The following is a 72,089-nucleotide window of genomic DNA, read 5'->3' as shown; positions in this document are numbered from 1 at the left end:
TTCCTACTTGCTGAGAAGATGTTTTCATATTAAAGTAACAAACCTTGTGTTCTGTATATAATAGCTTGTGGGTCTGAATCTTAATGATTTTATTTCTTCTGATATGACCCACTCATCCCTCCTGAGATCTTTTCTCATTTACAGTACATGGATTTTTCAAGTGGTGGGGTTAGATATCATCGCTGTCCAATGAAAAACAAGTATCTCCATTTTTTTGTGTGGATTTTTAGTTTACTATATAATTAACCCTTGTGTGGTGTTCATATTTTTGTTACTCGTTTACTTTGTTACTTGTATTTAATTCAGCAAATTTAAGCAATTCTACATAAAAATGCTTTACACATGCTTGCTTCACCTAAATTGCAAGCAATATAAACAGCTTACATGGTTAATATTTGTCCTTTACCTTTCTTATGTTACATTTCTTTCAAAAAGTGCTACTCTTTTTTTATTAGTTTTTTAATAAAATGTAAGAGTTTGAGTTAGAAAAAATATTTCTTTAGTATCATTTGATGAAAAATGAAAACGGGTCCCACAGTCCCGAACACCACACAAGGGTTAAACAGACAAACTGTTCCTTAAACTGTGTTAAAATTTCTTGAGAAATGGACCAATAAAAATGATCCAAAATGACCTAATTTTTTGTTTTTACATAGACTTCCACTGAAAGTTATGAAACTTTTTTTCTCTCTTCTATATAGTTGTGGTTTTGGAGATACTTGTTTTTCATTGGACAGCGACCGTATGCAGTTGTGCAGGATTCAGCCCCCCTAAACCTCTGATCATAGAACTGACTACATTTGAGCAAAAGAGAAAATGGTGTGAATTTGATATTTAGTTTATCTGTTCCTGTTCCTAGTGCCCTAAAGCCATGTTTTATTTATTTACATCCGGATCGGTTATCTCTGAGTTTGTCTCGCTGTTTTTCTGAGAAAATTACCAGGTAAATTTCCTGCTGTTTTTCACAGAACTCAGAGGTGGGCTGATCATTTTATTCCCATCCAGGTAAACATCTCTGTGTTTTTCTTATGCAGATGGCACCTCATGGGTTTTTGGCTGCTGCTACACATCATATTTAGGCTTGGAACACAGCATCTCAGATCCTTTGGTACATATTAAACTGAGTTTCAGGATTCATCCATCCTTTTTTTATCTACTTTTTACAGGTTAGAGTCTTGGTTTCACAGCCAATTAGCTTACAGTACCAACTTCTAACTTAATGTCCTTCTTCCACTCATTTCCTCCTCTAGCCCACTATTTCTCTTTAGCCTCCTTTAGGCTGTGTCTAAAATGTTGTTTTTTTGCCCTGAACTTCTATGTCCTATTTTAATGTACATCATTGTTTGTAAATTGCTTTAGATTAAAGCATCTGCCAAATATAATATTATGTTATGTAATATGTATCACGGGTGTGTCCCAATTGTCTAATTACTAACACTAAAGAGTAAAAGTTAAGAATACTGAAATATTCACAATACATGCACAGAATATGTTAGTTTTTGAGTGTACTTATGCTGGACAGTATTATCCCACAATGCAATGTGAAACAGAAAATCTATATTTGTGGAGCGCATGACTTGTCCTGCAAGTCCTGTCTTGTATACAGATTCCCTCACTTCAGTTGTGAATTTCTGCAGCTCCTCCAGAGTGACCATGGGCCTCTTGGCTGCTTCTCTGACCAGTGCTCTCCTTGCTTGATCTTGCTTGTCAGTTTGGGTGAATGGCCATATATTTTTTCTATTTTTAACAGTGCTCTTTGGGATGCTCAAAGCTTGTGTGATATGTTTTTATGACCTAATCCTGCTTTAAACTTCTTCTCCACAACTTTATCTCTGACCTGTCTTGGGAGTTTCTTGGTCTTCAAGAAGCTGTTTGTTCACTAGTGTTCTCCAACAAACCACAGAGGTCGATACAGAACAGGCATATTTATACTGAGACTAAATGTCTAAATGACAGATGTGGCCCGTGAACATGAAACATCTGGCCTGTGAGGTTGTTAAAACTATAATGAAAAAAATAAATAAATAAAATGATTCTCTGGTGAGCTTTTGTTTACATCCCTCCCCTGTTTCTCTGTCGCGCTCAGCGTGACTTTAGTTTCCGCTTGTTCTCGTTTTTCCACCCGTTCTTGGGCTCCCTATCCTTATAAAAAAGGGTTTTTTTTTTGTTGGCCTTGTCCCAATTTACTAGCTGGGGTGTTGTAGTTAGTGGGGTAGTGTATTGTACCGCGGCCCTGACAACATGGGTTTGATCCTGTGTGAGGAGCTGTGTGTTTATTTATTTATTTTTTTTTCTTCTTGTGTTTACCTGCTTTGAGATCAACTGTTTTGCAATTGGGTTCAACAACCCTCTGAGCAGGAGAGCTACTAGTCTTCAGCACTCCATCCCATTACACTTCATTTTCCAAAATAGTTTTTTTTTGTGGCCCGCCACGTAATGGATTGAAAAATATCTGGCCAATATCTGGCCAAACTTAATTTCCAAATCCCTGGTGTGAACAGTACCAAGAAACTCTGTATTAATGCAAGAAACACGCTTTAATTGCGAGTGAAAACAGAATCCTGTGAAAGTCCAAACACTATCCAGATACAAAACGCATGTTAAATCCAAGTGTAAACAAGTGATGCAAACCTTCAGATACCACAAATTGAGTTTCAACCATTATAAACTGATCCAGTCTGAACAGGTCTCTGTTTTTTCTCTTAGATCAATACAGAAAAAAACTGATCCATTAATCATCCTACAATTTCTCATTAAAAATCAATAACACTCCGAGCTATCATGTTTTACACACCCGCCACTAGCACGTCTCTAATGAAGCTCTGTGGAGGACAGGAGGACGAGCTCTGGTGTTGTTGTCAAACGAACGAACGCTGCTGAGCGACACGGCGACGCACGAACTGGCTGGAGCTCAGGCTGAGTCGTGGAGCTGACTAATGAGGTGGAGAAATTAACAGAGGGACAGGAGCAGAGCCAGAATGCTGCCTCTAACATGTCGTTGTATGTGCTGATTGTGTGTGTGTGTGTGTGTGTGTGTGTATTTAGCACTTACATAGTCTGCCTGTAAGTTTTGAAACTGAAGTCTCTGAGCTGTGAGCTACAGAGTTCTGTTCCAGACGGCTTTATTGAAGAGCTCCTTGCATATTATGTTCTACAAATCTAACCTACAAGCAAAAAACATTCATTTACACAAACTGCACGATCACATTTATAGAAAACTTAGTAAAAATCCATTTATCACAGAATAAAACTGTAAAAGTATCCTAAAAGAAACACAGTGTGATTACACAGCTTAAAAATGACTAAAATATACTAGTCTTTGATATTTTGGTTGCTATGGGATTGCTAGGTTGTCCTGTTGTTTTGCAAGGGGGTTGCTATGGTGTAACTCAATGACTGCTATAGCATTCCAAGAGGATGCTGTGGTAATACTAATGGGTGGGTTGTTATGGTTTTGCTAGGGGGTTGGTATGGTGTTGCTAATGCTCAGGTGGTTTCTAAGGTTATTCTCAGGTGGTTGCAAAATGGCAGTTGCTATAGTGTTTCCAGTGGATGCTCAGGTGGTTGCTAAGGTTATTCTCAGATGGCTGCTAAGAGGTTGCTAGATGGGTCCTATAGGCAGTTGCTATAGTGTTTCCGGTGGATGCTCAGGTGGTTGCTAAGGTTATTCTCAGGTGTTGCTAAGAGGTTGCTAGATGGGTCCTATAGGCAGTTGCTATGGTGTTTCCGGTGGATGCTCAGGTGGTTGCTAAGGTTATTCTCAGGTGGTTAATAAGAGGTTGCTTTATGGATCTTATAGGCTTTGCTTTAGAGTCTCCGGTGGATGCTCAGGTTGTTGCTAAGAGGTTGCTAGATGGGTCCTAGGCAGTTGCTATAGTGTCTCCAGTTTTTGCTAAGGTGGTTGCCAATTGGGCCTTGTAGGCAGTTGCTATAGTGTCTCCGGTGGGTGCTCTTGTGTTTGCTTAAGAGCTTTGATTTTTCATTTGGTTGATGTGGTGTTACTGGTATTCTCATTCATTTACATGTGGAAACCATGTGTCAGATCAATAAATTTGCATACAAACTTGAATCACACAATCAGACCAAACAACCTAGAATTGCAACTGTGAAAATATGTAAATGTATAATGACAATAAAGGGGCATTGTTATAATTTCTTGTGTGTAGAACTCAACCCAAACAGCTTTTACTGTAAGACAAAAAATGATGAAATTTGCAGTAATGGATTTCTGGAACCAAATAGTTTCCACTAGTGCTGAGTGTCACAATTCCTCATTAGGTTGAAAAGGATTTTTGCCAATCAACTTGATGAGAAAAGCCTGTGGGCGGAGCTTCGACAAGTCAGTCAGTGAAATAGCCTACTGATCTGGTTTAACTCTTGTTATCAGTCTTCTGTGCACTCTGTCTCACTGTTGTTATATATATATATATATATATATATATATATATATATATATATATATATATATATATATATTCGCCAGTGTTGCTATTGACACTTTGGTGTTGTAGGTGTCTTTTTGCAGACTTTAAACTTGCCAGAAACAATGTTGATAGGTGGTTACTATGCTGGTGATTATCTAGGTGATTATCTAGGTGGTTGCTATGCTGTTGTCAGGTGGTTGCTGTGGTGTCCCATTTGGTTGGTTGATTGGTTGAGTGTTACATGTGTTGGGACATAAGAATTGCTATGGCTGTTGGATTGTTGGTAGTTGGTAACAAAGATGTTGCCAAGTGGATGATATGGCATCACAGGTGGTCGGTTGAGTGTTACTAAGATTTGTAGTGCTGTGACATAAGAATGGTTGTGGCTGCCATAGTTTTGTGGCTGCTAAGAGGTTGATATGGCGTCACAGGTGGTTGGTAAGGTGTTGCTGTTAAGAAAAGGCCTCTATTGTACCGTTTAATATACAGTTTATGTCTTGTGCGTAGAGGTCAATCCAAACAAGTTTCACTGGAAGACAAAAACAGATGGGTTTGACAATTATTGGATTTTTGGAATGAAACACTGCTGCTGAGTGTGTCACAATTCCTCATTAGTTTGAATGGCATTTGTGCCAATCACCCTTATGAGGAAAGCTGGTTGCCATGATAGAACGAGCGTGCGGGGGAAGAGCCTGGATAAGTCAATCAGTGAAATCCTTTCGATGGCTTGTTTTACTCTGGTTTCCAGTCTTCTGTGCACTCTGCTTCGCTATTTTCTCCTCCGTTTCTTGTTTCCATGGCTTCCAAGCTCGCATTTTTTTGACGCTTTGGAATTGTTGGTGTCTTTTCGCGGGCTGTGAACTTCGCCAGTTATCTGGATTGACACAGAGCCAAAAAAGCGTGGAAGAAACGGCGTGCTGTTCCGCTGTGTTGCTGGGAATCAATACAGTGTCAGCTGTGTTCATTCCCCGTCTTTCTTAGCACCATCCATCTCCCTCTATATTGGCTGCGGTCGTTCGGTGGAGTGCGTCGCTGCGTGTGTGCATGTGAAGCTTTTATGATGACATTTGCTGCTACAGAGATGGTTAGAATACAATTGATTCCCAAATGTCAAGTCGGTGCGGTGCAGTGCTGGGCTGTCATAATTTCTTTTGTATGCTGGTGTTTTACTTCAAAGCTACCAGCTCGGCTCATTAGAAACTCACAGCTGCGGTCAACGGCAGCGGGCGAATTTCCTCAGTGTGACAAGCATGTTCCTTCCAGGCCTTTACTTCTGCTCTCGCGCTGTGTGAAATATTCCTTCCCTCTCACTATGCGCCATATTTTCTATTTGTTCTTAGGAATTTGATGATGGAGGCATCCAACGTACTGCCTGATTGAATGTTAGCAGAAGCCAGGCTGGAGTATCTGTGCTAAATGAATGACCCCTGTCACTGTTATCAACCCTCTACAGTGGCTAGAGCTGAATTACTTTAGCGAAAGAGAGAGAGAGAGAGAGAAGAGAGAGAGGGGATAAAAAAAGACTTAAAAAATGTAATTTATTAAGGGAAAAACTATTCAAATCAATCCAGCCCTGTGTGAAAAAAGTGTTTGCCCCCTAAATCTACTGTACTAATTTGGTTGAGCTACCCTTGCAATCATCAAGCTCTACTGATAACTGGTAATGAGTCTTTCACATCTCTGTGGAGGAATTTTGTTCCACTCTTCTTTGCAGAATTGTCTTAATTCAGACACATTGGAGGGTTTTCCAGCTTAAACAACCTGTTTAAGATCATCCAAAGCATCTTAATCACGGTACACATTCACTGGCACTTAATCCCCGACGCATCCTATTAATTTCAATGAAGAAAGCCGCCACATGCTGCGGTGCATGATGGGTTGTGTTGCGTTGAGCGCAGCCCCGCCCTCTGCCAAAAAAGTTCAGCAGAGCTCAACTTTATTTAAATTAATCCAGCCGCCACACTGCGTCCAGCCAATCAGGAAACAGCAGCTGCGACGCTACGCACATGTGAGCTTTACACACACAGAACAGACGCATTTTAACCACGGAAGAGAAGCTGAAAATGGCCGAATATGGATTTATAGAACTCAAGATTACAGTGAGAGGACGCTTGGACTTAAAATCATGGATCACTAGGATTTTCTGATGGAGAGCAGAGCAGTAAAGCAGCCCCAGACCATCACACTACCACCACCATGTTTTACAATCAATTTGATCTATGATGTTCTTTGTCTGAAATTATGTGTTAGATTTATGTCAAATGTAAAGGGACAAATACCTTCCAAAAGGTTCCACCTTTAGTTTCGTCAGTCCAAAGAATATTTCCTGAATAAGCTCTGGGGATCATTAAGATGTATGTTGGTAAATGTGAGATGGGTCATTGTGTTCTTTTTGGTCAGCAGTGATTTTTGACCTGGAACTCTCCTATGGAAACTGTTTTCGCCCAGTCTCTTTCTTATTATTAAATTATTAACACTGACCTGCAGTTGTTTAAATGTTGTTCTGGGTTCTTTGTGACCTCCTGGATGAGTTGTCCATGCCCTTTTGGAGTAATTTCTGTAATTTTGGGAATGTTGACCACTGTTCGATGGTATTCCCATTTGAGTATAATAGCTCTCACTGTGGTTTGCTGGAAACCCAAAGCTTTAAAAATTATTTTTTAACTTTTTCCAGACAGATAGATGTACATTTTATAAGTAGTTTAAACATCTGTTTTTGAATTTCTTCAGATTGGTGCATAATGTGTTTTTTGAGACCTTTTATCCTGCTTTATTTTGTCAGACAGGTTCTATTTAAGTGATTTCCTGTTTCTACAGGTCTGGAAGTTGATTTATTTTTTATTTTTACTTTGTTATCTGTTGTTGTAATGCTTTGTCAATATTGTTGTCATTAGTCTTGCCATTAAAGCTTTGAATCTCAAAAGAGACAGAGAGAGAGAGAACTTAATCTGTACTACAGAAGGGAAAATTGTATTACAAATGCAATAAAAAATTGATTTCTCTAAGACAGAGTCGAATAAAAGAGAATTATTAAATATTTGTGGGAAATAATTGAGATGAAAAAGACAGAGTGCGCTCTGAGAGAAAGGTAATCAGTCACAATCAAATAAAAGAAAAGATGAAAGGAGAGAAATAAAGTGAGGCATGAGGACAAGAGAGGGCAGATAACAAAGCAAAGCAAAGGAAATGTGAATAACCTGTATTGCTATTAGAGTGAAACCATTTTTTTTCTGTATGAATTTTATGTAATCATTTGTCCTACAACTACACAGACAATGGCAAAAATCATGGGACAGGAACTAGAATTGCATTCCATAATTTTGCCCTTGGAAGCTAAAGAACGCTGCACTGAACTGTGGGATATGTGTGCTGGGTCTCCTGCATTGAATGTGGATGTAGTGATTTCTGACAGAGTCGCTTGTCTCTTGGCATGGACAGTTCTAGCCAGATGCCACCGGTTATGATCATTACCACCCACTGTGCTATTTAATCTGGGTGATGACAAGACAACATAAACTTTATAAGCTTTATTTATCTTTCATGGGTTTTGGCAAAAGTCATGGGACATTATAGTCAATTCTGTTCCATGACATTTAGCATGGCAGTGTTTTTTATTTTGTATTACTTATTATTTAAATAGTTTTATATTCTTTTGAAAATAAATATTCTTATAATTTATGTACAGTGAAGTAATGTGTACTGATAATTAATCTATCACATTTAGGAGTATACCTTGCAGTTGCTGTTACTGGCAAAAAATATTACCATGGGTTAACCTACATACTGTACCCACAAATATACATCCAATGCATGTAAGCAATATATAGCAATGCCTATTTTACCCCTTATGCCCAATCCTCATATAACACATAAAATAAACTCATGTTTATCTGCTCAGAGAGTCCTAATCTATTGGCAATACCTCTCTACAAGCGGTGAGTTAAAAGGAGTGTCCACAAACATATGGACATATTAAAGAGTATATTTCTTTAAATAACCTCATAGTCCTACAGACTAGAAGTTGACATGTTCTACAATGTTCCATTACATCTATAGTTTTATAACAAGCACAGCAGGACCTAATCAACTGAATAGTTTAAGAGTTTCAAAGTGAAATACTTTTATATTCAGCTTACTCTCTGTAGAAACGTCAGGACTTCAAAGTCACAGAATTAACAAATTCACTGCAAAAATGTAAATCCTTGACCTTTATGTCCTCAAAACAATTAGATTGAACAGTGAATCATGAAAAATCATAAAAATGTTGTTTCCAAAATATGCCAAATTCCATTTTTATTGAATTTTCCAATGAACTAGTTTGTTGGAAGTAAACTTTGCATGCCAGTCCTGTACAGTGATTTATTTAAGCAATAGAACACGAGAGGGAGTGTGTTATCACAAATAACATCACGGCTGTGATTCGGTCGTAGATCATCAAAGCCGTGATGTTAGTCGTGATAACACACGACCTCGAGTGTTCTATTGCTTTTATACAACAGTTTCTTTTTTTACTAAATGAATAAAGAAAATAAATCATAGAACTTTAAGAAATTTAGCTTGAATATGCTTTAATATGGACTGAGCCTTCTGCCAAAAAGTAGCTCCACAACAGCTGTAACAGAACTGAAACTTAACTACAAAACAGTGTATGGTTCATAGAGACTAACACCACGAAAGTTAGCTTGAAATCAAAGTTGGGAATAAGTGAAGATGGTAACATTGGGACCGTAAAATAACGCTAACACTCTCCTCTCCTGCTCAGTGGAGTCGTCTTCAGGTGAAAGCTGTGCATTTTTTGAGCATTTCTGCTTGTTTTGCTGGGTGGTGTTGGTTTTAGCTAGCCGGCTGGACTGTGGTTAGGTTAGCGTAGCTTGCTTTAGCTCAGCATTAACTTAGCTTAGCCTAGCCTGGCTGGTTAGCGTTCTGGCTCTCAGACGGCATTAACCGAGCGATTTTCTTTCCCTTTTTTTCACAAAAGACGAACCGGCGCTGCGGGCGAGCGTGCCACGGCTGAGCGCTAGCCTGTGCTAAGCTAATGCTGCTGCGGGTGTCCTGTGTGTAAACCCCGTTACTCTGCAACGCGTCGGCGGAGTGATACAAGTTTAGTGTGAGAAGGCTGTGATGTTATCACATTTATCAGCACGGCTAGAAGACTTCTCAACCAATCAGATCGTGAGGTCGGAACTAACTGTTGTATAATTGCCATTATTACTCATTGTTATATAATACATGTGTTTTTTTTATTGTATTAAATAGTCTTTATTCTGCTATTTACACTGACATGCTAAAAATCATGGGATATCAGCATGTAAACGTATCATGAATTAAGTCTTATCTCAGGGCATAGAAGCTTGGGAACCCCCACACCTGTATATGTTGTAAGGTGTTATCTTGTGAGCGAGGTTGAACACTGTCTAGTATGCTCATGGCTACACAGTGTGGATTATGGGAGTTTGAGCAAAGTCTGGTAGTGGGTGTCAAATGAATGAGATATTTCACAGTGTCATATTTGTGTACCAAGAATACCAATAAAAGGCAGTGAGTCTATTTGCAGTAAGCTTAGATTCCCAATTTTTTCCAACACTAAGGCTTGGTGCAGCAGCATTAGCATTAGCAGCTAGCCACAGCATGCCTCCCAACAGTGGTACACTGAGGAACTTTGAGTGTTCCAGTAAGCCAGGGCGCTATCAGCTAGCAGTTTGTCCAACGTAGCTTGTTTTAACATGGTAAATGCGCAGACTATAGTCTGTTGTTGTAAGGTGTTATCTTGTGAACACTGTCTAGCATGCTCATGTCTAGACAGTGTGGATTATGGGAGTTTTGAGCCTGGTAAAGCCTGGAAGTGGGTGTCAGATGGATGAGACTTCCCATAGTGTCATATTTGTGTACCAAGAATACCAATAAAAGGCAGTGAGTAAAGTGCTTCCATCTATTTACAGTAAGCTTAGATTCCCATATTTTTCCACCACTAAGGCTGGGTGCAGCAGCATTAGCATTAGCAGCTAGCCATAGCATGCCGTCCTGACAGTGTTACACTGAGGAACCCTGAGTGTTCATAGTTTGTTTTAACATGGTAAATGCGCAGACTATAGTCCTATATACACGCCTCTGAATGCCGAAAGAGCTAGCGCCGTTGGCAGCTAATGCTAATGATGCTCCAGATTCTGTGCTAAAGAGAAACTTCACTGAAATTCATGTATAACGCTGTATTTAGTGGAGTGGCTTTACTGCTCCTTACAACCTGACTAGTAAAACTGGTAAAACCATGCACCAGATTATAAGGCGCAATGAGCCTTATAGTGAGGAAAATACGGTATCACATCTAGAAATATACCTTGCAGTTGTTGTTACTGGCAGTATATATATGACTATGGTTTAATCTCCTTACCCACAAATATATACATCCAATGCACGTAAGCAATAGAGCCTCTACAGTGAAATGGGTGCTCAGTTTAATGAGCTGTAGATTGATACCAGATAAGACCTTTGTTTTCCACACTAGCTCTCTGTTAAATATATGTTGCTCGTGTCCTGGCAGCATGTAGCGCTCCGCAGTGTGTCCACTAAAACAGTCTGATAATTCATCCTGTGTTTCCGAGAGCGGCGGACAGCATGCACAGGAATTTTCAGAGCAGAGCAATTTACCAAGAGTCACTTTCACAGGCGATAGCACTGATATCTGGAGTGGAAATTGGGACTTTATGCAGGTGCAATAAATAGCATTCTGCAGTAATTTCCAGTGCATCATGCCTGCTTTAGAGACGGCCCCATGCTGTGAGATCTCATCACATGGTCTGATCAGCTTTCAGCACATAGTGGCTGCAGTCACCCAGAGAAATGTTTGAGCATCTAGCTTCAGTGTTTATTTCCCTGCTCTTTACACCTCTGGTACTTTAACTGTGTTCACATTACAGGCCTCATTGATTTAGATTTATTTGCCCAGACCTTTCAGCCTAAATGGTTCATACAAATAAAAAGTTGCACCCAGACAGAAGTGATAGATTGTGAAATATAAAGGTTAACAATAAATTTAAACTAATTTAGACTGATACGTCAATATTTGTTGAGCTACTCAGAGGTCGTGGCACAGACATCTTGGCAAAAGGTTGTTGAGGTTCCTAATGGTGTCCCTCAATAATTCATACCAAGCCACTCAAGTATTCTCACAGTTCCTGCAGATTTTGCGGTAAAGTTGTATAGTTGGATAATAGTGTGTCCAATAGCATCCCTCATATTTTCAATCAGGGATAGGTCTGAAAAATGTGCCTTGCCATGGCATAGTATCTGTGTCTTCAAGTGTATGGACATTTACGGTTGCAGGACCTTATTAACATAATGGTGCTATGTCAAAGTGCCTGTCAAAGCATAATACACCATGCTTTCTTCATGTGTGACACATGAAGTCTTGCAGTCTTTGGCAATGTAGCAGGACTATATGTATACAGACTATTATAACCTCTGCTCAAACAGCCGTCTGCCAATGGTGTTGGCACTGAAACAAAGAGAACTTATAAAGGCTGTCACTGTTCTACTGAATATCTGCTCACTCTGGGCATGACAGACAATCCACTGGTTCTTCTTTGTGGTTTGTGTAGGTCTTTGAGATGTTTCATGTCTTTGGTGCATGCTCTCTTCTGTCCACTACTGTTAAGACCCCTCCGAGCTTGCATCACATGGAACTAACAATGTTGAAATCCTACATACACTGCCCATCTGGATTTAACTAAGCAAATGATCTAGGTTATTCCATCCATGGATTTTGATGGATTCTTCACTTATAGCACATGTATATTTCAATATTTTCAATATTCATATAATTCATGGGGCTGGAATTGTGAAAGAGTGATTCAGGGAGCATGAGATCATCATTTTCACACATGGATTGAGAGAGTTCACCACAGAGTCCAGATCTTAACCTCATTGAGAATCTTTGGGATGTGCTGGATGGAGAAGACTTTGTGCAGTGGTCAGACTCTACCATCATCAATGCTGCTGCAAGATCTTGGTGAAAAATTAATGCAACACTGGATTTAAATAAATCTTGTGACATTGCAGAAGCTTATTGAAACTATTCCACAAAAGCTAAAGGTGGTTCATTGAAATATTAGAGTGTGTGACCTTTTTTTGGTGGCGGATTATTTTGCCAAGCAATGTATTTTGCAACTTAAAGCTCCACTGGGTATGATTGAGATTTTGTGCTCGTGGGCTCCCCCTACAGTTATAGAGTATAATAAATGTTTCATGCGGATTAGTTTCTCTTTCTCGTTTTTTGGCTTTCACAGACATCTTCGGTCTCTTTCCAGCTTCTGCCAGAGTGTCTGTATGTTAGTTTGTAAAGAATGAACCAGTAGTCCTTGTAGAACTGTTAGAACTAAAGGTCGGAAAGCAGGCCGCAGTTCTCGTGAGCGTTGGTCGCGGCCGCCTCGGAAAACTTACAGAGTCTGGTTTGAGCTCAGAGGAGCTCCGGCACAGAGACGAGAGCACCGCTATTCCTCCTGTTACACCTCAATGCAGCGCTGCAGTAAGTTTCAAGCTGTAATTTTACTTCTTTAAAAAGATCAGAAATCTTTGCTGCTTTAATTGCATTACTTATGACCAAATTCACAGCAGACCTGTCAGGATACTTTAATGCATCAATACCGAGGAATTACTGGCCATGTAAAGTGGCAGAGCCCACCATGCTTTTTTTCAAAAGCTGCTACCACATAGATGCCACCTAGAGGAAGATGATTGCAAGACCATCTTTTCCTTACCTGACATACAACCAGCATAGTCTTATTGAAGCTGAAGCTGGAAACAACTTGCTACCAATGTGCCGATTGGCACAGCAGGACCGGCTGCTGCTGCCATGTTAACAGTGAATAACAGTGAATAACAGTGAATGATGGTGCGAGCACAGCAGGGAGAAAAACATGAATCTCCCTCTAACTGTTCCATTCGCAGTCGAGTGGCCATTAATTTGATATGCATCAGGATCTAGACCTACAATTTGAAGTGGTCAGATCTGATCTGAAATACTGCACAGCATATAACAGCATATAACCTCTGCTTTTAACTCAACCATGGCAATAAAAAAAATACCTCACACTCTCGCACTACTGAACTGTGGCTCTGAGTGCACACAGAATGGTGGGAAGCATCTGGGAAGCAATTTGGGATTAAGTGCCTTTGCTCAAGGGCACCACAGCCATGAATGTTAAGAAAAGAGAAAGCTCTGGTCCTTTAATGCCATGACCCGGTTAATTTCCTGCGGGTCTAGGAGAGTGAACTGGCAACTTCTGGGGCCAAGCACACTTTTTTTTGTTAACCTTTCAGCATAAAAAAAAAAAATACACACACATATATATATATATATATATATATATATATATATATATATATATATATATATATATATATATATATATTTGAACCCTATCAGACCCTGCGTCAATTACAATGGGCATCATGTAGTTTCTTTTTTTTAAATATTTTGTCACATAGAACACTAATTGAGATCAGAATAAATCATAAACCAGCCAATGAAACAGTAGCTTAGCCTTGCCCACTGCACTGGAGAAAAAATGTCGGCACTATATATGAAAAAGGCAAAGTAATATCTGAGTCTTTGTGATTTAGAATACTTTTTTTATCATGTTTAGGAATAAAAAATAGTTTATTAGATTATTTTAATATAAATTTAATATTACAATAGTAATATTTATAATGTTGTGAGTGCATTTCACACAGATGTATTACACACATATATATATTTTTTCATAACTACAACATAATTCAGGCCTGATAGGGTTAATTTAAGCCCTATTATTAAATAAATAAATGGTGGGAAGTGAGTGATGCTGCAAGAGCAGGAGAAGCAATAAAAAAAAGCCAGGCTGTGGTACTTGTGAGGATTGAGAATCTACATTATTGCTCGAAAACCTTTTTATACAGAGTGTATGAGCAAGAAATTATTAATTTAAAAGTACAATACGCTCTTGTTGTTGTAATACTGCAGCTAAAGGTCGAAAGAGTCAGGTGTGTTGGCGATCATGTTTCCCACGGCTTGGATCGAAAGCGCTGACCTGATGTTGAACTCGTCAGGTTTAACTCAGTGAAGTACAGAACAGAGGTATCAAACTCCCTGCTGCTGAATTAACACCATCACTAACTCATCAGGATTAACCCACCAGAGAACAGTGCGCAGACTCTAAATCCCTACAGCGCTTAGATCCAGCTAATGAACACAGTAGGCGTTCCCTCAGCACCGGGGATGATGTTAATGTGTAACTAGTGCAATTACAGACACAGTGGAATTCCTATTAAAGCTGCAATAATGCAGAGATCAGCAATAATGCGGAAATCATGACTTCAGCTTGCTGGATTCATCTCGCTTCTGTCTGATGGTAGCTCAGGTTTTTACACTACACACAGGCTGAAACAGGGTTTACTTGATCCAGATTGAGATCACCTGTTTTGGTAGATCAAATTTATGGTCCTGGACCAAATAATGTAGGTGTGAATGGAGAGTGAGACCAGAGGATGAGTCAGATAGACCCCTTTCATTTGATAGACTCCTTGGGCCATATTTTAGTGATCTATAGCAGCTGGATTTAGGGCATGTTGGAGTGTCTTTGGTATTGTAAGCATTGGTGTAGGAACCAGGGGGGAAAATTGTTTTAAAATAAACTTTTATTTTGAAAGCGTGCCAAAATCTGCACTCCTGCAATGAAAAGCTCCTTCTCTCGGGAGAGGCTGCAAGTGATGTTGTTTTTTCCTTATTTCTTATGAGTCATCGTAGCTTAGAACAGTATCTTGGGCATTTTTCTTTTCTAAGTAAAGTTAAAGCCAAGAGGACATGGGTTCCCTCTCTGGAGAGAGGGTGGTTTTTCTGGCGGGGGTGCTGAATTCAGCACAACACCGTCTTAACACGTGAGGTCAGTGATGAGAGCAATGAATCGCAACAATAACAAAATACTGCAATAAAATGACTTTTGGATAATGTCTTGTTATGATAACAGACTGGGAGTGTTTGGGTTATCTAACATTTATGTTAACTGCTGCCACAAATCTTTATGAAATGTAAAGTTACATTCTTTTAATAAACAATGGACACCATTGTAAGAAGTGCTTTCAGTAGACAAAATAAAAAAAACAGTCCCCCAGTGTCAAACCCGCTCCTACGCCTTTGATCGTTGGGGTGCAAAAACAAAAGGCATGTATTAATTCTCTTAATTAATCATGGGTGTGTTTTGGTTGTAACATGAAATAAACCAATCAGTGTGTCTCTTGTCATTCCCTTTAAGAGGCAGGTGAGCTCTGACTTTGGTGCGTTCCTATCTTAACAGTGCGGCGCTTTGTGTGTCTAAGCAGAGGATACTGACCTGCGTGTTCACGCTGTGAAGATACACCAGCAGCTTATTTAAGGGAACAGTAATGTTATTTTAATCTTTATTCAGTTTATTGTTGACTTAAAAGTCGGGTTTGTACTCGAGTGGGGGTGTACGAGTGTATGGCGCACCTATAGAAATCGACTCTGACGATTTACTGTTGTCTAGATTAATTTCAGTCAGTGGTGCACCTGTGTTTATCGACGCAAAAATAGAAACACACCGGATGTCTAAAAAATTTACTTAGGCATTTTTTGTCCATTTATATATATTTTTTTCTTTTTCATCCAGATTTGTCCTAATTTAGCCGAGCCAATTCAGCAACCCAGACATTAGAATTCCCCCTGTTACTTAAGGTTTTCCTCAGCACTAGGCGGACAAGGACAATGCCTCATGCTTTCTCTGATACATGTGAAATCTGCCATGGCCTCTTTTTTACCTGCCACCAATTTAGCATCACTAGGTAGCCAATGTTCTTGGAGGACAGTGACGAATCCCCATCTCTGATACGTTGGCCAACAGAGGTCTGCACCAACCAGCATCACACTGGGAGTAATGAGGGACCAGTCTGTTGTAAAATACTATGACCCTGGATTCGAACTAGCAAACCTTTAAACAATTTAAGATACTCTAGAATTACAGTCTAATACATCTTTAGTCATGTTCATGTATCAAAGCAAAGCATCTGTGAAAGTGCATCGTATTATCAGTTACTGGGGAAATTGCTCCATCTCTCTGTATTGTATTTCGCACAAAAGCGCTCTCAGAAGACCTACATTAAGAATTGTTGACTTGCATTAAGCTGGAAAGGGTTACAAAAGTCGGTCGTCCTGTAAAGATGACTGTAAGAGCACAGCGCAAAATGATTTTTGTGTGGTATTAGTTTAAGCAGACTGTGTTTGTCTACTGTTGTGACTCAGATGAAGATCAGAACACATTTAATGACCAATTTATGCAGAAATCAATCCAAGTAATCCCAAAGTCCAGTCCAGTCATGAGAGTACCATCTACCCACCCAGAGAGTGGATGGCCAGTTGCGACTCAGTATGACCCGGAATTCGAACTCGCAAACCTGTAAACAACTTAAAATACTATAGAATTATAATATAAAGCATCTTTTTTTCTCTAATAATGGTTCCATTTTAAAGATATGCAGTTTAGTATCAGCACATACAATCTGTTTACGTGAACTCTTTGGCCTTATTACCTCAGTATACGTAGAGCTATAGGCTTTTTTACACTATTATTATTCCATACCAGCGTACGTCCTCCGTACGCTTCTCACAGCCATTTATTTTTAAATGGCACGGCCAGCTTTAATGGACAATCTGCCTTTACCAGTGCAATCATGTCCATACATCAGAGCAAAGCGTCTGTGAAAGTGCATCTTATTATCAGTTACTGGGGAAATTGCTCTATTTCTCTGTGTTGTATTTGTGCGCTAGTAAAAGGGACAGAGAGAAAGCGCCTCTGTTGTGGTCACCAACTCGTACCGTGCTTTCCATTTTGTTGAATCCGTATTTGCAGGCTGTGACAGACAGGCAGAAGACACAGATAAACACTCAGCCTCTTATCTTCTAGGTATGAGAATGAAAAGCAGCTCCAGAAAAGTCTGTTAAACAAATGTCAGTTAAGGAAGGATTCCCACCAATAGACTGTCACAAAAACAAATCCCTCACACACTGCTGTTCAAGAGACTGGAATCACTTGAAATGTCAATCATTTCTGTTATATTACAGTTCTTTGCTAAAGTATCGAAACCCATCATCTTGTTACATGTTTCTAGAGGACTTTCGCACCTCTCTTCATTGGTTTAAATTTTTTGAAAGGTAAAAAGTGCTGTGAACCACGCCCCAATCTAAAGAACCAAAATTTGGCCTGACCAAAAAATGTGGTCTCGGATCTATTGAACCATGTCTGGGTCATTAAAAATACTTTTTTTTAGGTGATTTGGACTTTTGGACCAATTATAGACTATAGAAATAAATTAAACCAGTGCATCTCAAAAATGTTGAATATCATTAAATAATAGCGCTTTAGTTCAGTAATTAATTTCAAAATTTGAAACTCATACTGTATATTATATAGATGTATTATATACAGAGTGATCTATTTTAAGCGTTTATTTCTTTTACTGTTGATGATTATGGCTTACAGCCAATAAAAACCCAAAAATCTGAGACCTCAAGCAGCTTGGACTGTGTGCCAGTGTGACTCTGGTCCTTTGATTTCCAAATAAAATGTAATATTTACTGATGGTCAGTGATGGTTTGGAGAGACATGTCATCACTTCATGCTTCCCTCTGCTGACATCTTTTATGGAGATGTGGATTTCATTTTTCCAGCAGGACTTGGCACACTGCCCACACTGTAGCCAAAAGTACCAATTGGTCTTATATAATATTCTAATTTTCTGAGACACTGATTTTTAGGTTTTCATTGGCTGTAAGCCATAATCATCAACAACAAAAAAAAAATCACATTTTGAACTGAATTATTAAAATAAAGTAAATTTTCAATTATATATATATATTTTGAGCACTAGTATATTTATCAGCATTCAAATGCAGTTTATTTTAGAAAAAAAAATAAATCACACTCCTTTTATGCTCTAAGAACCAAACTTTTGCTTGGTGCCCTACCTGCTTGTGATCAGTAGGACCTAACAAGTATAAAAACTAAATGTATTATTTGTAAGGAAAGCATTTTTCTTATGATATCCTTATAAGATGGATGGATGGATGGATGGATGGATGACAGTAGTTCATTTTACAATTTAAAAATTGTCATCGCCATTTGGCATGAGAATGCCCCAGTTAGTTTAAAAACTAAATTTTTGTTTTCTACAGTAAGTAAATTATAGTTTTAAATCTAAAATTGAATGAGAATTTTTACTTGACACGTGTTTCTGTCTGGACTGGCTGTAGAAACTTTTGACTGGGATTCCCGTCATCTTGTTTTTAATCAGTTGAGTGTAATGTTGTCATTTGACCACCATCATTTCCATTTGGCACCATCTCTATTTGAGTTGAAGAGGTCAGAGTTTTAATAAATTGAGTATTATGGTGCAGAGAAGCAGAACTGTAATGTTCCCATATGAGGACAGAAGGTCTCAAGAGGTTAAACACAGATTTCAGGAGAGCTTTATCTCTTAATGTATGTTAATATATTCAGATTTAATTATATTTATTCCAAGTCATATTTGACCATTCCTCTCCTCCATTAGTGATGTTCATAAATGGCATTACATCATATGAATTAAATATTTAAGCTATCTAATGTGGCTTGTGTTTGCTGAAGGAACAGATGGACTCTTTGATTGGCTCCACATTTGAATGTGTGTAAGGTGGTTTAAACCATGGACAAATATCGTCTAATATACAGTAGACGATGCTGTACAGTTGCAAGAAAAAGTATGTGAACCCTTTGGGATTACTTGAATTTCTGCATAAATTGGTCAATAAATGTGTTCTTCATCTATATCACAACAATAGACAAACACAGTCTGCTTAAACTAATACCACACAAAATTATATGTTTGCAAGGTTTTATTGAACATAACATGTTATTAACATTCACAGTGAGGGGGAAAAAGTATGTGAACCTTTGGATTTAATAACTGGTTGATCCTCCTTTGGCAGCAAAAACCTCAACCAAACATTTCCTGTAGTTGCAGATCAGACCTGCACAACAGTCAGGAGGAATTTTGGATCATTCCTCTTCAATAAACTGTTTCAGTTCAGCTAAATATTCTTGGGATATCTGGTGTGAATCGCTCTCTTGAGGGCAAGATGCCACAGCATCTCAATTGGGTTGAGGTCAGGACTCAGAAGGCGTATTTTCTTCTGTTGAAGCCATTCGGTTGTTAATTTTATGGACAGCAGTGGCTTCCTCTGTGGTGTCCTCCCATGAACTCCATTCTTGTTTAATGTCTTTCTTATTGTAGATTTGTCATAAAAATCCAGAGATGTGCCAGAGATTTCTGTAAGTATTCATCTGACACTCTAGGATTCTTCCTCACCTCATTGATCATTCTGCGCTGTGCTCTTGCAGTCATCTTTACAGGACGACCACACCTAGGGAGAGTAGCAGTAACAGTGCTGAACTTTCTCCATTTGTAAACCATCTGTCTTACCATGAACACATTAACATCAAGGCTTTCAAAGATACTTTTGTAACCCTTTCCAGCTTCATGCAAGTCAACAATTCTTGAATGTACATCTTCTTAGAGCTCTTTTGTGAGAGGCTTGATTCACATCAAGCAATGCTTCTTAAAAACAACAAACTAAAAACTGGTGTGTGTTTTTTTTTTTTTTTTTTTTATAGTGCAGGGCTTTTTTTAACCAACACATTCAATCATCTCATCACATCCTGCCTCCGATTAGCTCTTAGAAAAGTCATTAGCCTAGGGGTTCACATACCCCCCCCCCCCCCCCCCCACTGTGAATATTAACATGTTGTGTTCAATAAAACCATGCAAACATATACTTTTTTGTGGTATTAGTTTAAGCAGACTGTGTTTGTCTATTGTTGTGACTTAGATGAAGTTCAGAACACATTTAATGACCAATTTATGCAAAAATCAAAGTATAATCCCAAAGGGTTCACATACTCTTTCCTGCAACTGTATATTATATTACGCTTGTCTCTGCATGGCACGAAATGACCAAGTGTTCAGTGTAGCTCAGGTTAATCATCTGAGTCATGTCCTCTGCTGATGATGTCATGTGTCAGCTGCAGCCCCTCGTCCTGATAAGATAAAACAAGTGACCCTTAATTGCATTCAGCGTGCAAGCTTCAGTCTTCACGGGGGGATGACGTAATAAACACCTGATAGTGAAGATATCAGTGAACCGCTCTGACAGCGACGGGGGGGCTGTGCTGTACGGTGTGAAATATTATGAAAATTTAATCTGACGAACCCAATGATCCAACACAATGGTCTGTCAGCACGTGATAAACTAGACCCAGATTAAAAAAATGACATATGTACTGCGTCTATTTGCCTGTAGTGATCTGCACAATAGATAAATGCATAGTGAACTGCTTTTTACAGAAATTGTAGGGGTGTGACGAGATCTCGCGAGATTAAAACGTGACAATATTTCTCGTCATGCTTTAACCTGTCTCGTGAAAAAAAAAGAGTTTAGCGTGGACTTTTTAAGAGGGATCTGGCAACACAGTAGTAATAGCAGCGAGTATGGTGGCTGAGCAGTGAGAGCAGCTCTCAGCAGAAGAGAAAAATCCGCATTTGCATAAAAGATGCTTCTGCTACTTTTAAGTCGTACGTCTGGCTGCATTTTGGCTCCAGTGGAAACAATAAACGGTAACAGAGTGACCAACAAGACACAAACCATATATAAATACTGTAAGTAAATCCTACACGTGACTGTTTCATAGGCAGGTGTACTAATCCCTTAGCTCTGTACTGTATTTAAAAAAAATGTTAGATCCCAAAGCTTTATCTTTAGAATGCTCCTGAATATAAAGAGTCTTAGTGGGAATGGTGAAAAAATCATTAGTGGTGCCCTTTTTTTTACATTTTAGCTTATACTTTGTGATTTTAGTCCCAATTTTTGCCTCTATTCTCAGTCTGGCCGAGTCAACACTGCTAAAAGTATAAGTTCCAATTTGAAGAACCCCAAAAAGTTCCTTAACAGTGTAATTTGCAGTTTATAAATATCAAATTTTCTGTAGGTAAGTTAATTTAATTGACTGTGTCTGTTAAATTGACTATTTAGATTTACTCTGTATCCTCTTGTGTCTTTTTCACACTGACATGCACCACTATTTCTGGTACTGCAGGATAATTAGTCTGTTTATAATTTGCTAAAATTTTAAAACTTGTGTTTTGGCTGGGTATTAAAATTCGATACCAAAAAAGGCAGTGGTGTTAATACAGATCTTTATGCTTTGTCTGCATAAATAAAATATTTACATAAATACAGGGTGAATCAAAAGCCACAGAAAACACTTTTACTTCAGAAACGAAAGGAAAACAAAGCGAAAGAGAAAATAACTACATAGTATCTAAATACCTTAGCAATAAATGGCTGCCATCTTAAAAGACACCATATTTTGTTTCTGATATAAAAGGCTATCCTGCAAGTTTTCACTTTTTGTTGCTACAGTTTCACTTAATCTTATTTATTCTTAACTTTTATTTTTTATTTTAGTTTTTCTTTTAGTTCTTTATTTCCCTATTATTTATTTCCTTATTTTATTATTATTATTATTATTATTATTATTATTATTATTATTATTATGTTTAATATTTTTATTGTTTCTTTTTAACTTATTTAGATTTTCTTTTATTACTATTACTGCTTTTATTTTTTATTTTATTATTATTTTTTTCATTTATTTGTATTTTTATTGAATTATGTGAAAGTTATGTAAAGCTTAATTTTAACTCATTTTTGTTGTATTAATCTTATCTTCTTTTGATCTTAATTTCTTATCAATTAAACCAAGCTTTATTATTATTATTTATTTATTATTATTATAATGTTTTTTTTATTCCAATTCAATTTTTATTTTTTATCAATTTTTATTTTTATTTACTGTTATTTTAAAATAATTAAATGTAGCTATTATTTTCTTTGTCATGTCAATTCCTGTTTTTGTAAATGCTCGGCTACATTGAAAATGAGGGCTGACCTCAATGTCCCTCTGAGTCAAAATAAAGTTTGATTGACTGATTGACACTGTACTAATCTTTATGTTTTAAACTCCCCATAACAGACAGACATCAGCACACATTTGTTGAGAAGCTGAGAACTGGTATCTGAAGGGAAAGGAACCCGTGGATGTGGGCAGTTAAGGTGGTAAGGAGTTAAGGTGCCTACACACTAGAAGCAGAGTCTCAGTGTCTATTGGCCTGTAGTGATCTGCACCGCAGATAAATGCGTACTACACTCTCTTTCATTCAAAGTGTGTTTTGCTGTCTTTCACCTTTTCCTAGAAAGACTCTTGCAGGTTTTTGGTTAATCTCTCTCTCTTTTACGGGCTGCTGCGTCTGGATCAGATCCTGAAGCTTTATCTTCAGAACACTCCTGAGATAAAGAGTCTCAGTGGGAATGATCTTAAGGTGGGAGCAACTTGCAGTCAATAGAGGAAAAGGGGATTTACACTGTTAAACCCTGTTTAAAGGGCAACACTTGACATAAAAGGAGAAATAAACGAAAAAGCGATGATACAAAGCCAGCACAGCGTTCCTGTAGACCGAAGATGAATTTGTTTTTTTGTTTTTTTATGTCGGATTCTTTTGCCAAATAACTCTTATGTAACTGACAGCTTTCAGAGATTTAATTAAAGAAGCATTGCCGCATTCGCTTTTCCATACGAAGCTCAATGAATCACTGACATTACCCATTACGTATGAAACCAGCTGCATCCTTGACATTACTGATTTGGCGAGGCATGTTGTTCTGAATGGGTTTTTAATAGATGTGGTGTCTGATGCTCCCCCTCCTTCAGCTTCAGATTCAGAAGCCATCTTGTGACCCTTCAACTGACCATCCCCTCTAACTTCAGCTCTAATAGACTGAGCTGTGGCTCTGTAGTGGCAGGGGCAGTGGGAGTTGACTGTCTTGGCAGGGTTTGTCTCCATTTGACTTTCTGACACTATGTCCTTTTCTCCTCTGAGGAAAAAAAAGGGTCTCTGGCAGGCAGTCTGGAACATTATGCAACTGAGCTACATAAAGCTACTCCATTTAAACTCCTAATAATCTGTATTGTTGTCAGAGATTTGTGTAAAAGTGTGTTTAACCCTTTAAACCAGGGGTGTCCTAACTTTTTTGTTGGGGGCCAGAAGGAGAAATATATTTGTCACGGGCCACAGACTCAAATAATTAAATATAGCACTTTACAAAAATACATTTTCCTGATTACTTTCATTTACACATCATTTTACTTGACTTACTATCTTTATCTTTGACAGTGTTGTGTACACTAAGATTTTTCAAATTGATGTTTCATTGCATGATGTCTCTTAATATTAAACTCCTTAATTACGGCAACTTTTAGACTCTTTGCCTGTTTTTCTGCGCTAAAACTGCGCAGCCTCTCCACTTTTAGACTCTTTGGCACGTTTTTCTGCGCTAAAACTGCGCGGCCTCTCCACTTTTAGACTCTTTGGCACGTTTTTCTGCGCTAAAACTGCGCGGCCTCTCCGCTTTTAGACTCAATGGCACATTTTTCTGTGCTAAAACTGCGCAGCCTCTCCGCTTTTAGACTGTTTGCCTGTTTTTCTGCGCTAAAACTGCGCAGCCTCTCCGCTTTTAGACTCTTTGCCTGTTTTTCTGCGCTAAAACTGCGCAGCCTCTCCACTTTTAGACTCTTTGGCACGTTTTTCTGCGCTAAAACTGCACACCCTATCCGCTTTTAGACTCTTTGCCTGTTTTTCTGCGCTAAAACTGCGCACTCTCCACGCTTTAGACTCTTTGGCCCGTTTTTTCTGCGCTAAAACTGCACACCCTATCCGCTTTTAGACTCTTTGGCACGTTTTTCTGCGCTAAAACTGCGCAGCCTCTCCGCTTTTAGACTCTTTGGCACGTTTTTCTGCGCTAAAACTGCGCACCCTCTTCGATTTTAGGCCCATTTCTGACACCTAGCGTTCAAACTTTGAATCTCACATTATAAAATCCTGCTTAACAGTGGGCCAACTTTCATTCTATTTCTAAAATGCCGTAGTTTGGACACCCCTGCTTAAACCCTATAGGCTGTTTTAGTGTGTTTTTTCTTCGTTTTTGTCAGTTCCTCTTTCAGGTCTTATACACTCTAAAAAACAGAGGTACGATATGAGTACTTTTTTGTACTCAAAGGTACACTCTTCATAATTGTACCCTCAAAGGTACAATATTGGTCTTTACAGGGTCAGATTTGTTCCCTCTGAAGTACAAAGTCATTCCTAACAGCAATAAGTACAAATTTGTAGCGTTTAACCTGCAGCCAAAAGGTACATTCAGTATTCTGTACCACTGTACTAATAAACAATCTATATTTTATTTGCACATTTTTTTATTTGAAAGCCAGACAATTTTGGATCACGAAGTTCTTGACACATATACACACAGTTCATGATGATGTTTATAATCTTTATAATCTTTACTGGCACAAAAAACATGGCTACAAAAAAGGACTTTTAATAAAAGGTACTTTTTTGTACCTCAGTATAAGGTACAGCCCCAGCGACAAGCTTTGTACTCTTTAAAGTTCAAATCTGTACTTACTTTTCTTAGTGTGTAACACAGTAATTATATCAGACAGACACACGCCCTGATCTCTTTTACTCCAGAAGACATACGACTGCTCAAAAATTTAATCATTTAAAATGTAAAAGGAAGCAGAATTGTTATACACTGCTCAAAAAAATAAAGGGAACACTCAAATAACACAATATAACTCCAAGTAAATCAAACTTCTGTGAAATTAAACTGTCCACTTAGGAAGCAACACTGATTGACAATCAATTTCACCTGCTGTTGTGCAAATAGAATAGACAACAGGTGGAAATTATTGGCAATTAGCAAGACACACTCAATAAAGGAGTGGTTCTGCAGGTGGGGACCACAGACCACGTCTCAGAACCTATGCTGTCTGGCTGATGTTTTGGTCAGTTTTGAATGTTGGTGGTTCTTTCACACTCGTGGTAGCATGAGACGGACTCTACAACCCACACAAGTGGCTCAGGTAGTGCAGCTCATCCAGGATGGCACATCAATGCGAGCTGTGGCAAGAAGGTTTGCTGTGTCTGTCAGCGTAGTGTCTAGAGGCTGGAGGCGCTACCAGGAGACAGGCCAGTACACCAGGAGACGTGGAGGAGGCCGTAGGAGGGCAACAACCCAGCAGCAGGACCGCTACCTCCGCCTTTGTGCAAGAAGGAACAGGAGGAGCACTGCCAGAGCCCTGCAAAATGACCTCCAGCAGGCCACAAATGTGCATGTGTCTGCACAAACGGTTAGAAACCGACTCCATGAGGATGGTATGAGGGCCCGACGTCCACAGATGGGGTTGTGCTCACAGCCCAACACCGTGCAGGACGCTTGGCATTTGCCAGAGAACACCAGGATTGGCAAATTCGCCACAGGCGCCTTGTGCTCTTCACAGATGAAAGCAGGTTCATACTGAGCACATGACAGACGTGACAGAGTCTGGAGACGCCGTGGAGAGCGGTCTGCTGCCTGCAACATCCTTCAGCATGACCGGTTTGGCAGTGGGTCAGTAATGGTGTGGGGTGGCATTTCTTTGGAGGGCCGCACAGCCCTCCATGTGCTCACCAGAGGTAGCCTGACTGCCATTAGGTACCGAGATGAGATCCTCAGACCCCTTGTGAGACCATATGCTGGTGCGGTTGGCCCTGGGTTCCTCCTAATGCAGGACAATGCTAGACCTCATGTGGCTGGAGTGTGTCAGCAGTTCCTGCAAGATGAAGGCATTGAAGCTATGGACTGGCCCGCCCATTCCCCAGACCTGAATCCGATTGAGCACATCTGGGACATCATGTCTCGCTCCATCCACCAACGTCATGTTGCACCACAGACTGTCCAGAAGTTGGCGGATGCTTTAGTCCAGGTCTGGGAGGAGATCCCTCAGGAGACCATCCGCCACCTCATCAGGAGCATGCCCAGGCGTTGTAGGGAGGTCATACAGGCACGTGTAGGCCACACACAATACTGAGCCTCATTTTGACTTGTTTTAAGGACATTACATTAAAGTTGGATCAGCCTGTAGTGTGTTTTTTCACTTTAATTTTGTGTGTGGCTCCAAATCCAGGCCTCCATTGGTTAATAAATTTTATTTCCATTGATGATTTTTGTGTGATTTTGTTGTCAGCACATTCAACTTTGTACAGAACAAAGTATTCAATGAGAATATTTCATTCATTCAGATCTAGGATGTGTTATTTGAGTGTTCCCTTTATTTTTTTGAGCAGTGTATTTTCCTGGAACTGATCATGTTTTAGTCATTTTTTTTTACTTATTTTTAAATGTATAGACTTCAACTATAGTTGAAAGCATAAGAATATTGATAATAGTTCATTACATGGCTTATTATTTATTACTTTGACAAAATACATGGAGAGCATCAGGCGGACTTATTTTTCTTGATAATCACACCTCTAGGATACTATATGTAGATTACTAAACACCTGACACTCAGAGCAGCCTATGCCTTTCAGTATTTTGAAAGGCAGTATTAGTCTAAATACATAAAAAAAAGTTTAGTGCAAAATAACTACTTAGTAAAAATGTGCAAGTAAAATAAAAACGATATAAAGTAGTGCGCACACCATACCTAGCTTTAGTTTGCGTAAAGCAGGTAGTTTCACACTTTGTCTGTGGACACTTTTGAGTCTTAATTACTGATATTATTTGGTTTGAAACATCATATAAATATGTTTGAAGCACTAAAGGTAAATAATATTGGTTGGGGAAGGAGATCTCACGTTTTTAGGTGTTTTTCTCAATGGCTTTCTTGTAGATTTAGCTTTACCGCACTGGGATGTCACTGCTATTTTTAGAAAGAGTAAGTTCCCGCCTATTACCATTTATGGATTATGTTTGTGTGTAAAGGGATTCCTGAGTAATTAAGCTGAGAACACAAGGTGCAATTTTGGACGGAAAATCCGTTAAGACTGTCAGGTTGAACATTATTACTCAATAAATAATTGACAATGTGTTCTTTTTATGGAACAAACATTAATTTGAATCAGTAGACCACTTCCTATCACGCAATTTTTTTTATTGCAAAGTAAGCAGGTCCTAAACACTGGATTTGGGGTTGATTTTTTTTTTAAATAAGAAGCTTAAAAACATTATTTTGCACCTTCAATTGGAGCAGGATAGCCTCAAATTACAGGGCATCTCACAATACAATATTATCACAATATGTTACCGATATCATGATACCGTGATTTTGAGATACTCAATATATTATGAGACAATTCTCTACTAATTTTATATAATAAGTAGCACCATCTTTGTAATTAAATAGGATGAAATACTTAAAAAAACAGATTACCACAGATATACCACAGATTTACCAATGATTTACCGATACCCTTTCATTTGATTAGTGCCCCCCTGTGCAGTAATAAAGCAGTAACTTTAGTAAGTCAAATTGTGGGGTGAGTCTAAAGGAGTTTAGACTGTATTTCAATAAAAAAATCTATATTTAATGCCAAGCATCAATACTGTATCACAAACAAAAACAATATGACAATACTCAGTAAATGAAAATTTAACATTTACCAGAATGTGTAAACCACGTCTCCTTTCCCATCACAAAGTGAGCAGGATATCTTGAACTTTGGATTGAATTAGTTTAGATTAGATGTGTTTTTTTTGCATATCTGATTTTAACAGGCCACAAAACCACAAAAAAAACAACCTATTAAAATCAGACACTTTTAAATCAGACACTTAAAATATGAAACATTTGGTCTTTTTTTGAAACACAGAGTAAGCAGAGTATCTTGCAGTTAAAAATAGTGGCTTTGTTTAAATAAAGAGCTCAATTTACATTATTTGAACAGTTCAGGCCACAAAACCAGACAAGATACGATTTGTTGAGAACAAGACTCAAGTCGCTTTTCTGTGATTTAACTCCAATTTTTGGACATCTATTGTCACATTTTCAGAATTCAGGGGCAACAGTAACTTGACTTGTTGACTTAAAATGTGACATGCAATCTCTTTCCAAAGAAAAACATGTTTTGTAAATTTTGTAGATTGTGATATTTAGTTTACAACCTCATTTGAACCCAGCTATGGTCCTTTACAGTCTCTCCACATTTGATGTATGTATGATGTATGGACCACTCAAAATGCACCTAAATGGCTCTGAATAAAATCATTTCACATTGAGGTCCTCTGATAGTTAAGAAGAGTGTTTTTCTTATCCTGTAAGGCTGAAATTTTGGAGATGCATGTTTTTTTTCACTAGCTGAAAAAAAAAAAAACTTAAAGCATTAAATCAACATTATGCAAGAATTGTTCATTTTTTTGCTCACAGGCTCTCTCTACTGGTGGGGAGTGTAATTCACTTTACACAGTTTGCATTAAACCCCTTTAATGAGCAGAAGAAAAAAAAAACTGTAATTGCACAAATATTGATTTTGTTGGACCAAAAATGGACCAAATATCTTTTTTATATCACCGGGTTTCGAATGCTGCTTTTCTATTGCATAGCTGAATGGTTATAAGCATGGAAGTTGGCATTTTCTTACATGAATAGACATGATTCACCACAGAACGCTTAGAAACTGAGCTAAATCCAGTTTTCTCAAAACGGTCGCTTAGCTAACCGAACTTAAATCATTTAGTGGAACGGCTTAAAGACTAAGGGATCTGCCCATTGGCTAGTCGAGCCAGACCGCTACTATAGTGACACACACTACAGAGCTGGTGATGTTAGACAAGCTTGGGTGCCGGTGTTCTGTTGAGTTGTGCTAGCTTGTCAAACTGTGCTACCCTAGTAGTATTTCATTTTTAAAAAGGGAAAAAACAAACAAAAAAAAAACCACCATATTAGAAACCTTAATAATAAATACTCCCAGCAAAAGTGTAGGTAGGATATGTAAATAGGCTAAATCACTGTATCAGGTAAAGTTAAAAAGTCCTGTTATGTTACGGGTCAAATTAACCCGTTTAAAAGTTTGAAGATCTAGGAAAAAATAGTTAAGTTAGTATTTTTTTCAGTATAAAACTTCTTCTGCTTGCCTTAATTAGTGTAATCAACACATAGAACCCCGCAATTAAAACAAAAACTAAAACACAAAAATCAAAGTTGTGTTTTAATGTTATGTAAAGCTATTATGTCTATTGTATTTGTCTTTCAAAAGTAGTAAAGTAGTGAAACATTTAAAAAAAGGTTGAATATGTTTTTTGTTTTTTTTTTGAAAAACGAGTGATTATCCTGATTGAACTTAAATTACCAGTTAGAGGTAAGGAACACCATTGCACTAAATATTGATAGAATAATTCGCAATGGAGTTAGTAATAAAATATGCACATTGCTTGTTTGGAGTTTTTTGAATAATTATTATTTTGGATAATTATTATTTTTATTAGATATTAATTGGATATTTAAACATGCACCGGATCAAATTGACCCAGGAACAAAATTGCTGTTTATTATTATTTTTTAACTTGTCATTGCTAATTTAAATTTTTGCAATTTACAGTTGTTTTTTAACATTCAAGCAGGTTGTTTAATGTTCCCAATACAATAAAAACTTAAGGAATTTTCATGAAAAACATGAAAACATTACAAAAAATGTTGGTTAGCACATGCGCTGTGTCATAAAGAAGCACATATTGATCGATGGCATAACTGGACAGAACACCGGCATTGTGAATGCGGCTTAGCAACACTGGATGATGTCAATAGTAATGTAGGATATGGCTGATACCTGGCATATGACACACAGTTAGTATATAACCAGTAGTGTAATAACCATATGCCCCTGAAGTGGAAAAGCAGCAAAATGTACAAAATCTGCCCCTGCTCCAGCTAGGGCTGCAACTAATGATTATTTTGGTACTTAACTAATCTGATGATTATTTTTTTCGATTAGTCGATTAGTCAACGATTATTTCTGCCATGTCCTCCATCTCTAAAAACAGTAAAAACAGCTGAATATAAACTTTAAAAATGCATTTAAATGTCTAGAAGTACTGATATTTAGAGAGTAAATATAAAATCTGTTGTGTTTGGGCACTTTTTTGACACAGAATAAGTAAGCCCATCATTTACCCATCTCACATTGCGCTTCTGTCCCAAACACTTTGTTTAATGGGGTCTTGTTACAAATTAACAATTAGTCAACCATAAAATTTTATGTTGAAAAATTTAAATAATCAACATTGTCGATTATATCGACTAATCGTTGCAGCCTCAAAATAATCTTGCCACATAAAACATCTGGCCCGTGATGTTGTTTGAACTATATTGAACAATAATGAAAAATAATTAAAAATAAAATGCTTCTCTGGTGAGCTTTTGTTCACTTTCCTCCCCTGTCTCCCTATATCCATATAAGGGCGTTCTTTTCCTGGCCGTGTCCCAATTCACTAGCCGGGGCAATTAATTATTTGTATTTTTTTCCTTTCTTCTTGGGTTTACCTGCTTTGAGATCAACTGTTCTGCAATTGTGTTTAACAGCCCTCTGGGCTGGAGAGCTACTAGTCTGTAGCACTCCGTCCAATTACACTTACATAACATTTTCCAAAACTATTTTTTTTGTGGCTTGCCACGTAATGGCTTGGAAAATATCGGTCCCCAGGCCAAACCGACCACCGGTCTAGTGTGTAGGCATCCTTGGAAAGTGCAGTAAGCTATCTGTGTTTTGGCCAGTCAGTAGAGCATCACGATTATGAATCAGACACTGTTATTGTGTTGTACCATTGCTGCACAATATCACCATAAACACAGTACAGCATGTACAGCTTTAAACAGTTTTTAGAAAGTTTGTACTAATATTGTGGTTGCAATGGTTTCAGTTAAGTTAAAATACAATATAGTGACTGAAAGTGCCTTTAATCCTTTAGAATATTCTGTTTTTAACCTGTTCAGGCTTGCTCCTGGATCTCTATAAAGCTGTAAAGCTTTGTAACAGTTCTTGTGAAATATGCTTCATAATTAAATCAGAATCGAATTTAATATAGTGGTAAAGTAAAGTCAGCAGTTACAGCCGTTCAATAATGCTACACATCTCACATCTTAGCTTCTATATGTGACCAGTTTGCTGCCCCTCCCTAGTCAGCATACAACCAAAGTGCCATGCATAGCATATGTGAGTATATGAGAACAACTGCAACTAGGAGCTGAAGACCATACAAATCAGATTTACTCGTTTTGTTCTGAAAAAAAAGCATCTCAGCCCTCTGTCTAAACATCACAATTAAGAAACAATCTAATTTGCTGTGAACTGCTAACAGTGCCAATGATTTTCTGTCCTTACTGTCTAGTCTAATCTAAAAGAACCACAAAATATATGAGACTGAGCTCAAAGACCTGGTCTGATAAACCCAGAACAATGATAAATAAACCCAGAGCAGATCAGCCTAGAGTAAACAGTGAGGGGAAAAAAGGACAAAGTGACCTCATGCTGTGCTCGTCGCTGTAGGTAGAAGTGTTATAATTAATTTATTTGTTGATTTGTTGATTTTGTTTCCATTGTCAAATGTGCTTGTGGCGACCGGAAGGTCATTTCAGATTTATCACAAGAAGATGAGATGGAAAACAGGAATGAAATGAATACCCAAGAAGGGCGAGACATTTCCGAACAAACAGAAAACAAATGTGCGTTTAGAAAAAAAAATGGTTTTGCCCTTTGTAATGTATATCATACAGTGTTTATGCATTATGCAACATCATAGTACATAGAACATGATACAACCGACAAGCGTGGGCACAGAACACAGCATCAGTTGTATAGAAATCCATAAACAAATTGAGAAGAGCAGTAATGTCATATAAATACTTGTTTTGTAGTATTGTTGAAGAAGATCATACACATTAGAACAAACAATGCAAATACCTCTTCTGTACGTTTCTCATTAATGGCATTTAATGGTAAAGGGTCTCAGCAGCAATCCATTGTGTTGTTTGTTTTGTTGTTTGGAATAAAAAGCACATGTGTTGACTGACAGTTACGGTAATGAAGCCCTGTTCTGCCAGTGCTTTTGCTTCCTCAAGAGATGCTTGGCAATAGTCAGCAAGCCCCACATCTCATCAGTCTTTCAGTGACATCCCTCCGCAGGGCGTGAAGATGCCCTGCTCCTTAACCAACAGTGTCTGTTTTGTTTTAGTCTCTTGGAGAGAAGCAGCTTCCAGTCACTTAACTCGTTTTTCCATCTTCCCTTTTCGTGTTATGTGTCTCCATTCAAAAGGAAATAGCCTTTCATATTACATAGCCCTCTAGTCCCAAAGAGAAAAGCCATATGTGCAAACTCATCATAAATATGTCTCTTGATAAGTCAGAAGTGCCTGTGGCTGTAATTAAGATAAGCCTGTTTCTGCAAATACAGTACAGTGCTGCCCGGATTCGGGTGGGCGTTTTTCAAGGATCCTGCTACTGTAAGTACTCGCAGTCCACAACAGCTGCTGTCCTTACAGAGCCCAGAGCCTTATACAATAAAACAGATTGTTATGAATATCTATGTTGTGGACAGATTGTCAAGGCATAGACATGGTGGTGTTGGTGGTTGTGGTAGTAGTGGTGAGGTGGGTGGGAGGGCAGTGATGTCTGAATAGTGCTGCCACAATGTGCACAAGAGATGCCTCTTTTTTGTAAACATCCAATGGCTTTTCTGTCTCAGTCTGTCACCTGAAATGGGTACCAGGGTACCATTTAAGCCATTATGGCCATAATGCCACCCAACCGCTTCTCTATGCTCCTCTAAAAAGGCCTTTTCCACGACTTGCAGAGGATCTTCTGGAAAGCTCTGCGAAAGTCCTGGTTAAAGATGGTGTAGATGACGGGGTTGAGGGAGCTGTTACAGTAGCCGATCCAAAAGAAGAATTTGAAGAGAGGTTCGGGGATCTCGCAAGGCTCGCGGCAGATCCCGTAAAGGCTGTAACTGAAGAAGAAGGGGAACCAGCACACCACGAACACACCCATGACCACCGCCAGCACGAAGGTGAAACGCTTTTCTCGCGCTTGCGATATCTTCTTCCTGGACATGGTGTTCCTCCGCTTCCTTCTGGAAGAAAACAAGTCCAGAGACTTGCTGCTGGCACGGGACTTGCGACTGGAATGCTTGGAGCTGGAGCTGTTCTTGCGGCTGGCCCTGCGGTCCTTCCGGCTTGAAGTCACCTCGTGGTGCGGCTGTTTGGCCTTCTCGTCGGAGGAGCTGCTGTCGTCCAAGTCCACGTCTTGCTCCTCCTCCCCATGCTTGGGCTCGCCAGGTGGCGGCGAGGTGCAGTGCCCGTTCTCCCGGCTCAAGTCATCCTGGCTCAGACCGTTCTCCAGGCGCGGCGCCTCGGCACCGCCATCCGGGTCCTTGCGCTTCTCTGACATGCTCCGGGTTCGTGTCTTAGCCACTTGGTAGATCCGGATGTAGACGAGGATCATGATAACACAAGGAGCGAAGAAGGAGCCAATACTTGAGTAGAGGATGTACCACGTGTGGTCGTTGATCTCGCATTGTGGCTTCACGTTGATCTCCTGGTCCTTCCGGTCCATGGATATGAGCGGCGGGAAGGAGATGACGGCCGAGATCAGCCACACCACCACGATCATCCCCTTCACTCTGCGAGGGGTCCGCTTCAGGTTGTACTCGACCGCCTGTGTCACGGACCAGTACCTGTCCAAGCTTATGGCGCACAGGTGTACGATGGATGACGTGCAGAAAAGAACGTCCAGTGCCAGGTAGATATCGCACCAAACTTTCCCGAAGAACCAGTAACCCATTAGTTCGTTAGCTAGCGAAAAAGGCATTATCAGGGTGGCCACCAGGATGTCGGCAGTGGCCAGGGACACAAGGAAGAGGTTTTGGGGTGGTTTGAGGGCTCTGCTCGTTAAAACGGCAATCACAACCAGCACATTCCCAACTATAGTAAACAAGATGAGGAAACTTACCAGTCCTGCAAGTCCTATGATAGTGGGCAGGGAGTACTTACTGGTAGAGTTCCCAGAGGAATTTAAATGAAGCTCTAATAAACTCACCACTTCACTGGGAAAACTGAAGTTATCCATGTTTGAGCTTGAGTAGTTTTTGTTCCAAAACTCCTTTTTATTGTAGTCTTTTTTTTTTTTGAGGCAGTGCAGTTACATCTCAGATGTCCTTTCTTCTTCTGGTGGCAGTTTTTCTCTCCTGTTCCTCCTTGTTTTGACGGTATCTTGGTGATTCTCCACATCTACCTCCTCTGTCGCTCTGAGAATTCCTTATAGTATCCAAAGCGGATCGTCATCCAGTCGCGAGCAAAAACGCGCTGCTGTGAGCGGCGGGCGGACGGCTGTGGGTGACCGCCGCCGTCATTCTTCACACCAACCTGCTCCGCTCTCCGCGCGCTGTTCATCCTACTCTCTCTCTCTCTCTCTCTCTCTCTCTCTCTCTCTCTCTTCCTCACACACACTCTCTCTCTCTCTCTCTCTCTCTCTCTCTCTCTCTCTCTCTCTCTCTCTCTCTCGGACTCGCGTTGCCCACGTGCTGCCCACGTTAAAGCAGCCGAGCTCCTCCCAGCCTCTGGAAACCGAGAGGAATAAATAAATTAATTGAATAAATCAAGTAAAAAAATAAACAATAAAAGCGGATCTGTTTGCCGCGATTTAACAGATTTTTTTCTGTCTGTCTTACTTTTTACGTCTAAAAAAACTCTAAAATAAAAAATAAAAATAAAACAATATCCGTTAGTTGAAGTTTTAAGCATTAATTAGTGATTTAATTAAATAATTCATTTTTTCGCGCAGCACCTGCAGGTGTTGAGAAGGTCAGCAGCGCTAAGCTCCGTTGTTTCGCTGGATGTCACTATTGTAGCTCAGTGTTGTAGCTTATTTTTTCCCCACCCGTTTTCAGACGAATATATATTTTTAATGTTTAATACAATAAATAAGCGCTTTGTTAAGCGATTTTAAATAATAGTTTAGTTGTGGAAAATAAATGAATAAATAACACACACACTCACACACACACTCCAAAAAGAGCATACCGTTTTCCTTTTATTTTATATTAGTATTAGTAGTAAAATAATATATTAAAAATGAATACAATGAGCTCTTGAATACAAGAGCTGGATAAACAACAGTGTCGTTTACTTTAGTTGTAAAACTTTAGAAGTAAAACCATCAATAATCTCTGAAAGATAAAATGGACAGAACATAGCCACACCCATGTTTACAAACTTTAAACGTTAGAATTGTTAACAACGTGATTTTTAGCGTTATATCAGCATATTTGAACGTCGGCTTTTGACAAGTGCGTATCTGGAGGAGATTTATTAAAAAAAAAATGTATTAATGACACTTTTTACTATAGATTTAAACTGTTGTAGTTGACTCCAGGTTTTTATCACAACATTTAGCATGTTTTTATGCTTTTCATATTGTCTTATTTTTATTTTATTTGATTATTTATTTTTTATTTTAGAAAAAATAAAGGCTGAGTAAAATTCTCTATGAGGATGAAACGAAACGAATCATCTCAGTGGGGATGCGTCTGTTTTTCCGTATTTGTTCTCACTTCAGTCAGGGACAGCGCTTTTTTTCACGCATTGTTTTTTTTTACTACCCGTTTTCAACAAATCTCCGCCCCCCGACCGCTGCGATTGGCTGGGAGTTCATACTGAATTGCAGATATTATCAGCTGAGCTGCTAAATGTGTGGACTTACTGTAGAATCCTAAGAGCTCCTATGTGTCGTCGACTGTTCATTTGTCAGCATTATATAAACAAGCATTTAATGTATTACTTTTTTTTATTTATTTACTTTTTTAATAATAATACTCATCATTATTTCACTAGGCCTATTATTCAAGTGATGCTTGATTATACATTGAGTTTACACACAAAATATAAACAAATGAATCCCGTTACACATATTACTGATGGGATCATTCTCCTCATTCATGCATTCAACTTGAATTTATATATATATATATAGTGACGTGGAAGAGGAAGGAGGACTCGTGAAACTCATTGCAAGTACTCAACAGCTCTTTATTAACAGGCTTGCCACTCACTTATAGCCTTTAACAAGGCTAGGAGAGCAAAACCCAACTGCTAACACAGTACAAACAGCCCTGAGGCCACCAACCCAGCTATCCAGCACAGAGATGGTAGGTCCCCTTAAACCCACCCAAAACATACCCCCATAATGCCCCGCTGGCCCCGGATTACCATGACCCGCCCCCACAGGCACACTAAAAGCTGGCACACACACACAGACGCCACAATATATATATATATATATATATATATATATATATATATATATATATATATATATATATATATATATATATATATATTTAGAACAATAGAACAATAGAAAAATATGACATACACTCATTGATTGGACGAAAGTCAAAGTGTTCATACATCCACTGTAAAATATCCATAGGCTGTAAAAAAACTGCAGGTAAAAACAGTGAAACTTACATCTAAATGCCACTGGCTTAGCCCACCAAAGAAGTAAAGTTTAAAAAAAATTATGTAATGCATAAATTAACTGTTGCATTGCACTACTTTACACTAATGACTCCACTATTACATAATGCTCCTGATTGCTTTATTATAATTAGGTATTGGTATCGGCAAGTACAAAAATACATGTTTTAGTACTTATACTCGGTTGTACAAAGAAAATCCCTAGTTAATGCAAACTTTATTGGGAAATGTCAGCTCTGTTAATGGTTTCAGTGGCGTAAATGGTAAAGGACTCAAATCTTACAGATAGATCAACGCTTTAACTGTTATCAATAACCAATAACTACAATCATCTCTAAATAAAAGCTGCCATCAAACTGTCGGCTTCACTGTGCTGATGTTTCTAGAGCTGTAAATAAAGATGCATGTCAGTGGCGTGTTGGTGGTGCCTCTTCTCCAGCTCTCTGGGTGGGTGCACTGCCTTTATTGAGCGTGTTTGTGCTAAATAGGAGCCATTAATCAAGACTGCGCATTCAGAATCATAAGCAGTTTCATCCAACCTAAACACACACGCAGCGATGGAGTGAGGATATGATTAGCATTCAGACCCTCTGCTGTACGGATGTCTGCTACAAGTGGAGCTTCTGAGGTGATATTCACTCATATAAAAATAAATAAAAACTGAGTGGCTGCTAAACGTCTGTTTGGTAGATGCATTTTAAGCAGGTTGAGAAATGCTTTAGTCCAGACACTATGATCTGAGAATTGCTGGTTTGAATCCTGGATCATGCTGCTAAGCATCAGCAGCCGGAGTCTGAGACAGAGCACAATTCACTATCCTAGTGTTGGGGTCTGTTATCATTGATAGTGAGGAGGGGAGTTTGTTCTTCCCGTTTGGGAAAAAAAATAGGGTTGAAAATAAGATAAATAAGAAAAAAAGATAAGATTAGTGATAGTAAATGTCCAGTAGTTTGTTAGCGACATTAGCCTAGCTTCTCAACTTGTGATTTATAAAAGGCTTACATCAGATAGCAAAATGTCTTGGCTGATTGATTACATACATGAGATAAATAAGCATTATGCTCCTGGGCTCCCTCTACAGTCATGCTTTGAGCCAATACTAAATTACACTTTTTACACATGCATTTCTGGACAAGCTGAGAGAAGAGAGAACTTTTACTGAAAGTGAAGGAAACATGTGGACTGAGGGACTAAAGTAATATTAATGGATTTTACACTAATATGACTCTTTCTGCTTCACCAAGTAAGGATGTGTAAAACATGTATTTTGTGTCTGAACACAGCAGCATTTTATGCCTGAGTGCAAAACTAAAGTAGAAACAACAATTTGAAGTGCTGCTTAAAAGTTAAAAACATAAACATTTACTGTTAATTTAAATTTCTGAAGCAAATTAAAACTGTAACTTAAATAACTTAAATGTGTGTCTAATGGCCTCATACGAGGACACCAGGCCCTTGTAGAGCAAAATTTAGTGTTGTGGTCTAGACAAACCAAACTGTGATGTCCAGACATGTTAAAGCTAAGCTAAGAGGTTAAAGTTATGTCTTTCTTATAAAGTAGTTAAATATTTAATAATTTGGCTAAATTTCAATACAATTTTGTTAAATGTTTTTTTATATTTAGTAGTGACTGGATAGACACTGACATGCCAAATAAAATTGTGGTAGCAGTATGTAAATAGATTATGAAGTGTTGCCTGCAGAGACAGCTTCTGAACACGCTTGTTTGTGTATGTTGTGAGGTGTTATCTTGTGAGTGATGTTGAACACTAGCTTGTGTGTTAACGGCAAAGCGATGTGAATTATCAGATTTTGGTTGGAGTTCAAGAGAGGCCTAATAGTGGAGGTCAGATGGATGGGATGTTCAATTTCCAAAGACTTTCACAGGAGACTAATATTACCATCCACAGTGGACAGTGCAGTGGGTGGTTGTGATGGTGTTCGGCAGCTTCTGGCAGAAATCACATTCAGTCACATTCACATTCAATGCAAGAGGCTCCACACACACTTGCCAGAGGTCAGTGCATTGTTTTTTTAGCTTTCGTAGGACATGACAAAAGTCATGGCACATGATACATGAAGTTGTGTCGTATTACTGTTTGCTTATTTATTTGTTTATCGATTTTTTTTTCGAATTTCCTCTTTTTTTTCCTGTCTGCTTTTTTTCTGCAAATCTTTGTAAACATGTCGTGTATGATTTTATTAGTGTTTTCTGATTCTTAGGATTTTAGCCAAGATTTTTAGAAACCAATTACGGCAACAAGCACAACATGTGAGTCACTCGCCTCTCCAGTTATTGTGAGTGTGTGTGAGTGTGTAATTGAGTGAGTGTGTGTATGAGTCCTATTGTATAATATAGGATGTGTATATATTTGTTTATGTCATGGTCGACATGATTGCCAGCCTTCTTGTGTTTTCCACTTATGTAACGCTTTGTAATTTGTAATTGTTAATGTGAGTATGTGTATGTGTGTTTGTGTCAGCACCAGCTCTCCAGACAGGGGTGTTTGGCTGTGCCGGGGTCGACCCCAGGGCCCGCTGTTCCTCTCTAAGCTGATTTCTATTGAGCTTCCTGCTTTGTGATCATTAACTTCCCCCCTGGGCCACACTTGTGTCCGTCTAATTGAAGTGTGTGTGTGAGTGATTCACGTAATTACCCTGGGTCTTGCCTCGCGCCGCCGTCCCCCCGCTTCATGTGTCTCTACCCGTGGCTAATTCCAACAAGACATGATGCAACTCGGACTTCAGATCTCACCCTCTCCGCCTGATCTAATGGGATCATTGGCATCCTGGTTTGTAGCAGCAGGATGAAGGAAAGGGCGTAGTTTGGGTTGCAGAAGTGTGAGGGATGATATGGAGTTGCGTAACCTGCGCGTAACCATGGAAATGGTTGCTGTGCACTGTAGTGGCAGTGGGTGGTCTGGCCATAAAAATTAATATCACAGTATAATTGAAATTCTGACAGTTTTAGTGGTATTCTGTTATTATTTTTGTATTTTTTTAAATCCCAAATAAAACCAAGTGCAAGTGTTCATTAAAATATTAGCTTCAATTTTTTTTTTATTGCTCCACTAACTGTAAGGGCCTATTCACACAAATGTGATGTGATTTACAGTGAAGTGGAAACTTCACACCAATCTGACATACAGGGGTTGGACAATGAAACTGAAACACTGGTTTAAGACCACAATAATTTATTGTCTCGTCGGACAGTTCTGGTGGAAACAGGAGAGTTGAGGTGCACATTAAATTCTGCCGTAATTTGGGCAACCGTGGTTTTATGTTTTTTGGATACAATCCAGGTTAGCACCCGAACATCCCTTTCAGACAGCTTCCTCTTACAGCGTCCACAGTTAATCCTGCTGGATGTGGTTGGTCCTTCTTGCTGGTATGCTGACCTTACCCTGGATACCGTGGCTCTTGATACATCACAAAGACTTGCTGTCTTGGTCACAGATGCGCCAGCAAGACGTGCACCAACAATTTGTCCTCTTTTGAGTTTCATTGTCCAACCCCTGTATATTTTGCCATGCTGTTCTCTGTAAACAGAGCTCAGAACTCAATATTTTTCTCTGCTCCCTGTCCACTTCTGCTCTCATCAGTTTTCCTCCTTAACATGGTTATTAGTAAGGAAAGACCCAAAGACTGTGTAAGAAGCTTGTCATCATTCCCCAGTCATTTAGCTGTGCTCTGCCCTATTGTTTGTGTGTTTGCTTTCAAAATTTGACTTGAGTAGAATTGAGTAATCTCGATTTTACATACAGACTTTTTTTTAAACAGGTAAACCTACTTTTGAACAATTTCTTTATTGATTATAATCGAAAATCAGATTTTTTGTGAAAAAATCGAAGATAATTTATTTAGGCCATAATCGCCTAGCACTTGCATGAGTCATATTAGTGTAAAATCCTGTAACATTACTCTACTACCTCAGTCCACATGCTTCTTTCACTTCAGATGCAGCTTTTATATTATTTTACTTTAGATCTCAGCTTGTTAACAACTGCACATGTACAGTGGTCCATGAGGGGTCACTTAAAGTAGGATTTGTATTTACAGCAGTGGAGTCAACATGGATTACACCACACATCTGTATGGGACAAGCAAAAAGAGAACCAAAGGGAAGCAACAAAAATACAGATTCTTGCACAATCCTTGGTTTGAGTTTTCCATATATATACCAGAAGGCAAAAAAAAATTATGTGAAACTGAAACATATTTGATAAACCCATTTTTAAGCATAAAAACATAAGAAATGAGGGACAAACACAGAAATTGACTGATGGTGAAAAATGAGTGAAGAAAAATGGCATTTAGTCTTAGGCTCTGATTCACCACTGGCAGAATGCCCAGAACATGATTCTAGCCGAAAGAGAAAGCATAAAAATCTCCTCTAGACCTGGAAAATTGTTCTTAAATGTTATTTACTTCTCTTCTTTTTTATATTTACAGAACTCAGATGCAGAATCTGGTCAAAAAAGTAATCCAGACCATAATATGCAGTTGATCCTTGGCTTGGTGAAAGGGCTAAGCTCAGCAAACATGTCAGTATATGATACAGCTGGCCAAGGAAGAATGTGCTGGAGGCGATGCAGGAGGAAACAGAAGTGAGGTGAGCTGGCTGATATCTTTCTTAGAGTAAAAGCTAATTCCAAGAGAGCGGACACTACTAGGGGTGTGACGAGACACTAATATCACGAGACGAGACACGATACTGGGTTCACGAGAACGAGATGAGATTTAAAAATACAATTTTAAAGAAGACGTCAAAAATGAAAAATAGAAGTTTTATTTGACAAAATCATATAACTCAACCTTAACAGCATAACCATAACCAGTCATATTAAGACTATGCTTGAAGTGCAAACAGAGACAGAATTCTTTTTTTTTTAATACAGTACAGAGCTAAGGGATTAGTGCAACTACCTATGAAACAGTCACATGTTCGATTTTCTTACAGTATTTACATATGGTTTGTGTCTTGTTGCTCACTTATTGTTTCCACTGGAGCCAAAATGCAGCCAGACATACAACTTAAAAGTGGGTATACAGTCTATGGGACGCATAGGGGCGCTGCACTAAAGGGGGCGCCAAATGAAAGCCCCAAATAAATTTTCTCTCAGGAGAAACAGCCAATCAGCCTGCTGGTTTTGCGGAGCGTGGTTGGCTAGTAATGACAGAACGTATCTCCTCCACCCCCTCCCCCCCGGGGGTGCTGATACTACGTTTGCATTCACCACAAACAGAACGTAGTTGCACTTCTGCTGTGTTGCCAGATCCCGCTTAAAAAGTCCACACTAAACTATTTTTTCCCCGCGAGACAGGTTAAAGCTTGACGAGAAATATCGTCACGTGCCACAAGATCTCGTTACACCCCTAGACACTACCATCTTATTTCTCTGTATGTACACTGCCTTCAGATCTGGACTACCTTAGACTCCAAATGAGCACAGAATGGGAGGTCTTAATATATGTAGACTAATTCCATCAAATGAACATTTTTTAAGGATTAAGTATCAGTTGTTGTTCTACAGCAGATACCAGTGACCTAGAGCCCTCTTTACCTTTAGTAAACCTGCTTCGAAGCCAAGAGTATTAGAGTCATGTGTCATAAGAACTCAACATCTATTAAGCTTTATGAAACAGGTTTCACCAATAATGTTAAGAACAGCAAATTCAAAACTATTTTAATGCATTATATTGCTTTGTGATATATAGCTTTATACTGTGGTGTTATAATGTTTATGTTTGAGATTATACACATTTATGTATAGTTAGAAAGGCTTATGTCAAGTGTTATAAAGCATTATGAATGGTTTATGAAGCTTTATGAATGCATTTCGATTTTTTTTAGATACCTGATTTATAGAAAGTGTTACCAAAATAATATATACAAAATCGAAAGAATATGTACACTAAACTTACACTATACACTAACAAAATACATACAACCACACAACTAACCACTGATTCTTAAGGCTCTATAGCAATTCATTCTGTCAAATGACCGGAAAACCCATTTTCTTCTTTTCAGTCAGTTTTAACATCATAAGCTAAAGCTAAATCTAAAGCTGGAGCAATAAGTTGCCTGTGGGCTGGAAATATAGTATAACACATGCCTTAATATGTTCTGTGGCCAATGGCCAGTCCTACAGCCACTCAGCCACTGAGCACTTGTGTTAAATTAACACCTGCCAGTGGAGATTCAGAGAAATCTGGTGATTTTACTCTGCCCATGTCCAAGAGTGCCTGGCCTTGAAAGCCTACAGCAATGACAAAGCTTTTGAAAAAAGAAAAATAAGTAAAATAGAGCCTAAGCTGTGGGAGCTCACAGTGGAGGAGCTGCTCTTTAGTCCTAGTCTGGCTGTCAAAAGATGGAAGAGAACAAATTAAATTAGATTTTTTGGACGGGGCAAGACTGCATACATAAATGAAGGGATAACTAGGCCCGAGACTGAGGCCGGCGAGCGAGATGTGTGCTTAAATCATCTGGTATCTAAGGTCAAGGATGTCAGCTGCTTTGTAAATGTGGAGTGATGGAATTATCAACCAAGAACGATTTCGTTTGCTGAGTAAAAGCTTGAATACGTAGGATTTTGTAAAGAATGACTCTCTGATGTACAGTCTGGGTTCCGCGCTGGGTACGGGTGCACAACAGCCACTTTAAAGGTATTAAATGACATTACACTTACGCTAGACACCAAACAACACTGCGCGGCTATATTTATCGACCTTGCAAAGGCCTTTGACACGGTTGACCATCCCACCCTCATCCGTAGGTTGAGTAGTATTGGGGTATTGGGTCACTCGCTGGCTTGGTTCTCGCACTCATCGAGTGCAACGCGTAAGGTTTGATAATTCACTCTCTCACCCCCTCTTGGTTACAAAGGGTGTTCCTCAGGGTTCTATACTTGGCCCATTGTTGTTTTCCATCTACATCAATAATATTCCCCTAACTGCTGGCAATTCACATATTCATCTTTATGCTGATGACACAATTTTATATGCCTCTGGTCCTTCTCCGTCTTCTGTCCAATCCACGCTTCAGGATAGTTTTCTTCAGGTACAACATGCCTTTTCACAATTGAAATTGTCCCTCAATGCAACCAAGACAAAAGTCATGTGGTTTCATAGGAAGGGTGTTCCCTCTCCGTCTTCCCTAAACATCTCAACCTGTGAGGGGGAAATTTTGGAGGAAGTCTCTACCTACAAATACCTGGGTATTTGGCTAGACTCTACATTGTGTTTCTCACATCACATCTCTCAGTTACAGTCCAAGGTGCGGGCCAAACTTGGTTTCCTTTACCGCCACCGTCACGCTTTTACTTTCTCTTCTAAACTCACGCTTATAAAAATGACTATTCTTCCCACACTTGATTTTGGAGATACTATCTATAGAACTGCCTCTAAAGGCACTCTTGCTAAACTGGACACACTCTATCATTCTGCCATTCGTTTTGCTACAAATGCCCCCCTACATACTCATCATTGCAGTCTTTACTCTCTGGTAAATTGGCCATCGCTTCAGACTCGTCGTCATATTCACTGGCTCACTCTTATCTATAAGACCATTCTTAATCAGACACCCCCTTATTTGTCTCGTCTATTGCACCGTTTACCTACCATGTATAACACTCGGTCCTCTCTTCGTATTTTGCTAACAATTCCTCAAACCAGATCTATACTTGGCCGTGCATCATTCCAGTCAGCTGCTGCCACAGACTGGAATGCACTACAAACTCACCTCAAACTGGTTACTTTTATCTCCGTCCCAGCCTTCAAACGTTTTATTTCCCACCATCTCACGGATCCCTGTAAATGTTTCCCCTCCATCTAATCCTTCAGTTTAGTTTCCTGCCTCTATACCTAGGCCTGCTGATTTAATGGTTTTTTAATGTTTTTTCTTATCCTGTTTTTATGTTTTTGTTTGTTGTTTTTTTTTTTTTAAGTGTTACTTATTTGTGTTTTATGTCAGGCCATCACTGTAAATAAGAGCTTGTTCTTAATGATCTGCCTGGTTAAATAAAGAAGAAAAAAAAAAAAAAAAAAAAAAAAAAAAAATGACAGTGTCCTTGTGCTGCTGCAAGTTTTTCAAAAGTCAGAGCAGATCAAAAGGGTTTTTTTACTGTAGACTTTTTTTTTTTAGACTTTTTTGCTTCTAATTTTACCCAATTTTCCCCCCTAAATTGAAAGGACAATCACCCACTCCCTGTCCGTATGAACTCCCTCTAACACTTAAAGGGTGAAGACTGGCCCGTGCACCCTCCAATATATACAGCTCTGGAAAAAAAAATTAAGAGACCAGAGAATTTCTGAATTAGTTTCTCTGATTTAGCTATTTATATAAATTCAGTAAAACTTTGTTGTTTTATTCTGTAAACTATGAACAAGGCATGTTCTCCTCCACCAGTCTTACACACTGCTTTTGGATAATTGTTATGCCTTTACTCCTGGTGCAAAAATTCAAGCAGTTCAGCTTGGTTTGGTGACTTGTGATCATCCATCTTCCTCTTGATTATTTGGTTGGATAACTGACATTACCTTGGGAGTAATGAAGGAAGAGAGCGCCATCTACACACCCAGAGAGAGCATGAAGCCAGTTGTGATCTCTCAGACTCCAGCTGCTGATGGTGAGCAGCATGATCAGGGATTCAAACCAGCGATCCTCATACTATACATCATAGTGACATTGTTTTCTTTTTACATATTGAACATATTAAACCTAAGTGGGCTGCATACTCATAAAAAAGGGGTGCGGCTTACAATGTTGTATAAAGATGTATCTAGTCATTTAAATTGTTCAGGGCATTATATAGATTTGCAGACCTGTAACATTGATAATTTTACATTCAACCAGGTTCCTTTGGTGTGTAATAATTCTCTCCATTTTGAAAAAGCACTTCCAGTTCTAACTTTCTTATGAAGCACAAAAAATATATTTCTTTATTGCCCACAGCAATACAGAGCACTAACTAGCTTTCTCCATTTGTGTTTAGCTGACAAACAACAGACAGTGTTCATACAGACTGAGATCAGTGTACAGTAGGGGTGTCACGATTTCGATATTTCATCGAAATCAATCGAAATTATGTCATGGTCTCGAGCCTCAAAGTAAAAAAGTGGATCGACGATCCCTCCCTCTAAGCTGCACAAATGACGCAGCACACTGTAGCCGATGCAGTGGACATTGTGACTACTCACAGAGCAGCCCATTCTCCAGAGAATGTGGACATTCTCATCTCCTTGAAAATATAAAAATAACTGTTGTTTTGTCTAGCCTCAAATATGTTAATAGTTTTGGTACCTTAAGGAGCATCTTTCTCTCAGATAAAGTTAATAATAAATCTTTATTAAAGAAAAAAACGTGTAATTCTTAAGTACCGAGTCTTATTTTTCATGTTTAACTGTTATAGTAGGATAGAGTTCAGTTTGTTAAGGCTATAATTGTTCTATTATTTTGTACATGACTGTTCCTGTATTTTTTTATTATTTATTTTGTTATGTTGCACATTGCTGTTTTAATAGTGCACACTGCTGCTATCAAAAAAGCCACTAGATGGCATTACATATATATCTTAATTAAATTATTTAAATTTGACCATTAGTGCCTAATGTGGTGTATAACAGATCACTTGTATCACTTTGCATCACTTATATCAAGCCCACCTTTTGAAATAAGATATTGTAAATTTGATGAATCAAACCAATGACTGACCATAGACTAATCTAAAACTGGCATAGGCCTCTCTGCTGTAAAAAAAAAAGAAAAAAGAAAATCGAGAATCGTATCGAATCGTGACCCTAAAATCGGAAATAAAATCGAATTGAGGATTTAGATAATCGTGACACCCCTAGTGTACAGACAAGCTCTGGGCTCTGTTTTTTTAAAAAGGCACTTAATACACATGTACTGATGCCATTGCTAAAATAGTTTTTCATTATGTTTTCACATCATGAGAGAAAAAAAGGCACAGACAGCCGAAGAAATCAGCTTAACACGTTGTGTGTGACTGTGTGTGTAATTGGCAAACAGAGTGACATGAAATGATATTCAACATCATTCCAGACGAAAGAGAGACTGCTGAGTTTTGTCACTGGCTGCCACTCATCGCTGTTCATTAAGGATCTCCCACAACCGGGCTGTTGACAGGAGATCTCAGACCTGCTTGAAAACTCCAGGGCCTCGGTGAAAGCTTGCAGATTTGTAAACTCTACTATGCGCAGGCATGCGCTGTGATTTATCACGGCTGGGGGAAGGTTTTGTTGCAGAGCTTAAGAGTCCTTTAGTAAGACTAAAACTCATCGACAATCACTGTAAGTTGCTTGTTCAACAAGAAGCACAAACAACCGCAGTTCCCCAGATTAATCCACTTCTGAGGACAAAAGTGCAGCACAACTGCATTCACACAGTGTTCTTTTGCAAGTTTCTAAGTATTGATTTAGCCATGTTCCGCCCAAATATTCCACGATTAAAAAAAATCTAATTTAGCTTAAAGAGCCACTAAACCCTAAATATTTTTTTACATGAATAGCTGAAATAGAAACATTTAAATATTGTTTCTTTTAACTAATGAAACATACCAGACCTGATTAAAATCGCATGGATGATGTGTCCGTGTAATTTGGTACGTAGACACCCACAATATGCAAATCAGACAGTCAATAATCCCGCCCCCTGCTGACATCCAACCATCTGCGTCGCACATCTCGCTATCAGAGGCACACTGCTGCTGCTGTAGCTCAGCCAATCAGCTTTTCCTCCTGCCCCACTTCTAAACCCATACATCACCCAGTGCCCCTCCTAAACTATCCCTCCCATTTTTTTTTTGCCTTTTTCAAATTTGATAATAAAAATTAAAGGTGAAATATCCTGTGTGTCAGGTGTGTCCAGGGAGAGGACACAGAGAGCGGACGCAAATGCAAGTAATTTATTGAAAATATAAACAAGGAAACAAACAAAGAACCTCAAATAAAGAGAAATAAACCAAAACATACAAACTAACAACCTAACAGACGTGAAGACGTAAAAAAAAAAAAACGATAAAGGAAACTGGGACTAAAAAAACACAGGACTATGAATACAGACACAATGCAGGAAAGGAAACTGGGAACACCTGAGGACAGGTAACGAGGGGGGCGGAGCTACAAATGAAACACAGGTGAAAACACTTAAGGCGGAGACACGGGAAGAACACACGGGACCAGTAAAAACACAGAGACAGAACAGTGCCAGGACGTGACACTGTGAGACGGTGTTTGTGAAAAAGTGCTCCGGTGCTCCTGCTTCAGGCTGTTTTAGTTCGGTGAAGGAGCGGGCGGGAAGAATGACAGGATTTCGTCTCTTTCTCATGAATATTTATGACATGCAAATGTCTCGCCTGAATTGACCTCTATTGGCTAACCGCACTGTCATGCTCCCTCCACACGCCTGCGGTGGGCGGTAACAAGCCAAGATGGGCGTGGCCATGAATCAGGGGGCTTATTCTGATTCACTTGTTTTTCTGTATGTTTTCTTTTATAGGGCAGTTTCAGGTACATCATGCATATTCAAAATGGAGTGACCTATTGAGCAAGAACTAAATGCTTTCTAGCTTAATGACACCTTATATAAATTATCCTTAGTACACAACCTGTTTTTTTATTAGAACGTGCACATTTACACTGTACTATTAATTGCAAATGATGTTTCAGTTTATCTTTGTCTATAAAGGGGGTTTCAAAGGTTCATTGTCAAAGGCAGCAATTGTATATAGTTCTATGTAGTTCTATAGTGTTGTACCATATGATTCATTGTCTCATTAAATGGTTCTTCCTATTGTTGGAAAGCCTTTTAATAAGGAGTTCTGTTTATCACCACATCTGTTTTACTCCTAAAAATAAAGATGCTACTAAAGACCTAATAGAACCATAGAAAAATATATATTTGGTTTTATATTGGGACCTTCATATGTTTATATTTAAATGGGTGTGTTTATACTCACTTAAAACTAAAACAAAATACTAAATGAAAACAAACCCTGTTGTGATTCCTCTGTTATTGTGGTTGTTTAGAGTAAGTGTGAACACTGCCTTTTTTAAACTTTGGTAAACACCAACCAATCAGATCAAGACCATATGAGAAAGTGTTGTGTTCATACTTTTTGAAGTATGAACACAACACAAATGCACTAAAATGACCCAAAACTCAGCAAATGAGTCAGCCCTTGACCACCCACTCCACCAACATTATATCTGTACCCGAAATAGTTCTAATAACATCAGAATCAGGATGTATTAATCTGAAAGCAGATCTAATCTTCTTTGGCGCACTGTAGATTTCTCTGGAGATTTGGGTTAAGAAAGTGAAGAGCTTTAGCTGAGCTTCTAATGAAGCCGAATTTCAGGTTAAAACCGCAGCGGAAATCATTCAAATCACTTGATTCACATTTCCGGAACATTACACGCAGTGTTGTCCTTAATGAAGAAGTCTTTATTTAAGAACACGCTTGTGATATCATTTGATAAGGATGTTAATTTCCAATATCATTTTCTCATCGGTAGATTATCTTTCCGCATCATTATTCACCCCTTCCAGACATGATATTAATTACAAAATGACAACATAATGAAGTTCAGCTCGCGTCCTAATTAACTCCCCTCTCCAGCTCTAAGGCTCTCAAGTGAGGAGAAGTGCGGGCCTGACCTGTACTCTCACGCCCAGTCAAAAGCTACACCTGCAATTACCACTTAATGTCTTAATTTTCCATTAGAGTGAGTAATTTGACGTTTAAATTAAAATTTAATCAAGCGTGAGACTTTTTAATGGAGAAGCGTATGACAACATACAAACTACGCCATGTTATAAAACAGCATTTCTGTAGGTTTGGGAATTCCAGGACCTCTCCAGAGGAAATAAGTAGTAGATTTTACCACAATCACCCAAAAATGCATTATTTCAGGCAACTTTTGGCAACTTTGGCAGTCTTTAGAGTTTATAGTCTTAATGTTGACTATATGTTAGTGCAGAACATTAGTCTAGGCCATGTAAACTAATCAGAAAAATTTTACATTGAAGGAAGATTAAATTACATCAAATATTTAGATTCTAAAGTACAGATCATTACATTACATTACATTACTGCATCAATTTCATAGCCCCTAAAATAGAACCCTGTGGGACTCCACAAAATAAACTAAATGGTAATAAACCTCTATTTTCTGGTCTATTTTCATACATAAGGCACACCCCATTAAAAGGCGTATTTTAAGTGACAGTAGTAAGGAACAGGTGTGTTGCCATGTTTCCCTTCTAATTCAGCAGATCTTGCCACTGGGGGCGCCTAAGTAAACAAAACTGTAATTCTTAAAAAAAAAACACATTTTATTTTAAAGTAAAACGAGCGCTGGATGCTAATCTACACAGATTTCTCTCCTGAAAACCGTTAATTTACAGTACAGCTTAGATTTCCAATATTTATCGTGGTTAGCAGCGGCACTAGGCACGGTGCTACACTGAGGAACGCTAAGTGTTCGGGTAACCCAGGGCACTATCAGCTAGTGGTTCGTTCCATGTACCTTGTTTTAACACGGTAAACATGCAGACTACAGTCAATATACTCACCTCTGAATGGCAAAAGAGCTAACACTGCGATTAACGGCTAATGCTAATACTGCTCCAGCCTTTGTTTTGGAGCGCTAAACTGAAACTCTTTTATAACGCTGTACCCTTTAACCCTTAGATCCCTACGGACGGATTTTCAGTCCAAAATCACACCTTGTGTTCTCAGCTTAATTACTCAGGAATCCCTTCACATATAAACATAATCTATATACGGTTAGAAAGGGCGGAACTTATTCTTTCTAAAAATAGTGATGACATCCCAGTGCGGTAAAGTATCTATAAGAAACCCATTAAGATAAAAAAACACCTAAAAAAGTAAAATCTCCTTCCCCAACCAACATATAATATTTACCTTTAGTGCTTTAAACATATTTATATGATGTTTCAAACAAAATAAGTAAAAAAGTAAATAACTCAAAAGCGTCCACAGAAAAAGAGTGAAACTACCTGCTTTACCCAAACTAAAGCTAGGTATGGTGTGCGCACTACTTCATATAGTTTTATATATTTTACTTGCACATTTTTACTGTAGTGTCCTGATTAAAATACTGAAAGACATAGGCTGCTCAGAGTGTCAGGTGTTTTTTAATAATCTACATGTATCATAGAGGTGTGATTTTTGATTATCAAGAAAAATAAGTCTACCTGATGCTGTTTCTCCATGTATTTTATCAAAGTAATAATTAATAATCCATGTAATGAACTTTTATCATCAATATTCTTATGCTTTCAACACATAAACACTCTAGTGTATAACCATTTTTAAAAAGATATCTTAGATGTGAATATATTTAAAGTCTATACATTAAAAAAAATAAATAAATAAAATTTTGACCAAACCATGGTCAGTTCCAGGAAAATATAATATAATATAATATAATTCTTCTTCCTTTCACATTTTAAATGATTATATTTTTGAGCAGTCGTATGTCTTCTGGAGTAAAAGAGATCAGGGCGTGTGTCTGTCTGATATAATTACTGTGCTATAAGAACTGAAAGAGGAACTGAAAAAAAAAAAACGGAGAAAAAACACAACAACAACAACAGCCTAGAGTTCAAAGGGTTAAGGCTTTAAAATCACTTCCTGAGTCGTTTATCAGTCAAAGTCACATGTATAGTGATATAATGATAATAATAATAAGCACCTTTTCCCAAATATAGACCTTTCCTATTGTTAAAACGCCAATATATTTAATATATTATATGTAATGAAATGTCTAAAAAGCTGGTGTTGAGTTTTAACTACAGCAAAATGCTCACTGTGTGTCTGCCTGCTTTTTAATGCCAGTGTCTATATCTGAGTAATGCTTTTGGCATATTGGATTTTTGGACGTGTGTATCAGCGTGTGTGCGTGTGTGTGTGTTTGTATAGATTGGTCTGAGCAGATGGAGCAGCTTGCTGTGGTGTAACACCAAGCATAAGTGAAAGGTCTCAGTAGAATCATTCGGTTTGGCACAACTGTCCCGAGACATCAGCATCACTGCTGCCACCATGCAGTCCAGGGCCTCGCTGTGGAAGTGTGCGAGAGTGTGAGTGAGTGTGAGCTCTAATGAAGTGCACTGAGATCTGGTGTGAGATCTGATTTCACTTTGCAGGAGAGCGGAGTGTGTGTAAGGGTGTAACTGACTGGAGCTGTTATAGCACCTGGAAGTGGCGGGTTGTTAGGGAGTTTTGAGGTGATGCTCTTATGATGAAGCCTGTTTTGACATGATCGTTTCAGTCGTGTCGCTTTAAAGGGGATAAAGATGTGATGTAGAGAGGATTGGAGTGCGATACACAACTGTGTGCAACAACACAGACTGTGAGGTTTTTATCAGTAAGTGATACAGAGATGGATATCGATCTATAGTCATTTTTCTAGAAAAAATTAGGATACCCCATGACAACTTTTTGCTATCTTACACCCCATCAACAGTCTATTTTCACACCTTGTGCCTGCACTGTAAAAATAGAATGGGAGTTTAGGAAAAATCCACACTGATAGGTGAGGTGGTCTGGAAGTGAGGTATGTTCAGGTAATTTCAGGTATTTCTGGCATGTTTCTATCTTGGCAGAGGAACACACAGGTGCACCACTGACTGAAATGAACCTAGACAACAATCAATCAACAGAGTCCATTCCTGTAGGTGTGCCCAGTGCTCATACACCCTTGCTCGATAAACACACACATGGATTCAAAATGTGAAACTCATATATTATATAGGTGTCTTACACACACACAGTGATCTGTTTTTAAGCTTTTATTTGTTTTATTGTTGATGGTTCATTATGGTTTACAGCCAATAAAAACCCAAAAATCAGTGTCTCAGAAAATGTATATATTATATGAGACCAATTGGTACTTTTGTCAGTGTGAGCAGTGTGCCAAGTCCTGCTGGAAAATGAAATCCGCATCTCCATAAAAGTTGTCATCAGAGGAAAGCATGAAGTGCTGTAAGATTTTGTGGGAAAACAAAACTGCACTGACTTTAGAATTGATAATAAAACACAGTGGATCAACACCAGCAGATGACATGTCTCTCTAAACCATCACTGATTGGTAGAAACTTCACACTAGACCTCAAGCAGTTTGGACTGTGTGTCTCTCCACTCTTCCTCCAGACTCTGATCCCTTGATTTACAAATGAAATGTAAAATTTACTGATGATCAGTGATGGTTTGGAGAGACATGTCATCTGCTGGTGTTGATCCACTGTGTTAAATTAAAATCAGTCCAAAGTCAGTTCATTACAGCACTTCATGCTTCCCTTTGATGACAACTTTTAATGAGATGTGGATTTTTGGCTATAAGCTATAATCATCAATAATAAAATAAATACATTCTTAAAATAGTGCACTCTGTGTGTAAAACATCTGTATAATATATGAGTTTCACATTTTGAATTATTAACTCTGACAATTGACTGTCTAGGTTAATTCACACCAGAAATGTATCTGAACACACCTTGCTTCCAGACCACCACACCCATCAATGTAGATTTTTTTCTTAAACTCCCATTCTACTTTCGCACCACGGGTGCAAGGTCTTAAAATAGACTGTTGATGGGGTGTAAGATAGCAAAGAGCATCACGACATGTATTGGGCAGGGTGTATGATAGGGCCCAAGATCTGAAAAGACATTCAGTAAGTTGTCATGTGGTATCCTAGTGTCATAATATCTGAATTTTCTGAGACCTGTGAGCCATAATCATCAACAATAAAAGAAATAAATGCTTAAAATAGATCACTCTGTGTGTAATACATCTATATAATATATAAGTATCACATTTTGAACATTTTAAATTACTGAAATAAAGTAACTTTTCAAAGATATTCTATTTTCTTGAGAGGCAGTAGTACAATATCACCTATCTGTTTTTTTGCAGTTACCTCTTCATATAATGCTCACAAGTCTCAATGTATTTTTTTGTATTAATGCTGCATCACACCCATACAGACCATGAAACAACCTAGGTTTTGGAAAGTCTTGTTTTTTTATTTTGGCCTTTTTTTCTTGCTCAGTGCACATAGCATCCGTTATTTTCCAAAAGAGAACAAGACAGGTGGATTGTCTTGGATAAAGTGCCCCCTGGGTGTGAGTAAATAGTAGTGAATAGACTTGTGCCCTGTTCAGGATGTATTTCTTCATCCACAGTGCTTCTGGGTGGGCTTTTGACCCACTGCAATCCTGACCAGGAAGAAGTGGATAAAAAAATTAACTTTTCTTTTCTACTCCTTACATTGTAAAATAGCTTTTATACTCCTATTTCATTTCAGCTTGTTTTTTTTTTATTCTAGCTTCTCATTGTTAAAAAAACCCTATCAGGATAAATCTCTCCATCCAGATTGAATCTGATTGGGTGTAGAGAAGTATGAACATGTACCATTCCAACTCCCAATTGGTTAATACTGTGATCCATCACACCTGCACACGTCAAATCCTTTCTTTTAGTAAACTTTACTTAATTTATTTTTATTGAATCAATCCTTTCTTTTATTAAACTTTACTTCATTTATTTTTACTGAATCAATCCTTTCTTTTAGTGAACTTTACTTCATTTACTTTTGCTGAATCAGTCTTTTCATTTAGTGAACTTAACTTAATTTCTGCATGCAGTATTACCTAATTACAATTACTTAATTTATACAATATTATTATAGATAATTTTAGTTAAAACACACATTCAAATATTTACACAATCTCAAAGATTTATTTTGTAAACACACCAAGTCTCACTGTCTCAACACATGGATGGCATGTAATACATTCCTGGATTAGTAGACTAAAAAAATGTATTACATGCCATCCATGTGTTGAGAAAAGTATTTAAAGTTCTGAAATGATTATGTTTTATGTATTATAAATTATTTGAGTAATATAAATTAAGTAATTGTAATTAGGTAATATTGTATGCAGAAATTAGGTAAAGTTTACTAAAAGAAAGGATTGACTGAAGTTGTCATGGTGAGCACAGAATACAGACACGTGCAGATACTGATAAAATTGTGTTTATTATAAAATAAACAGATGTTAGATGTAGTCGATACAGAAAAATGGGTAATCACCAATAACCAGAGCAATGAAGACAAAACCATACCATAAACGAGAGACAGTCCAGAGTTCATACACGAGAGATCCAATATCAGAGGTAATCCAAGAGGCAGTAGTGAAAACACAGTCCAGGTAATACACAAGCAATCCAGTATCAGTGGCAAAGGCAATAATCGGCGTCGAGAAAAACAAAGGCAAGGTCATACACACGATAAACTGAGACAAGATATATAGAACGCTTTGTAAAGAGGAGAACCTACAATACGCGGCGTGGGTGTTTGTGTGGAGTGCTCTTTTATAGTGGCAGTAATCAGTATTCGGGACTTCCTGGAGGAAGCAGGTGAGGTGTCACGTGACCAGGTGAGTGCGTGATGTCAGCGGGTGGTGCATTCTGGGTAATGTAGTTGTTGACCTGAGAACCTCCGTTAGAGCTGGGTGTGGAAGGGACAGAGGAGCTAACAGCACCAGACGTGACAGTACCTCCCCCCAAGGGAGTCGGAACGGAGCCGGAACGGGGACGACCACGACGACGTCCACCCGACGGGCAGGGAGTACCGGCGGGAGGACCAGGCGTAGCCACAGGGGTTGTGAGACTGGGAACCCCGACGCACCGGAGCCGAAGAAGAGAGTGAGTGCTTGGGACGCCCACTGGGTCTGGGAGCAGGTTTTCCAGGGTGACGGGCATGAAATTCGGGCAGTAGAGCAGGATCCAGCACGTCACCGGCGGCAACCCAGCAACGCTCCTCAGGGCCGTAACCCTCCCAGTCAATGAGGTACAGGAGCACACCGCCACGCCTGCGTGAATCCAGCATCTCTCGAACCGCATAGGTAGACGAATCCTCCCCCTCCACTGCCGCGGGTGGCACGTCATCAGGAACACCCTCGGCAAGCGGACCTGGGACAAGAGGCTTGAGCAGAGAGACATGAAACAAGTTATGCACTCTGTACTGAGCAGGTAACTCAATCTTATAAGTCACCTCGTTAACCTGAGACAAAACCTTAAATGGGCCAAAAATCTACAGCAATGTGCGACCAAGGTCGTTCAGGAACAGGCAGAGGACATAGTTTACCAGCTGGAAGGGCTTTGTGTGTTTTGCATTGTGCGCAGACTGAACATGAAACTACGAAAGCTTGTATGTCAGCTCGCATGGTTTCCCACCAATAACGAGCTGAGATCAGTTGTAGCCCTCCGGAGGTGGTGTGTTTACCTGGCTCTGATGAATAAGATCATCAAGCTCCCACCTAATGGCAGCCACTCTAACTGTGGGTGGCAGAATGTATTCAGGTTCTGAAGCGTGGCATGTGTTGTCTAGGGAACTAAAAACACGAGATAAAGCATCAGCCTTAGTATTACGGTTACCAGGTCGAAACGAGATAGAGAAATTAAAACGTGAGAAGAATAATGACCAACGAGCTTGACGGGGGTTTAGTCGTTTAGCTGTACGGAGATATTCCAAGTTTTTATGGTCAGTTAGTACAGTGAATGGATGTGCAGCACCTTCCAGCCAGTGACGCCATTCCTCTAGAGCAAGTTTGACAGCCAGTAACTCTCTATCCCCCATAGTTATGCTCAGCTGGTGACATCTTTCGTGAGAAGAAGGCTATGGGATGGAGTTTAGGCGGTGAACCGCTGCGTTGGGAGAGAACTGCTCCCACGCCAGTATCTGAAGCGTCAACCTCGACTACAAATGGTAGTTCAGGTTTGGGGTGCATGAGGATGGGGGCAGAAACGAAAGCAGTTTTGAGCTTGTGGAACGCTAAGTCAGCATCAGGGGACCACTTGAGGACCTTGGTGGCATTCTTAGTGAGCGCAGTGAGAGGGGCAGCTATACTGCTAATGTTACGTATGAAACGCCTATAGAAATTCGCAAATCCTAAGACACGTTGTAGGTCTTTGATAGATTGAGGAACGGGCTAGCTAGTTACGGCATCTACTTTGGAGTCATCCATGAGAACTCCCTGGGAGCTAATAACATAGCCAAGAAATGCGACTCTCTGAAGATGGAACTTGCACTTCTCGGCTTTAGCATAGAGATCGTTCTCCAGTAGTCTTTGGAGAACTGAGCGAACATGTTGCACGTGGGATTCAAGGTCGGGTGAGTAAATTAAGATGTCATCTATAAAAAGGGTGACGAATTTGCCAATCATGTCACGGAACACGTCGTTCATAAACGACTGAAACACTGCGGGGGCGTTAGCGAGACCACAACTCATTACTAAATATTCATAGTGGCCATTAGTGGTAGTAAATGCAGTCTTCCACTCATCCCCCTCCCTAATGCGGATTAGGTTGTACGCACTACGAAGATCAAGCTTAGTAAAATAGGTGGCGTTGCGCAGCTGTTCAAGAGCGCAAGGAATGAGGGGCAATGGGTACGCAAACTTCTTGGTAATAGCATTTAAGCCTCTGTAATCAATACAGGGTCTCAGTCCCCCGTCCTTTTTCTTAACAAAGAAAAAACCTGAACCGACTGGCGACTTGGACGGGCGAATGAAACCCTGAGCTAGAGCTTCAGTAACGTAATCCTCCATAGCCTTCTCCTCATCGAGAGTGAGGGGATAAATTCTAGCTTTGGGTAGAGAGGCACCCTCCACTAGATCAATAGCACAGTCATAAGAGCGATGAGGAGGTAACTTAGTGGCGTTAACCTTACTAAACACTTCCAAAAAATCTGAATACTCAGTGGGAATAACAGGAGAATCAGAAACTTCAGTTCCTCAAAATGAAGAGCGCTGGCTTGTAGGGTGATGGGTAGCGTCTGCAGAGTAACAGGCTTTGAGCGAACCGTCTTCCCGTCCACAGCATGAATGGATAAGGGACGCAGAAGTTCTCGGGTGGGTACGCCGTGCTCCTTAACCAGGTCCAGGCTGATGAAGTTCCCTTCCGACCCGGAGTCTATAAGCGCTGGGACAGAGAGCATACCATCAGGCAACATAATATTCACAGGTAACGAGAAACATTTAGAACGAAGAATTGTGTTTTGCTTACGTACCACGTTAGCGCGTGGAGAGCACTCCCAGGGCTGGAGCTTTCACAGGTCAGGTCAGGAGACCACACTCAGCCTTGAAATGACCGGCCTCCCCGCAATAAAGGCACAAACGAAGCCGGATCCGGCGCTGTCGCTCCTCTGGAGTTAGCCGGGTTTTCTGGATGTCCATGGGCTCTGGGGCAGACAGCGCAGCTTTCTCTGGCATGGGGGTGCGGGGCAGAGTCACAGGAGTGTGTTGAGTGCGAGGGCTGGTCTTGGGGCGGCGCGAGAGAAGTTGATCCAACCGAATCGAAAGTGAGATGAGCTGATCCAAAGTTAGCGAATCATCTCTGCAGGCTAACTCCCTCTGTATGTCTGGGTTGAGTCCGCATCTGAATACGTTAATCAAAGCTGCGTTATTCCAACCACTACCAGCTGCAAGAGTGCGGAACTCCAAAGCGTAGGAAGCCACCGGCTTCTGACCTTGCTTAAGAGCCAGCAAAAGTTCTCCATTAGATTGTCCATAACGAGAATGATCAAAAACCGAGCGAAAAATAGCCAAAAGATCAGTATAGCTAGCCCCAGAAACTTCCTCCCAAATAGCTGTTGCCCACTCAAGTGCCTTACCAGAAAGCCGGGAGATAATAAAACCGATCTTAGCATTATCGGTTGTGGGCGGTGAATTACTGAAAAACACGGAGCATTGTAAAAGAAAAACGCTGCATTTTTCCGGATCCCCATCAAAAATCTCCGGTTTAGAGACAGAAAAACCAGGCACAGATGAAATAGCCTTGGGCAAACGGGGGCAACTAACGGGCTAGGGTTAGGGCTAGGCTCAGTTAAGCCTCTGAGGTGAGCTAGCAGCTCCGAAAGTTGTTGCTGCTGTGTAGCTTGTTGGCTGGCTAGCTCAGAAACAGCTTGGGTCACACCAGGGAGCGTTTGCTGGTGCTGACCGAGTAGCCTCCCCTGGTTGGCTAAACCAGATCTAATAGCCTCAGTATCTGCTATCTGATCTTGTACGGCCGCATATTCTGTCATGGTGAGCACAGAATACAGACACGTGCAGATACTGATAAAATTGTGTTTATTATAAAATAAACAGATGTTAGATGTAGTCGATACAGAAAAATGGGTAATCACCAGAAACCAGAGCAATGTAGACAAAACCATACCATAAATGAGAGACAGTCCAGAGTTCATACACGAGAGATCCAATGTCAGAGGTAATCCAAGAGGCAGTAGTGAAAACACAGTCCAGGTAATACACAAGCAATCCAATATCAGAGGCAAAGGCAATAATCGGCGTCGAGAAAACAAAAGCAAGGTCATACACAAGATAAACTGAAGACAAGAGATATAGAACGCTTTGTAATGAGGAGAACCTACAATACGCGGCGTGGGTGTTTGTGTGGAGTGCTCTTTTATAGTGCCAGTAATCAGTATTCAGGACTTCCTGGAGGAAGCAGGTGAGGTGTCACGTGACCAGGTGAGTGCGTGATGTCAGCGGGTGGTGCATTCTGGGTAGTGTAGTTGTTGACCTGAGAACCTCCGTTAGAGCTGGGTGTGGAAGGGACAGAGGAGCTAACAGCACCACACGTGACAGAAGTTCAGTTCACTTATTTATTCTATTTTACATTTAAGTCTTGAAACCGAGTTGAAGTTACTTAAATTAATCTGAAAATAAATGTACTAAAAAAAACTTTTTTTTTTAAAGTATATTTTACACATATTTTTTTTCAGTGTGTGTGTGTGTGTGTGTGTGTGTGTTAGAGAGCAAATCTGGGCATTGTTCTGCCAAGGCAGTCTGAGCCAGTGACCCACAGGGACGTGAGCACACAGGCAGTCATGCTCCACCAGGAGACCCAGTGTGGAGGGAGTTCAGATTTGGTGCTAATGAACTAACCTGTTAGCACCACAGATGGAGGGAGGGAGGAAAAGAGTGTGTGTGAGAGAGAGAGAGAGAGAGAGAGAGAGAGTGAGAGAGAGCGGGAAATGTTTTTTTCTCTCTGGAAAGTGCAGGAAGGTCAGAGTGTCCTCAGTCTGTCGTTCCTCTGCTGAGAGATTTGGTATCCATCACTCTGGGCTCTCCAGCAGAGGAGAGTAGAGAAGTAAATGTATAGAGTTACACTGCAGAACATTGATTTTGCATGATATAAACACAGAACATACATGTTCAGCTCTTTCTTTAGGTTCTGTTCAATTGGTCATGGATAATGCACAGCGTTTAGTTTCAGTGTCGTAACTTTGCTTTGAAAGGAAGCAGGGTTGTAAAACAATGTCTAACTAAAGGAACTGTAGTCAAATTACAGGCTTTTGTGCTTTGATTCATAGCCGGATGGTGATTTGATTTGTTTGCAGTAAAAATAGCATCAATCTGAAGCATCTCTGCTGCCTTAAAGGGACAACTGCTTTCTTTGTGGTCGTGCATCTGAAGAAAGTGTGTCTCTCTCATTGTTATAAAAAAAATATATAAGAAAATAGTGTCAGGCTGGCCATAGCATAGCATCTGTCTCTTCAAGGGAAGATCTTGAGATGATAGCAGTATGTGGACGAGCATTGTTCTGTTGGAATAGTGCACATAGTGTGCATTCATTGGTGACCTCTACCAACTGCTAGATTTTGTAGCATCACATTTTTTGCATTGTTGCAATAGTTCATAATTAATAAACCAATAGAAATGCTCTAAAATGATTTGGAATTAAATCTTTTAACATCAACTCCCATTGAAATGTGTCACGCCCAGCGCTGAAAGAACTCCTGTCTCTCCTGCACTCAGCTCGACCTGCGATTTCCAGTTTCTGGACTACAATAAGCAGTCACTCCCTCTCACGATCACAAGTCACTGCACACAGCACCTCCAGAAAGACAGTCACCGGAATACTGAAAACATCTGGGTACACCAATATATAATGTATATACACACACTCACTACTCACTACACACAGTGTTATTGGTTTAACACTCTACAACACTTTTATCCCTCTCTCGTTTCTGACCTTGTTATATTTTTTGACCAGTTATTTTTTTATTCCTGTCTGCCCTCTGATATATCCTTGCCCATGTATGACTCTCAGACAGTTTCTCACCCGTGGTATGTTTGGTCCTCTTGCTGCTGTTTACACATGTGGACCCTGCTTGTTTGTATTGATACATATTTTAATAAAGTATCTGATTAGCCCTCTACTATTATGACAAAATGTTCCTGTAAGATTCAAAATCACAATATAACAACCCTGAATCTTTCATTCACACACTATTTATACAGAGCATCAGGCTTTAAACCAAAAAATCCCATTCACATATTTCTGGAAATATGAATTGCTGTCGTGTACGAGGTGCTGAGAGGAGTGCTGAATAAAAATAAGTGTAAGGAGAGGTGATAGGTTTATTAAATGGTTTTATTTTGACAGTCTGAGAAAATAGAGAGAGTGTGGAAGTTTTCAATCATCCAGCTCGCTGAATTGTTTAGTCAAAGCAAGTCAAGGCGAGTGGATTTCAGTATGTGATAAAATCTGTAAAAATCTGAAGAGCTGAGAGAAATGAGTGGCTGGTATATACAGATAGAGAGAGAGAAAGATGATGATGATGGCGATGATGAAGAGTGGAGCAGATATGAATTTGGTAATGGTGATGTGAAGATGATGATGATGATGACATGTCTGATGGTAGTGATGGTGATGCGTGTGATGATTGTGAATGAAGGGGGTGGTGAAGGTATGCTTTGCAGCCAGTCAAAATGGGTATATGGGTACATTTTGTTTGAGAAGCTTCTGTTAATGAGGTACAACCACTGGTTTACCTGATGTCTGCCTGGACCATATACATGGTTTTGTTTTGTAAAACCACTCCTTGCTGCCCTGCTGAGAACAACAGCTTTAATGTTCAGATTTATAGTGTTAAATATTGAAGGTCAGGAAAGACTTTCTTTATTTTATATTTTTTATAAAAACAAGTATTTATGTTAAGGGAAATCAAGAAAAAAAAACATTTTTTTTATTATAAAACAATTATTTACGTTAAGAAATGGTCTTTTATTTTTATAAAAACTTCTTTTTTTCAGGAAATAGTTCAACTTTAAATGTCAAGAGATACACTGTTGCTGTTAAAAATAAATTTTCCAATAAAGGGAGTATTGGCAAAATTGGTTATAATGTTTATGTTAAGGTGGGGGGAGGTGGTGTCTGCAGCTGCTGAAAGTAACTAATAAAGTAACTTGTAAAGTAACTTAGTTACTTTAAAATCAAGTAACCCATAAAGTAACTAAGCTACTTTTTGAAGGAGTATTCAGTAATCAGTAATCGGATTACTTTTTCAAAGTAACTTTACCATCACTGCATGCTCGTATTAACTTAAAAGCTCTTATGATTTCCTACAAGGTGATGACAGAGCAGCTTCCTCCTACCTCCACTTACTCCTAAAGGCTTATGTTACCCTCCTCCAGTGAATGACGCCTAGCTTTATCACACAAACATTCACACAAAACAATCCAGACTGTTCTCATACAGAGTTCCCCAATGGTGGAACATGGGTGCAATATGGATGAGGGGGGGATTAAGAGGGAATGACATTACAAGTGTAAACAGAACCCATATAAAACAGTAGTACAAATATATTGATATAATAGCTTAAGGCTGGTAAAGTGAACGAGTGCGTAAAGTTCTTTAAATGTCACAGTTTCATGGGGAATTAAAGTGGATTAAAAATATGTAACCATGCTCTTACACAGAATCTAAATCTGCGGTACATATCGAAACTGTCCAATGAAAACCATGCATCTCCATTTGTGTCAATTTTTAGTTTACTACATAATTTGAACAGACACTTTTTAAACTGTCCCTTACATTGTGCCAAAAATGTCTTAATGAACAGATCATTAGAAGTAATAAAAAAAAATGACCTAAATAAATTATTTTTATATTGACTTCCATTGAAAGTTTATAAGGTTTTTTCTCTCTCCTGTAAAGCTGCTGCTTTGGAGATGCTTGTTTTTCATTGGAGAGCGATGAGATACACGTCTAGACTTAGACCAGAGTTTAAGAGTAGCTTTGAAATCATGTTGGATTCTCATTCTCTCATTGTGTTTACACTGAACCGTATAGATTGGGATTAGTCTGGATGTTTGATCTATGATTTTTTTTTTTCATTTTTAATCACATTCAATTTGCTGCCTGCAAATAATTTCCCTGATTAATTACATATGACAAACAGTCTGTAGAAACATAATTATCATCACGTTACCGCTGGAGGTGTTTGAACAGTTGTGTGAGTGTGATGTATCAGACGCGCGGTGCTGATTGGACGGCGGTTGAGCGGAGTCGTGCTGTATTTCTCTCAGCACACGCGAGGCAGGCATGTTCCTCTGGTTTACGGATTCTCTTCCTCTCTTCCTCTGGTCGTCTCTTCCTGCTCCGCTGGTATTGATCTGACTGTGGGGAAGTGTAGCTGTTTCGTAAGATGAAGGAAGCGTGTGGTGCAGGCCTGCAGGGCTGTCTGAGCTGCTGTAGGAGTGCATGCTTTCACACTTTGATGGTGAGCAGATCGTGCGTGTTTTTGTGTTTGAGGCTCTCTGACAGTCAGGGTGTTTGTGTTCAGTTTTGGAAGCCCAAACAAAACATGCTGTCCATCCAGAGAGAGGAGTGGATTAAACTGGACTGGAACACTGTATATACACACAGACACACACACACACACACACTCCAGTGCACAAATCCAACAAGACAATGCTCATCCGCATACTGCACATGTGCTCAAAGTGACATAAAATCAAATCTTATTACCCTGACTTCCATTAAAAATGAATGATAAGCATGATGTGATGGTGATGAAGACAAAAACAATTAGCATTTATGATTGTAATGATGCTGCTGAGTGTGATGGTGGTAATAATAATGTGGTGATGTTAGTGTGATGTGAAGATGAGGTTAATGCTGCTGGTGATGATGATGATGATGTTGAAGATGATGCTGAGTGTATGATGTAAATATGTTGCAGGTGTTGATAATAATGATGGTGTGATGAGAGAGATGTGAGGAGGAGGAAGATGATGATGAGTGTTATAAGGTGAAGATGCTGATGGTGTTATTGGTAATGATAGTGTGATGATGGTGATGATTATGATGAGTGTGATGAAACAAAGATGCTGATAGTGTTATTGGTAATGATAGTGTGATGATGGTGATGATTATGATGAGTGTGATGAAACAAAGATGCTGATGGTGTTAATGGTAATAATAGTGTGATGATGGGAATGATAATGATGAGTGTGATGAGGTAAAGATGCTGATGGTGTTAATGATTATGACAGTGTGATGATGGTGATGATGATGATGCGTGTGATGAGACAAAGATGCTGATGGTGTTAATGGTTATGATAGTGTGATGATGGGAATGATGATGATGATGAGTGTGATGAGACAAAGATGCTGATGGTGTTAATGGTAATGATAGTGTGATGATGGGAATGATGATGATGATGAGTGTGATGAAACAAAGATGCTGATGGTGTTAATGGTAATGATAGTGTGATGATGGTGATGATGGTGATGAGTGTCATGAAACAAAGATGCTGATGGTGTTAATGGTAATAATAGTGTGATGATGGGAATGATAATGATGAGTGTGATGAGGTAAAGATGCTGATGGTGTTAATGATTATGACAGTGTGATAATGGTGATGATTATGATGAATGTGATGAAACAAAGATGCTGATGGTGTTAATGGTTATGATAGTGTGATGATGGGAATGATGATGATGATGATGAGTGTGATGAGACAAAGATGCTGATGGTGTTAACGGTAATGATAGTGTGATGATGGTGATGATTATGATGAGTGTGATGAAACAAAGATGCTGATGGTGTTAATGGTTATGATAGTGTGATGATGGGAATGATGATGATGATGATGAGTGTGATGAGACAAAGATGCTGATGGTGTTAATGGTAATGATAGTGTGATGATGGGGATGATTATGATGAGTGTGATGAAACAAAGATGCTGATGGTGTTATTGGTAATGATAGTGTGATGATGGTGATGATGATGATGAGTGTGATGAGACAAAGATGCTGATGGTGTTAATGATTATGATAGTGTGATAATGGTGATGATTATGATGAATGTGATGAAACAAAGATGCTGATGGTGTTAATGGTTATGATAGTGTGATGATGGGAATGATGATGATGATGATGAGTGTGATGAGACAAAGATGCTGATGGTGTTAACGGTAATGATAGTGTGATGATGGTGATGATTATGATGAGTGTGATGAAACAAAGATGCTGATGGTGTTAATGGTTATGATAGTGTGATGATGGGAATGATGATGATGATGATGAGTGTGATGAGACAAAGATGCTGATGGTGTTAATGGTAATGATAGTGTGATGATGGTGATGATTATGATGAGTGTGATGAAACAAAGATGCTGATGGTGTTAATGATTATGATAGTGTGATGATGGTGATTATTATGATGAGTGTGATGAAACAAAGATGTTGATGGTGTTATTGGTAATGATAGTGTGATGATGGTGATGATGGTGATGAGTGTCATGAAACAAAGATGCTGATGGTGTTAATGATTATGATAGTGTGATGATGGTGATTATTATGATGAGTGTGATGAAACAAAGATGCTGATGGTGTTATTGATAATGATAGTGTGATGATGGTGATGATGGTGATGAGTGTCATGAAACAAAGATGCTGATGGTGTTAATGATTATGATAGTGTGATGATGGTGATGATTATGATGAGTGTGATGAAACAAAGATGCTGATGGTGTTAATGGTTATGATAGGGTGATGATGGGAATGATGATGATGATGATGATGATGAGTGTGATGAGACAAAGATGCTGATGGTGTTAATGATTATGATAGTGTGATGATGGTGATGATTATGATGAGTGTGATGAAACAAAGATGCTGATGGTGTTAATGATTATGATAGTGTGATGATGGGAATGATGATGAGTGTGATGAGGTAAAGATGCTGATGGTGTTAATGGTTATGATAGTGTGATGTAAGGAGGTTGATGATGGTGCTCTTTTTGATAGTGTAATAGTGATGTTAAAGACGATGTTGTTAATGATGGTGATGGTATGTTTGAAGGTTTTATTTTATGGTATTGATGGTGAGCTGATGATGTAAAGATAACGTTCATGATGATAATGTAGCATTGATAATGTTGGTGATATTGATGATTATGTTAAATGTTGGGACAGTGTAAAGATAATGATGCTGATAATGATGATGAGTGTAATGATTTAAAGATGTCGATGGTGATGATTATGATGGTGGGATGAGGGAGATGTGAGAAGGATAATGATGATGATGAGTGTGATGAGGAGAGGATGCTGATGGTGTTAATGGGAATGAGAGTGTGATGGTGATGACGAAAGGAGGATGATGATGATGTTGAAGATGATGCTGGGTGTAATGATGTAGAGATGTCGATGGTGATGATAAAAGTGGGATGAGAGAGTAGTGAAAAAGGATGTTGATGATGATGGTGGTGAGTGTGATGATGTGAAGATAATGATCATGATGACAATGATGATGTATGATGTTAATAATGTTGGCAATGTTGATGATGTTGAGTGTGAGTACTGTGTAAAGATGATGATGATGATAATGATAATTAATATGATGATGTAAAGGTAATGTTGGTGACCTCATTGGTAATGATAATGCTGAGTGTGATGGTATGAAGATGATGATGGTGCTGCTGGTAATGATGGCGTTATGATGATAATTATAATGGTGTAATTGTGGTGTTGATAATGTTGGTAATGATGGCGTTATGATGATAATTATAATGGTGTAATTGTGGTGTTGATAATGTTGGTGATGATGGCGTTATGATGATAATTATAATGGTGTAATTGTGGTGTTGATAATGTTGGTGATGGTGAGGTGATTACGCATTAAGTATAATGTTTATGGTCATGGTGGTGTGATGATGGTTGATGATGATATTGTTATTCTTGCTTGCTAGTAAAGCTTTTCTCTCTCTCTCTCTCTCTCTTTCTCTCTCTCTCTTTTTCCTTAATAGATTAAAACTTTCCATTTTTACACACACACACACACACCACATTAGGAGTGTGAACTGTGAATAATAAGGGTTAAAATATGGGTTGATACAGAGTGTTATGGACGGTTAAAATATGGGTCCTAGGTAATATGGCTGTATAAACTAATACCAATTCACGACACACTCCTCACACACGACCAGCATGAGAATGAAGGTCACTTTAACAATGTGTCTGTGTGTGTGTGTGTGTGTATGAATGTGTTCGTGTGGCTGAACCCAAAATAAAGATACACAGTTAAAGAATGCAGAGTTGCATAAATGGATCTGCCTGCGTGAGTCTGCTGCTGCTGTTGCTGCTGCTGTTGTAAAGGTCATTCCTGCACCACCAGAAAAAGCACCAGTGTGGAGTCTGCCCCCTGGCGTGCCCCCCGTACAAGTGAGGTAACCCCAGATGATACCCTGTGGTGCTGGGTTCTTTCACACGCTGCTGCCCATCTGCCTGTCCATTGTAGTTGCTGCAGTCAGTGCTGGCCCCGCGGGGATGGGGTCCGAAGTAATTGGGGGTCTTATTGACCGATGGTGTCAGACCACCAGGGGCAGAGCTCTCAGGGTAAGGCTTAGCGTTTCACTTTTTCAGTAGAAAAAAAAATGCTGCACACACACACACACACACACACACACACACACGGACACCAACACACACACGGACACCCACATGCCCAGGTGCACTCGCTGAAGGTGAGCATGTGGGAGTGCAGCACTGACAGACTGAATAATCAAGGACATTCTTCACTTTGTTCCAAACTGACTGTGATGCTACAGTGACCTTCACTCTCACGCTGAGCTCTGACAGTGTGTTTCTTCGTGTGTGTGAGGTGTGATGTGTCATGAATTCACATTAATCTACATGTTTATATTAGCTGGGATGGCTGCATATTAACCCTCTGAGTTCTGCTGAGATGCTACAGGCCCCCCTGTATTGTTTTACCCTATTAGTTATGGAGAAAAAGTGCAAGTCTCAACAATTAGCTGTGAAACTTAAATACATTTAAGGCCAAGCATAAAGGGGTTTGGACAATGAAACTGAAACACCTGGTTTTAGACCACATTAATTTGTTGTGGTGATGGACAGTTCTGGTGGAAACAGTAGAGTTGAGCTGCGCATTGAATTCTGCTGTGATTTGGGCAGCTGTGGTTTTTATGTTTTTTGGATACAATCCGGGTTAGCACCCGAACATCCCTTTCAGACAGCTTCCTCTTACAGCATCCACAGTTAATCCTGTTGGATGTGGTTGGTCCTTCTTGGTGGTTTTGCTGACATTACCCTGGATACCGTGTCTCTTGATACATCACAAAGACTTGCTGTCTTGGTCACAGATGCACCAGCAAGACGTGCACCAACAATAATGTCCTCTTTTAAACTCTGGTATGTCACCCATAATGTTGTGTGCATTGCAATATTTTGAGCAAAACTGTGCTCTTACCCTGATAATTGTGCTTCACACTCTGCTCTTACTGTTGCAATGTGCAATTAATGAAGATTGACCACCAGGCTGCTCCAATTTAGCCATGAAACCTCCCACACTAAAATGACAGGTGTTTCAGTTTCACTATCCAACCCCTGTAATTCATAATGTGATCTTTTAATGGAGTCTTTCCATAGAAAACTATTTTTTCCCAAGACCATCATTTGTAGGCTTTGCTTTTGAGGGACTATTTTGAATTGATAAAATTTCCTAGTGATTCCCCCTTGTATTGCCTTTTATTTCTGTATATAAATATAAATATAAAAATACTGCTATTTAATTATATACTGTATGTGTTTATAACTACATGCATGCATAGGAAACCCAATATACAGTATGGTAATACAATACAATGGCAGTACATTATGAATTATACAACAGGCCTGGTAATTATAGCTTTGAAAATATGACATTAATAATGTAGCTCATTTTGAGGAACAAGCATCAATCTCTGCATGAACTGCATGTATTCATTTATCCTCTTTGTAATCTAATGTTGAGCTGTAATTAATTGAGCTCTAAAAGGTGCGGCAGGGCGGACACTGATTTGAAGTGCTTTTGAGGTTTGAATATTGCTTTTGTTCATCTAAACTATTAATTTCCCCACATACTGTTTTATTGAATGTTTTTATTCATTTTTTATTCATGTACTTGCCTGCTGTCACATGACGTACAATATATGTACAAAATTTGTGGATACCCTTCTAGTTACTGCATGCATTCAGATTACAGAAAAAAAAAAATCCAGCTTTTACATCAACAATAAATGGACTAAAGAATAAAACAAAACAAAAAAATGCTGTTCCCTTAAATGAGCTGCTGGTGTATCTTCACAGTGTGCACGTGCCAAAGTCAGAGCTCACCTGGCTCTTAGGAATTACAACTGGCACAATGATTTATTTCACATTATGCCCAAAACTTGAATTAATTAATAAAGATAATTAGTACATGCCTTTTACGCGTCTCAAGCCATGCAAGGTGTATATTATGAGTCCTCGCAATACCAAAGACACACCCATACGCCGTAAATTAAGCTTTTTCCATTGACTGGTTCGCTAAAATAGGGCCCATAATGTTCCAGAAACGTTCTGAAACATGTGACACAAAAGTGGTCTGATTTACAAAGTTATTAAAATGTTTTCCACTCAACGTTCCTAACTAGATGAAGGGTCACATTACGAAAATATTAAAAGTAGCATTCCCCCCAAAAAATAAAATAAATAAAACACTGACACAAGTGATGTTGCTGCGAAGTTACCAGAACATTTAAAAATGTTTAATAAAAAAGGTCTAAGATCATCCAGATTATTTGTAACATACAGAAAACTTTCTACTAAAGTTGCACCAATTGCTGACACATATGTACATACAGCTCTGGGGGAAAAAAAAAACACTTTAAAAAGATGAGTTTCTTTTTTTTATGAGATTTTATCAAATTGAAAACCTCTGGAATATAATCAAGAGAAAGATGGATGATCACAAGCTGAACTGCTTGAAATTTTGCACCAGGAGTAAAGGCATAAAGTTATCCAAAAGCAGTGTGTAAGACTGGCGGAGGAGAACATGATGCCAAGATGCATGAAAACTGTGATTAAAAACCAGGGTTATTCAACCAAATATTGATTTGTCTCTCTTAAAACTTTTGAAACGAATGAATATGAACTTGTTTTCTTTGCATTATTTGAGGTCTTTTTTTTTACTTCAGCCATTTCTCATTTTCTGCAAATAAATGCTCTAAATGACAATTTTTCATTTGGAATTTGGGAGAAATGTAGGGAGACATGTAGTTTATAGAATAAAACGACAATATTCATTTTACTCAAACATATACCTATAAATAGAGCTGTATGCACACAAAATGTAAAAAGTGTGTCTTTCTTATGTAGATAAGTATTGGCAAAAGAATAGAACTCTCTGAGGCAGGTAAGGATGAACCTTTTGACTGTATGGATTAAGTAAATTGTTAAGTGATTTGATGGTGATCAAGAAACATCCTGACCTCACTTCCACTCTTGTCTTATCTGAATGCAACCAAATCCTCACAGCAATGTGAGATTTTTACAAAATTTTGTATAGTAGCGTCTTTGGAGATTTTATCCAACAAAAGCAGGAGACATTCTCTTGTAATACCATTGATCTTAAAAGAATTAATAAATAAATAAGCAAAAGTCCCAACACTTTTGGCCATGAACTAATGCACCATATATTGCAGTATACTGTATATTCAGGCTGGTGTTCAGTATTCTGACATTTGCATGCAGCTTCCACGCTGTGAAACAATGGTATGCCCCCCCAAGACACAGTGGCAGATGGCTGGGCAATATATCTCACTGTGAATAATACAGACCCCCACCTCCACCCCCCGCATATACATTTGGCAGAACTGCACATGCACTTTATTATGCATGCCATACCTGTGTGTATTTCCTAATCTGCATTATGAATGGTCATCACTCTCTCACAGTCTCTCATCAGCTTCTCGAGTGTAAAGCTCAGAAATCTCTGATCAGCTTCCTGCAGAGGATCTAAAAAATAAAGAAATATCAGTAGATACAGCTCCGCAATGCAAATTCTGCACACTGCTGCATCAAAGATGCATGACTTCTGTAAAATGTGGAGTATTCCTGTTCTGGAAAAGCTGTTATGGAATCATGATGCATGGTAACCCTAGTGAAAAAAAAAGTAGATCAAAGTATACTAAGCATTATTATGCTATAGTGCACTAAAGTGTTCTTGCAGCCACATTATTAATCAGTATATTTAAAGGGTGTTAAAATGAAACAACTTTTTTGTACTTATTATACTTTAATTACAGTATAAGAATAGTACAAAAGTCTTACTTAAAGTGTACTTAACTGTACTAATATGGAACTATTTTAAATATACTTATGTAACATTTAAACATACTACTACATGTATTTTTTTTAAATGCTTATAGTAAAATTATAACACATTTAATGAGTATTACAACTGTATCATTATTATTATACACAAGGTATATTAGAATCTACTAAGAATTGATGTTAAATATATTTATATTAGAGTACAAATATGCTTCTTGTTTCTGTCTTTTGTAAGTAGCACACTTCTAGTATACTTCATTGGATATAAAAATATATTTTAATATACTGTACTACAATGTTTAGTGTGTTATAAATTTACTTTACATTTTTTAAATTAGTAGTAGTCATTTAATTTACTTTCTAAAAGCTACATGATACATTGTACTTTAAATTAATTACTACATACGTTGTAAACGCTAATACACAGTTTTAACACATACGTAGAAAGGGCAACAATGACCTGTTGTTTGTTAAATAGTGAGCCCACAGCCATCTACATTGTTGCCCTTTTTACGTATATGTGTTAAAACTGATTATTAATGATTTCTAAGGCATTTACAACCTAATTAGTAACCATTAATAAACTAATTGTAAACCATTTATAAACCATTTATAAAAGTTGTCTTATTTTAAAGTGGTACCAAAAAACCTAATCTTTCCTAACCTGCCCT

General features: G+C 38.9%; 1 protein-coding gene across 1 annotated transcript; it reads right to left on the bottom strand.

The window, feature by feature from the left end:
- Window positions 1–31,913: 31,913 nt before the first annotated feature.
- On the bottom strand, window positions 31,914–34,833 carry adra2c (adrenoceptor alpha 2C). Its single transcript, XM_007235971.4, has one exon. The coding sequence runs from the start codon at window positions 34,497–34,499 to the stop codon at window positions 33,201–33,203; it is 1,299 nt and encodes a 432-aa protein (XP_007236033.1). The 5' UTR covers window positions 34,500–34,833; the 3' UTR covers window positions 31,914–33,200.
- Between the last annotated feature and the right edge of the window lie 37,256 nt (window positions 34,834–72,089).

The sequence above is a fragment of the Astyanax mexicanus genome, chromosome 7 (assembly GCF_023375975.1).
Source record: "Astyanax mexicanus isolate ESR-SI-001 chromosome 7, AstMex3_surface, whole genome shotgun sequence".
Taxonomy (NCBI): Eukaryota; Metazoa; Chordata; class Actinopteri; order Characiformes; family Acestrorhamphidae; genus Astyanax; species Astyanax mexicanus.
The sequence above is the reverse complement of the archived record's forward strand: the minus strand, read 5'-3'. Positions and strand labels throughout refer to the sequence as shown.

Excerpts from the sequence above, each read along its gene's own strand:
- adra2c (XM_007235971.4), bottom strand. The coding sequence starts at position 34,499 with ATGGATAACTTCAGTTTTCCCAGTGAAGTGGTGAGTTTATTAGAGCTT.